Raw genomic sequence first — 54,684 nt, forward strand, 5'->3', positions numbered from 1 at the left:
TGGACAGCCATCCGTACTAAAACCCCAGATCTCTAGCGCACTGAGTGGTGTCAATGGTAAATGTGTCAAATACCGGTTGTGAAACAAACCGTACGGCAGAGTAACCTGAGAGCCGGTGGCAAGTGTGGCTCCAGCATAAATACCCTCTATCCGTAGCGATACACTGGAGCTTGGCCCCACTAAGCCTTCAGGAATAGGGATTTTTACTTTAGGAGGTTCCTGGATATATTGCTGGAACGTGTTGCCCCCGAGATGCCAGGCCATCCCCTCACTGGGTCTCTCTGCTTAGGTACCCGGGGGCTCAGTCTCCGAGGGGTTTCCCATCATTTACACTCCCGCCTGAAGTGTCCCTCTTCACCACAGTTGTAACAGACAACACCGGCCGTTCCCCTTCTCGCAGGACCCCGGCCACTAGCAGCCCTCTGTGTACGTCCGTCCCCTTAGGGGGTCCGTCTCCCCATCAGCTCCCCCATCATACGGGGGGGGGAGGCACCTGCTGATAACAAACGGGACATCTCAGTCCTAAACTCTGCCACGAGCTCCTTCACCACTCCCCGGGTGGGCTATCAGTGGTCACCTCAGCCAGGGGGACCACTACTGAGGTCTGTACCCTGTGGACAGAGGCCTCCCACGTCTCTATCACATTCTCCTCCTCTCTTACTTCTCTGATCAGCTCAATAAACGAGGGAGGGGAGGGTTGCATCTTATGAGACCGTCGGAGACCCCAAGCGATCAGGTCTGGCAAATGGGCACCTTTCCCCACTTGGTCCATTCTGAACTGATTCACCTTAGCCGTTTGAATGGCCTACTATGCCACAAGCAATTTATCTGCCTCTCTCGGCCAAAATGTAGGCAAAAAGTTTCTCCCCCTTCTCCTGAAACATGTTCTGAGACCCTGTCATGAGCTCCACTGGGCTTCCCATCGCGCCAAACACCTTTTCTAGCGTTTGCATGTGAGCCACAGAGGTAGCAGAGAGGTTCTGTGTCTTTACAGATCTCACTACAACAGCCGGCCCCGTCAAACTTTCAACCAGTCGCTGTCATTTTCATCATCAGGGCACGGCCACTCAAACTCCTCTTCACCTTTAGGGGTGGGGCTTCGTTCCCGAGAACAGGGTGAGCCTACGATAGCTGGGACTTTGAACCTGGGCATTCTCCCATTTATTCCCCAGGGAGGTAAGGACCGATACCAACTCAGAGTGCTCAGCCCTCGCTGGAGGACTCATTGGACCTTCCACATCAGACCACTCCTTCCCCTTGCTCCGCAGAAATGAGAGCAACTTGTCTTCAAAGTCTCTGTCCCCAGCTACAGAAAACTCAGCTTCTGATTCCGCACACTCACCTTCACTCCCCTCCTCCCGGGAAGTAGGGACAGCCTCTGGCCCCCCCCCCCCCTCTCCCAGGGCCCCGATAGTACCAGGCAGTTCTACTGCCCTTATGTCAGTGCTGGTCTGGACTAGAACAAAGTCTTTGCCGCCATTTTATCAAACCTCCGCTCCATCCCTGCAGCATCCATCACCACATATTGTAATCACTTTCCCGGACTATAGCTTAACACAGACTTAAACACACAACCCACTGGATCAATGCTCAGGGCAATCACACTGCATCCAATGGAATCGATCCCGGACGATACCCCACAATGGAACACCCCGGCATCCTTGGCTGCGCAAGTGCAGGGAAGACGACCTCCGACCCCACCAAACTCGTGAGTTTGAGGCGTGCTTGACCCCACCCCAAACCTCGGTATGTGTGGATGCTGTCAGTTGCTACCCTGTTACAAATTAATACCGCGAAATAACAGACAGTACACTGCATACGATTAAAGGAATTCTATTCCTGAATCTTAACTGAAGGGTTCGTAAAGAATAACAAAAAGAAAGGGGCCCATTCTAATCAAACAGTCTAATCAATCAAGTTGGAGCTCAGCTTGAACTTCTCTGTCAGTCACGCGCTGGGCCCTCGGTTCACGTGAAAGCCCACACCACCTTCCGAATGTCACTCCAATCCATCTCGCTCGATATAGAGAGAGTGATGAGGAGATTTACCAGGATGGGAGGGCGTACCTTATGAGAGTAGGTTGAGTGAACTTGGCCTTTTCTCCTTGGAGCGACGGAGGATGAGAAGTGAACAGATAGAGGGGTATTAGATGGTGTGTGGATAGCCAGGGGCTTTTTCCCAGGGCTGAAATGGCTAACATGAGTGGGCATAGTTTTAAGGTGCATGGAAGTAGGTACCGAGGGGATGTCAGGATTAAGTTTTTCACACAGAGAGTGGTGGGTGCGTGGAATGCACAGCCAGTGAGGGTGTTGGAGGCAGATAGTATAGGGTCTTTTAAGAGCCTCTTAGACAGGTACATAGAGCTTATAAAAATGGAGGGCTATGCGCTAGGGAAATTCTAGGCAGTCTCTACAGTATAACCATATAACAATCACAGCACGGAAACAGGCCATCTTGGCCCTCCTAGTCCGTGCCGAACTCTTAATCTCACCTAGTCCCACCTACCCGCACTCAGCCCATAACCCTCCACTCCTTTCCTGTCCATATACCTATCCAATTTTACCTTAAATGACACAACTGAACTGGCCTCTACTACTTCCACAGGAAGCTCATTCCACACAGCTATTACTCTCTGAGTAAAGAAATACCCCCTCGTGTTTCCCTTAAACTTCTGCCCCCTAACTCTCAAATCATGTCCTCTCGTTTGAATCTCCCCTACTCTCAATGGAAACAGCCTGTTCACGTCAACTCTATCTATCCCTCTCAAAATTTTAAATACCTCAATCAAATCCCCCCTCAACCTTCTATGCTCCAATGAATAGAGACCTAACTTGTTCAACCTTTCTCTGTAACTTAAGTGCTGAAACCCAGGTAACATCCTAGTAAATCGTCTCTGCACTCTCTCTAATTTATTGATATCTTTCCTATAATTCGGAGACCAGAACTGTACACAATATTCCAAATTTGGCCTTACCAATGCCTTGTACAATTTTAACATTACATCCCAACTTCTGTACTCAATGCTTTGATTTATAAAGGCCAGCGTTCCAAAAGCCTTCTTCACCACCCTATCTACATGAGAACTATGCACTGTTATTCCTAGATCACTCTGTTCCTCTGCATTCCTCAATGCCCTACCATTTACCCTGTATGTTCTATTTGGATTATTCCTGCCAAAATGTAGAACCTCACACTTCTCAGCATTAAACTCCATCTGCCAACGTTCAGCCCATTCTTCTAACTGGCCTAAATCTCTCTGCAAGCTTTGAAAACCCACCTCATTATCCACAACACCTCCTACCTTAGTATCATCAGCATACTTACTAATCCAATTTACCACCCCATCATCCAGATCATTTATGTATATTACAAACAACATTGGGCCCAAAACAGATCCCTGAGGCACCCCGCTAGTCACCGGCCTCCATCCCAATAAACAATTATCCACCACTACTCTCTGGCATCTCCCATCTAGCCACTGTTGAATCCATTTTATTACTCCAGCATTAATACCTAATGACTGAACCTTCTAAACTAACCTTCCATGTGGAACTTTGTGAAAGGCTTTGCTGAAGTCCATATAGACTACATCCAGTGCCTTACCCTCGTCAACATTCCTCGTAACTTCTTCAAAAAATTCAATAAGGTTTGTCAAACATGACCTTCCACGCACAAATCCATGCTGCCTACTCCTAATCAGATCCTGTCTATCCAGATAATTATTAATACTATCTCTAAGAATACTTTCCATTAAGTTACCCACCACTGATGTCAAACTGACAGGTCTATAATTGCTAGGCTTACTTCTAGAACCCTTTTTAAACAATGGAACCACATGAGCAATACGCCAATCCTCCGGCACAATCCCCGTTTATAATGACATCTTAAAGATCTCCGTCAGAGCTCCTGCTATTTCTACACAAACTTCCCTCAAGGTCCTGGGGAATATCCTGTCAGGACCCGGAGATTTATCCACTTTTAAATTTCTTAAAAGCGCCAGTACTTCCACCTCTTTAATTGTCATAGGTTCCATAACTTCCTTACTTGTTTCCCACACCTTACACAATTCAATATCCTTCTCCTTAGTGAATACCGAAGAGAAGAAATCATTCAAAATCTCTCCCATCTCCCTCAGCTCCACACATAGCTGACCACTCTGATTCTCTAAGGGGCCAATTTTATCCCTCACTATCCTCTTGCTTTTTGGTTACATGGTTGGCACAACATTGTGGGCTGAAGGGCCTGTAATGTGCTGTAAATTTCTATGTTCAAACAAACGGGTCTCCCACCGATCATATGCTATAACCGGTTCTCTGAAGTATCTCCTCTCTTTTCATCTCCTCTCGAACAAAAGCCCAAGATCAACCTTATTGTTCCTCCCCAAGAAAACCTCCCGCTGACTGGATGGCACACATTCCACATCATCCCTCATCTTCAACAATAACCCAGACAGGCTGAAAGCAGAGCCGACCCTCTCTCAGAGCGGCTGAATGAAATACCTACAGCATCACAGTAAAGATGTGAACCAGGGCATTACAATAGGAAGGCTGAGGAAACTTTAGAGAGTGTGCAGAGCAGATTTACCAGGATGCTTCCTGGATTAGAAAGTATTTCCTTTGAGGAAAGGTTGAGGGAGCTAGGGCTTTTCTCTCTGGAGCGAAGGAGGACGGGAGGTGAATTGCTAAAGTGGATGAGGTGAGAAGAGGCAGGTTTCCGGTGACATCATCATCGAGAATGGCAGCTTAAGTCACTAGCTCCTCCGGAAAAATGCGTATTAAGCCCCGTTAACCCATCAAATATATTTTTCGAAAAATGTTTGAACTGAAAAGGGGGCAAGAATGGGGAAAAGGAATGGAAATAAAAAAAGCAAAACTGTGGAGCCTGCATCCGAGAGGAGTGCAGCGAGCGGCTCTCCTACCCGACCGCGTGCTAGCGAGGCGGACACTGGGCCTCATTCAGGTGAAGCGGTGAATATGCTTGAAATTCTGAAAGGGATAAGGGAGTTCCCGAAAGAAATAGAGCAGCAGCTCCGTGATATTAAGTCAGAGCTCGCCAGCATTAATCAAAAAATAGCGGTGTCAGAGACTCGAATTGAGAAGGTGGAAGATCGTGTTCAAAACACAGAACGGATACTGAGTAAGACAATAAAAGTATTACATCACCAAGGAGGTAAATTGCTTGACCTGGAGGGAAGATCACGGCAGAAAAATATCAGAATCTACAACGTTCCTGAAGGAGCGGAGGACTCGTCTATGACGGAGTTTGTCAGAAAGTTATTGCGGGACGCGCTGGAGCTTCCCCCGGCTATGAGCTGGAAGTCGAACGAGCCCACCACGCATTAGTTCGGAAACCTACCCAAGATAGAAAGCCAAGCTCAATAACAAATTCCTTCGGTACAGCACCGAGATTCTACGAAGGGCCTGGGGTAAGAAGAGAGTGTTTTTAGAGGATAAATTAATATACTTCAACCAAGATTACACCACCCCCCCCACGGTCCTCCAGAAACGCAAAGAATACTCTGAAGTAAAGCGAGTACTAAAGCAAAATAAGATTAGATTTCAAACTCCGTACCCTCCTAAACTTCGAGTGTTTTATGACAACAGGACGTGGTTGTACCAGACGGTGGAAGAGGCGACTACAGACATGAAGGCCAGAGGGTTGCCCGTCAGCATGAACAAAATGAGGGAAAGCCTGGCTGAGGAATTATCCCGCTCCACTTGGGAGAAGGCAGGAATCGAGAATCGAGAAGGCAGGAGACGGGAGGAGGCCGAGAGAAATATATCAGGAGGAGACCAGGAGTTTCCCAAAGACAGTCCTCATCCCCTTCAGAAGAGCCATAAGGGTTGGCTAACTTTAAAAATGTTGAGAAGCTAAACGGAAGCAAAAGTACACAGTGATATACCTATCTCGAGAAATACTTATTATAATGTGGATTTTATATTACTTAGTTGTTATTCTTTATTTGCTCACTTACTCCTTTTTCCCCACCAAAATGAGAATATATATATGTGTGCATATATGTGTATGTGTGTAATGTGTGTGTGTGTGTGTGTGTGTGTGTGTGTGTGTGTGTGTGTGTGTGTGTGTGTGTGTGTGTGTGTGTGTGTGTGTGTGTGTGTGTGTGTGTGTGTGTGTGTGTGTGCGCGCAGATATATAGGAGGAGTACACAGGGAAATCTTTTCTGTGTAATGGATTTGTTCACTGACTTTTACGAATACTGCAATGGGAGCCCTCAACTCACAAGTAGGAGGGGTTCTCCCCCACAGCTAGCCATTTCTTCTCGCTCAATGCAGGGTCATCTACTAGAGACCTCAGCCTTGGAATCACACGTTCGTTGCTATTTTTGTTATTATTTGCATTTTTTGGTTCTTATTTGTTCAGGAAGTAGATTGATTAAGTTTTATTCTAATTTCAATGATACATTGACAGATAAATACAGATGGCTAAGGACAAAGTAAAATTCATTTCTTTTAATGTCAATGGGCTATTAAATCCAATCAAGCGTAAGAGAATTTTATCCAAAATGAAAAAAAGAACAAGCCCATGTAGTATATTTACAGGAAACTCATTTAAGTGATAATGAGCATAAAAAAAACTAAAGAGAATGGGCTTCACTAATCTGTTTTTCAAGATTCAACATTCGAAAACTTTATTGTCATTCTAACCGTACATCAGCTCTGCAGGGCAGAATGAGACAGCGTTTCCCAGGAGCAGTGCAATTATAACATAACAAACACAACACTAAATAATAAACATAACAATAAATAGTAAAACACAACAGCCACGTGTCAGTTAAAAACAAGTTATAAGAGTCCAGTGCAAGTTAAAAGTATCCAAAGCAGAGTCAGGTAGAGCAGCTATTTAGCAGTCTGCCTGCCTGTGGGAGGAAGCTGTTTAGTAGCCTTGTGGTTTTTGTTTTGATGCTCCTGTAGCTTCTGCCTGATGGCAGAAGAACAAACAGTTTATGGAGAGGGTGTGAGGGGTCTTTAATGATGTACTGTGTCTTCTGGAGGCATTGATTCTGAGAAAGGTCTTGGACAGAAGGTAGGGAGACCCCAGTAACCTTCTCTGCTCCCCTAACCACCCTCTGCAAGGCTTTTTTTGTTGGCAGCACTGCAGCTGGAGTCCCAGGTTGTGATGCAAAAGGTCAGCACACTCTCAACCACGCCTCTGTAGAATGTAGTTAAGATGTTAGTGGGGAGTGATACTTGTTTAAGCTTCCTCAGAAAGTACAATTTCTGCTGGGCTCGTTTCACAATCCCAGTGGTGTTCCTGTACCAGGTGAGATTGTCCGAGATCTGCACCCCTAGGAACTTGATGTTTTCCACTCTTTCCTCATATAAATCAGGACATAGGAGAGGAGTTGCTATTCTTATTCCAAGTAAGCTAAATTTTGAAAAAGTATTAGAAATGGGAGATAAAGAGGGCAGATATATTCTGGTAAGGGGGAATATAGACGGCAATTCAGTTATTCTATTGAATGCATACACACCCCCGGGAAGTGATACTGGTTTCTTTCAGAAAATTATTGATATTATGGTAACAGAAACAGAAGGTCTCCTGATATGTGGGGGAGACTTAAATTTACAATTACAACCAAACTTAGACTCTTCCAATAGAAAAACCTATGAAACAAAATCTTTACATAAGAAAGTTAATACACTTTTTGAAGATGTTGGGTTAATTGATATATGGAGGGATCTTTTCCCTGATTACACCATTATTCTGCTCCCCATTCTATATATACAAGAATAGGCTATTTCATAACATTTGGAAAAGACAAAGACAAAATAAACACCTGTGGAATTGGGACAATAGATGTAAGTGACCATACACCTATATATTTATCTGTTGATTTTGACCTACAACCAAAGAATACTATTTGGAAACTAAATTCAAGACTACTCAATGATCCATACTTTCAGGAACAAATTAAAAAAGAAATTGGTCTCTACTTAGAATTTAATGATAATGGAGAGATTTCACCTCCCATTTTATGGGGTACTCTGAAGGTGGTCTTAAGAAGGAAAATTATAGCGATATCTTCATATAAGAAAAAAATAAGGAATAAAACTTGAGAGGAATTACAAAAAGAAACTAGAGAAAAAAACACAAATTGAATTTGGCACAGGATACATTAGGGGAAATTAAAAGAATTAGGAATGAAATAAATAATTTGGCTACACAAGAAATCAGGAAAAACTTAACGCTTCTGAAACAGAGACATTATGAAAGTGGATCGAAATCTATGAAAATACTGGCATGGAAAATGAAAAAAAAGATAGCAGAAAATACAATTCATAAAATTAGGGACCCAAAAACGAAAATGATAAAAAAATAAGCTGAGTGAAATTCAAGAAGCTTTTGAAGTGTTTTACAAAACTCTATATTCCAAAGTTCCAGGGGGAAGCATAACCCAAATTGACACCTTCCTGAATTCTCTAGAGTTACCCACTTTAAGCGAAGAACAAAATAGAACGATGAATGCTGACATAACTGAAGTTGAATTAAAAGCTGCAATTAGTAGGCTTAAATTAAGCAAGTCACCAGGATCAGGTGGGTATATAGCAGAGCTGTACAAAGAATTTAGAAATGAGTTAATTCCTGTTTCACTCCCCACACTGAAATGGGCTCTAAAAAAGGCACAAATGCCACCCAGTTGGAAGGAAGCGATAATCTCAGCTATACCGAAAGAAGGATCAAATGGAATGCAGGTCATTTAGACCAATATCCGTTCTTAATGTAGATTATAGTTTATTTACCTCTATCATGGCCAAATGATTAGAGGAGTTTCTACCCATACTGATACGTAATGATCAGACAGGTTTTATACAACAACACCAGACTCAAGACAATATACAAAGGACACTTCACATTACGGATCATATACAAAAAAATAAAATCGAAGCAATGGTGATAAACGTGGATGCTGGAAAAGCATTTGATTCGGTTAATTGGAATTTTCTTTACAGAGTTTTACTTAGATTTGGTTTCCAAGACACGATTATTAAAACCATACAGACACTCCTACTGCTAGGATTAAAATCAATGGATATTTATCAAAGAGTCTTACCCTAGAAAGGGGCACGAGACAGGGTTGTGCATGGTCTCCACTACTCTTCGCGTTATATCCGGAACCATTAGCTCAATGCATCAGACAAAATGATGATATCAGGGGAATTGCTATTAAAGGGACAGAGCATAAATTGGCTTGTTACGCGGATGACATTTTGATCTATCTAGGGCAAACAACATACTCTTTATCTAAATTGATGCAATCCTTTGAACAATATGGTCAATTATCAGGATACAAGATCAACATAGATAAAATCCAATTACTTTCATATTAGTATAGCCCACCAAGAGAAATTAAAAGTCGATACCCCTGGGCAAGGCACACAGAGTCTTTCAAAATTATCCGAATGTAATTATCAGCCTTTACATTAAAAAATTAAGAAAGATGTGGCAAGATGGAAGCTGATTCCTTTTTTCAGTCTCAGTTTAAGAATTGAGTCTATTAAAATGAATACACTGCCCAGACTGTTATATCTCTTTCAGACCCTACCAATTGAGATTAATCAAAATCATTTCAATGAATGGGACAAGATGTTATCAACAACACACACAAAATGCTGGTAGAACACAGCAAGCTAGGCAGCATCTACAGGGAGAAGCGATGTCGACGTTTCGGGCCGAGACCCTTCGTCAGGACTAACCGAAAGGAAAGATAGTAAGAGATTTGAAAGTAGTGGGAAGGGGAGGGGGAAATGCGAAATGATAGGAGAAGACCGGAGGGGGTGGGATGTAGCTCAGAGCTGGAAAGGTGTTCGGCGAAAGTGATACAGAGCTGGAGAAGGGAAAGGATCATTGGACAGGAGGCCTCAGGAGAAAGAAAGGGGGGGAGCACCAGAGGGAGATGGAGAACAGGCAAACAACTAAATATGACAGGGATGGGGTAAGAAGGGGAGAAGGGGCATTAACAGAAGTTAGAGAAGTCAATGTTCATGCCATCAGGTTGGAGGCTACCCAGCCGGTATATAAGGTGTTGTTCCTCCAACCTGAGTTTGGATTCATTTTGACAATAGAGGAGGAGGGATAGACATATCAGAATGGGAATGGGACATGGAATTAAAACGTGTGGCCACTGGGAGATCCTGCTTTTTCTGGCGGACCGAGTGTAGGTGTTCCACGAAACAGTCTCCCAGTCTGCGTCGTTATCAAGGTATATTTGTGTGGTAAACTATGTGTATACCTGTCTGGACATGCCCCTCTGCTGACTGCTCCTGTGGCTCCTCCCATAGACCCCTCAATTTGGCAGGGTAAAAGGCCTACAGTTCGTCTCAAAACTTTGCATTTAGCAAAGGAAAAGGGGGAATGGGGCCTACCTTCTCTTAGAGATTATTATTTTACAGCATAGTTGAGAGCTGTGATATGTTGGTGTAACCCATCATATGACACTCAATGGAAAAACATTGAGGAGCGGGTACTTCCCATCCCCATACAAGAAATTTTGTCTGATAACAACCTGCAAAGGTACATAAATACTATTGATAACCCATGGGTGAAATTGACTCTTAAAATATGGAAAACTACTATAAAAGAATATAATCCAGAAGGAGATATTGCAATTCTTAAATGGTGTGCATATGACTCGGATTTTACACCAAATAAATTGGATGCTAGATTTAAGGACTGGACAGCTAAAGGAATAACAGTTCTTTGCAACATAATGAAAGAAGGAACACTGTTCAGTTTTGAAATGCTTAAAAAGAAACACTTATTAGAAAAACAAGATTTTTATCGGTATTTACAGATGTGACAATATGTTAATAAGACGCTTAAAAATGTAACCAAGGTAAATACATGCTGGATAGAGCTCTTTGATGAACTTCAATAAAACAATAAATTACAAAAAAAATAGATAAGAGGCACAGATTGAGTGGACAGCCAAAGACACTCTTCCCAGGGCAGAAATGGACAACACATGGGGACAGAATATTAAGGTGATTGGAGGAAAGTATAAGGGGGGAAAGGTAAATTTCTCTTTCCACACAGAGTGGTCGGTGCATGGAACATCCTGCCAGGGGTGGTGGTAGAGGCAAATTCATTAGGGACATTTAAGAAACTCTTAGATAAGCACATGGGTGATAGAACAGTGCAGGACTTGTCGGAGGGAAGGGTTAGATTGATCCTGGAGTACGTTAATGGGTTGGCAGATGTGGGGCCAAAGGGGCTGTACTTTGCTGTACTGTTCTATGTTCTATGATTTGCATGAAACTGTAAATGGGTTGTTTTTTTGTATTTTTTCTGAAATACCCGCTTCGCTGCCGCTGCTACTGTGTGGTCCAGAATCTCCAGAGGAGAAGGCCTCTGAGACCTTGTCTTTGCTTGTTTCGGCAGCCGGGACGAGGTCGAAGGCGCTCAGCAGAGAATGGCATTCGGGAGGCTGTATTGGGGGGGCTGGTCGGAGGCTCGAAGTTTTCGGACGGACTCAGAATCTGCTGTGGTCGGGTGCTTCCGAGGCATTAATCGTTAGTGCCTGGAAGTTTGTGGTAGGGAGAGTTTCTCCCTTTGCTGACTGATATTATCGGACTATTGGAGTCGATTGGGACTTGAGACTTTTTTAAAACCACAGCCATGGTCTGCGTCTATCGACTTACGGTATTGCTTTGCACTGCTGTAACTATATGCTATAATTATGTGGTTTTGTCAGCGTGGGTCTTGGTTTGTCCTTTTTTTTATTTTGTGATATCACTCACGAGGAACACTGTATCATTTATTCATGCATGCATTTCTAAATGACAATAAACGAGGACTGAGTGTCCTCATAATCTGATCTAATCTCATTTTTTTTCACATGACGTAAAAATTGGTGGAGTTGCACACAATAAAGATGTCCATGAGAGGATACACTGGGATATGGATAATCTTGGGAATGAAAGTGATACCGTATGAGGAGTGTTTAATGGCTCTGGTCCCTCACTCACTGGAGTTTTGAAGAATGAGAGGGGATCTAATTGAAAGCAATCGAATATTGAAAGACCTATATCAAGTGGACATGGAGAGGATGTTTCTTATAGTCGAGGAGTCTAGGACCAGAGGCCACAGCCTCAGAACAGATAGATGTCTCTTTAGGACAGATACGAGGAGGATTTTGTTTATCCAGAGGGTGGTGAATCTGGGGAATTCATTCGCCTGTGGAGGACAAGTCATTTGGTTTATTTAAAGTGGAGGTTGTTAGGTTCTTGATTAGTAAGGTTATGGGGAAAAGGCAGGAGAACGGGGATGGGAGGGATAATAAATAAATCAGCCATGATGCAATGGGAGAGCAGAATTGATGAGTCGAATGGCCTAATTCTGCTCCTATGCCTTCTGGTAACCTCAGACTCCCCTCACTATCACCATTACCACCACTGTAGCCTGTGCAGGTTGGTCTCCTTTATCAGCAAGTTATCCGGCAACATGTGCATGAATGTTGTGTCTTTATTGTATTAATTTTAATCACTGATCAATGTAGAAGTAAAACAGTGGTACATCCTCCAGTAACACAATATCACTGGATGCATAAGAAATACAGAAATAATTGGAGCCACATTACAGGAACACTAATGTGTCTTTCATCACTTGGATTAAAGCCATTATTACATTGAACTGAGAAATAATGCAAATCGGTAACTAACAGAAGAGTAACTTGTTTGTTGATAAGCTACAGAGATGACAGAAGAACAACCAGATACATGCTCATGCAGATATTTCACTGACATTTAGATTTCCCACCATCTTCCCACAACCACCACCTGGTGCCCCACTCCACACCCCACGAACACCTCACACACGTCACCACCGTCCATCAGCCTGTGACACGTTGGAAGATCACAATCTGACACCTTCCTTCTCAATTCCCTCCCCCACTGTCGTGTTCACTCTTGGACAGGACGTGCTTGCAGGGGAGCTGTTCCATCAGCATCTCACGCACCTGTGGACAGGGGTGTCAATGGTGAAGAAAGACAGTTAGACCGCACTGTGAGGGGGGTCAGGACAACAGAGAGACCCTCCCCTCATCACCTACAGAATCCATCACTTACCACCAGGAGATTCCCTTCTCCTCCACACCAAGAACTGCACCAGGAAAACTCCATTCCTTCCTAATCAGACAATTCCCATTCGTCTAAAATAACCATCCGCCCCTCACCCCCACCCACAGGAATCATTTTCTTCAGGAAATGGTTCAGGAACCCCTTCCTCACAAACAGGCAAATCGGTTTGACTGGACAGTGTGGGAAATCGCACCCGCCCGCTCCCCCAGCACGTCGAGTGGAATCCCGTTCACTCCCTCCCCAGCAGCCAGACCAGGTGAGGGGAGCAGCTTCAGAAAAAGCTGTTTCTGGGTGACCCAGTTGCCTCAACAAAAGGCATAAAGGTTCAACGTTCAAAGTAAATTTATTCTCAAAGAAGGTATCTGTCACCATATACAAACCTGACATTCATTTTCTTGATGCAATTCGGAGTAAAACAGCAAAATACAACAGAATTAATGGAAAACTACACACAGACTGACAATGAATTGCAAATGACAATCTGTGCCAATAAAAAATGTAAATAAATAATACTGAGACACCAGTTGTGAAGAGTGCTTGAGAGCGAGTCCATACGTTGTGGAATCAGTTCAGTGCTGGGGTGAGTGAAGTTATCCACACCGGTTCAGGACTCTGATGGCTGGAGGGTAATAACTGCTCCTGAACCTGGTGGTGTGTGACCTACACTCTGGTACCTCCTTTCCGAGGGCAGCAGTGAGGAGAGGTGGGGGTCAAGCGGAGCAGCCACAGTGTAGTGGCACGAGGAGGCTGATGGAGTGAGAGCAGATCTCTCGATCAGCATCAGTGAGGCGAGGTGAGGGTCAAGCGGAGCAGCCACAGTGAAGTGGCACGAGGAGGCTGATGGAGTGAGAGCAGATCTCTCGATCAGCATCAGTGAGGAGAGGTGAGGGCCAAGCGGAGCAGCCACAGTGTAGTGGCACGAGGAGGCTGATGGAGTGAGAGCAGATCTCTCGATCAGCATCAGTGAGGAGAGGTGGGGGTCAAGCGGAGCAGCCACAGTGTAGTGGCACGAGGAGGCTGATGGAGTGAGAGCAGATCTCTCGATCAGCATCAGTGAGGAGAGGTGAGGGTCAAGCGGAGCAGCCACAGTGTAGTGGCACGAGGAGGCTGATGGAATGAGAGCAGATCTCTCGATCAGCATCAGTGAGGAGGGACAGGTGAGGGTCAAGCGGAGCAGCCACAGTGTAGTGGCACGAGGAGGCTGATGGAGTGAGAGCAGATCTCTCGATCAGCATCAGTGAGGAGAGGTGAGGGCCAAGCGGAGCAGCCACAGTGTAGTGGCACGAGGAGGCTGATGGAGTGAGAGCAGATCTCTCGATCAGCATCAGTGAGGAGAGGTGAGGGTCAAGCGGAGCAGCCACAGTGTAGTGGCACGAGGAGGCTGATGGAGTGAGAGCAGATCTCTCGATCAGCATCAGTGAGGAGAGGTGAGGGTCAAGCGGAGAGGCCACAGTGAAGTGGCACGAGGAGGCTGATGGAGTGAGAGCAGATCTCTCGATCAGCATCAGTGAGGAGAGGTGAGGGTCAAGCGGAGCAGCCACAGTGTAGTGGCACGAGGAGGCTGATGGAGTGAGAGCAGATCTCTCGATCAGCATCAGTGAGGAGGGACAGGTGAGGGTCAAGCGGAGCAGCCACAGTGTAGTGGCACGAGGAGGCTGATGGAGTGAGAGCAGATCTCTCGATCAGCATCAGTGAGGAGAGGTGGGGGTCAAGCGGAGCAGCCACAGTGAAGTGGCACGAGGAGGCTGATGGAGTGAGAGCAGATCTCTCGATCAGCATCAGTGAGGAGAGGTGGGGGTCAAGCGGAGCAGCCACAGTGTAGTGGCACGAGGAGGCTGATGGAGTGAGAGCAGATCTCTCGATCAGCATCACTGAGGAGAGGTGAGGGTCAAGCGGAGCAGCCACACTGTAGTTGCACGAGGAGGCTGATGGAGTGAGAGCAGATCTCTCGATCAGCATCAGTGAGGAGAGGTGAGGGTCAAGCGGAGCAGCCACAGTGTCGTGGCACGAGGAGGCTGATGGAGTGAGAGCAGATCTCTCGATCAGCATCAGTGAGGAGAGGTGAGGGTCAAGCGGAGCAGCCACAGTGTAGTGGCACGAGGAGGCTGATGGAGTGAGAGCAGATCTCTCGATCAGCATCAGTGAGGAGGGACAGGTGAGGGTCAAGCGGAGCAGCCACAGTGTAGTGGCACGAGGAGGCTGATGGAGTGAGAGCAGATCTCTCGATCAGCATCAGTGAGGAGAGGTGGGGGTCAAGCGGAGCAGCCACAGTGTAGTGGCACGAGGAGGCTGATGGAGTGAGAGCAGATCTCTCGATCAGCATCAGTGAGGAGAGGTGAGGGTCAAGCGGAGCAGCCACAGTGTAGTGGCACGAGGAGGCTGATGGAGTGAGAGCAGATCTCTCGATCAGCATCAGTGAGGAGAGGTGAGGGTCAAGCGGAGCAGCCACAGTGTAGTGGCACGAGGAGGCTGATGGAGTGAGAGCAGATCTCTCGATCAGCATCAGTGAGGAGAGGTGGGGGTCAAGCGGAGCAGCCACAGTGTAGTGGCACGAGGAGGCTGATGGAGAGAGAGCAGATCTCTCGATCAGCATCAGTGAGGAGGGACAGGTGAGGGTCAAGCGGAGCAGCCACAGTGTAGTGGCACGAGGAGGCTGATGGAGTGAGAGCAGATCTCTCGATCAGCATCAGTGAGGACAGGTGAGGGCCAAGCGGAGCAGCCACAGTGTAGTGGCACGAGGAGGCTGATGGAGTGAGAGCAGATCTCTCGATCAGCATCAGTGAGGAGAGGTGGGGGTCAAGCGGAGCAGCCACAGTGTAGTGGCACGAGGAGGCTGATGGAGAGAGAGCAGATCTCTCGATCAGCATCAGTGAGGAGGGACAGGTGAGGGTCAAGCGGAGCAGCCACAGTGTAGTGGCACGAGGAGGCTGATGGAGTGAGAGCAGATCTCTCGATCAGCATCAGTGAGGAGAGGTGAGGGTCAAGCGGAGCAGCCACAGTGTAGTGGGACGAGGAGGCTGATGGAGTGAGAGCAGATCTCTCGATCAGCATCAGTGAGGACAGGTGAAGGTCAAGCGGAGCAGCCACAGTGTAGTGGCACGAGGAGGCTGATGGAGTGAGAGCAGATCTCTCGATCAGCATCAGTGAGGAGAGGTGAGGGTCAAGCGGAGCAGCCACAGTGTAGTGGCACGAGGAGGCTGATGGAGTGAGAGCAGATCTCTCGATCAGCATCAGTGAGGAGGGACAGGTGGGGGTCAAGCGGAGCAGCCACAGTGTAGTGGCACGAGGAGGCTGATGGAGTGAGAGCAGATCTCTCGATCAGCATCAGTGAGGAGGGACAGGTGAGGGTCAAGCGGAGCAGCGACAGTGAAGTGGCACGAGGAGGCTGATGGAGTGAGAGCAGATCTCTCGATCAGCATCAGTGAGGAGAGGTGAGGGTCAAGCGGAGCAGCCACAGTGTAGTGGCACGAGGAGGCTGATGGAGTGAGAGCAGATCTCTCGATCAGCATCAGTGAGGCGAGGTGGGGGTCAAGCGGAGCAGCCACAGTGTAGTGGCACGAGGAGGCTGATGGAGTGAGAGCAGATCTCTCGATCAGCATCAGTGAGGAGAGGTGAAGGTCAAGCGGAGCAGCCACAGTGTAATGGCACGAGGAGGCTGATGGAGTGAGAGCAGATCTCTCGATCAGCATCAGTGAGGAGAGGTGAGGGTCAAGCGGAGCAGCCACAGTGAAGTGGCACGAGGAGGCTGATGGAGTGAGAGCAGATCTCTCGATCAGCATCAGTGAGGAGAGGTGGGGGTCAAGCGGAGCAGCCACAGTGTAGTGGCACGAGGAGGCTGATGGAGTGAGAGCAGATCTCTCGATCAGCATCAGTGAGGAGGGACAGGTGAGGGTCAAGCGGAGCAGCCTCAGTGTAGTGGCACGAGGAGGCTGATGGAGTGAGAGCAGATCTCTCGATCAGCATCAGTGAGGAGGGACAGGTGAGGGTCAAGCGGAGCAGCCACAGTGTAGTGGCACGAGGAGGCTGATGGAGTGAGAGCAGATCTCTCGATCAGCATCAGTGAGGAGAGGTGAAGGTCAAGCGGAGCAGCCACAGTGTAGTGGCACGAGGAGGCTGATGGAGTGAGAGCAGATCTCTCGATCAGCATCAGTGAGGAGAGGTGAGGGTCAAGCGGAGCAGCCACAGTGTAGTGGCACGAGGAGGCTGATGGAGTGAGAGCAGATCTCTCGATCAGCATCAGTGAGGAGAGGTGAGGGTCAAGCGGAGAGGCCACAGTGTAGTGGCACGAGGAGGCTGATGGAGTGAGAGCAGATCTCTCGATCAGCATCAGTGAGGAGGGACAGGTGAGGGCCAAGCGGAGCAGCCACAGTGAAGTGGCACGAGGAGGCTGATGGAGTGAGAGCAGATCTCTCGATCAGCATCAGTGAGGAGAGGTGAGGGTCAAGCGGAGCAGCCACAGTGTAGTGGCACGAGGAGGCTGATGGAGTGAGAGCAGATCTCTCGATCAGCATCAGTGAGGAGGGACAGGTGAGGTTTTATTTTTGCCACTGACCCTCAGTACCCGACGTGGTGGAGGCAAAGTGGTCGTCAGGGCAGTGGAGTGCTCCTCCTGCAAGGGGTAAGGGTCAGGGAACCACACGGTCTTCCTGATGACTACAATGACAAGAGGGGCACCCGGCTGCAGCTCCTGACAGACCAGGTCAAGGAAATGGAGGTACTCTGCATCATCCGGGAGCTGAGAACACCAGATGTGAGACTCACTGACCTGGTCACACACAAGGTGCAGGCTCCGTGACCACTGGGAAAAGTAAAGGAAGTCAGCAGTTCCCCTGTGGCCATTCCCCTCACTAACAGCTACACCTCTATGGATACTGTCGAGAGATGTTCTTGCAGGGACCAGCAGCAGCACTGTGAAAGGCTCTGAGGCTCAGAGGGAAAGATTGCAGTCAGACAGGACGGGAGTGATGGGAGACTCGGTAGTGAAGAGGGGCACAGACAGGAGATTCTGTGACCAGAGGAGAGATGATGGAATGGTGTGTCGTCTCCTTGGTGTCAGGGTCAGGGATGTCTCTGAGAGCTGAGGAATATTCTTGAAGGGTCCTGCAATCATTAGCATTCATTTCATGTGGACTAGGTTATTAAATCAAGGATGTGATGCTGAGGCTTTATAAGGGGATGGTCAGACAGCACTTGGAGTATTGGGAGCAGTTTGGGCCCCTTATCTCAGAAAGGAAGTGCTGGGATTGGAAAAGGTCCAGAGCAAGTTTACAAGAAAGATCCCAGGAATGGAAGGGTTAATGTACAAGGAACATCTGATATTTCTGGGCTGGTACCCTCTGGAGTTTAATAAGAATGAGGGAGGATCTCATTGAAACCTATTGAATATTGAAAGGCCTAGATATAGTAGATGTAGAGAGGATATTTCCTGTAGTGGGAAGTCTACGACCAGACAGCATAGTCTAAGAATACAAGGACGTCCCTTTCGAACAGAGATGAGGAGCAATGTCTTTAGCCAGAGGGTGGTGAACCTGTGTAATCCATTGACACAGACGGCTGTGGAGGCTGGATCACTGGGTACATATAAAGTAGAGATTAGTAAGGTGATCGAAGGTCTACGGGGAGACGGCAGGAGAATGGGATTGAGAGGGAGAATAAATCAGCCATGATGGAATGGGAGAGCAGACTCGATGGGCCGAATGGCTATTTCTGCTCCTATCTTTTACGGTGTTATGGCAAACAACTAGAGGTCACTGTACGAGCTGTTACTGACGACATACAGTTTGTAAAAGGAATGAGATCCTAAGTTATTACTCTACAACCTTTAGGCTCCGGATCCATAAGACATTGGAGCAGAGTTGGGAATTTTAGTCCCTTGAGTCTCCTTTGCCATTCCATCATGGCCGATTTATCGTCCCTCTCAACCCCATTCTCCTGCTTTCTTTCCATTACCTTCGACGTTCTGCTTCGTCAAGAACCTATCAACCTCCTCTGTACATATACTCAATGACTTAGCTTCCACAGCATCTGTGGCAATGACTTAGCTTCCACAGATTCACCACCCTCTGGCTAAAGACATTTTTCCTGTTCCCTGTTCAGAATGGCAGAGAGCAGTGTCTATCCCTTCCCGATAAACGGTGAATGACTCAACCCAGAAACGGTGACACCGGAGTCACCGGCAACTCTCTGTTTTCCATCACCACCCAACGTAAGAGATAAGAGCAGAATTAGGCCTTTGACCCCGTCACGTCTCCCCTCAACCCCTTTCTCTTGTCCTACACTCCCCACGATAGGAAACATCCTCTCCATATCCACTCTCTCTGGGCTTTTCAATATTCGATAGGTTTCAATGAGATTCTCCTCTCATTCTTCTAAACTCCAGTGAGTATAGGTCTGGAGACATCAAACATCCCTCAAAGTGTTAACCCTTTCATTCCTAATATCAATCTTGGGAACCGCTTCTGGGTCCTCTCCCATGGTAGTACACCTTTTGTATACTCGAAGTGTAGTCTGACCAATGTCTTATAAAACCTCAGCATTACATCCTTGCTTTTGCATTCTTGTCCTCTTGAAATGAATTCTAACATTGCATTTGCCTTCCTTACCACTGACTCAACTTGTAAATTGCAACAGGCGGACCTTTGGGGAATCCTGCAGGAGGTTTCGCTAGTCACTGAGTTTTCAATTTCCTTCCTATTTAATAAATAGTCCATGCTTTTATTCCTTCTGCCAATGTGCATGATCGTGCACATTATATCCACAGATCTCAGATTCCCCCTTAAATCTGGGAAATAATACCCACTGCATCCCACAAACAATGGACTCACCTTCAGGGACTCATTCTTCACCTCATGTTCCTGATATTTATTTATTATTGTTATTGGTTCCTCTTTTTACATTTGCACAGTTTGTTGAGTTCTGCACTCTGGTTGATCACCCTAGTTGGGCAGACTTTCACTGATTCTGTTATTATCCCATAGATTTATTGAGTATGCCCGCAAGAAAACAAATCTCAGGGGGTGACAGAGACGTACAGTACGTTGATCATCAATTTACTTTGAACTTTGAAACTCAGTGACGTCTGGGAACAGAGCAAGGATAAATGGGGAAGGGCAAACTTTGCAAATGTGGAGCGGTGACAGGGAGTTGGGGGGATTAATCCCAGGAATGAAAGGATTAACACGAGGAGTGTTTGATGTCTCTGGGCTGGAGTTCAGAAGATGGGGGGGGGGTGGGTGAAATCTCACTGATACTACCGGACAGTGAAAGGCCTGGATGGGGCGGATGTGTAAAGGGTTTCGATGTGAGTGAGGGACTCCCGGATCCAAGGACACACCTCTCGGGAAAGGGACGTCTCTCTGAAACTGAGATGAGGAGGGATTTCTTGAGCCGAAGGGTGGTGAGTTTTTTGCCACAGTTGGTGGTGGAGCCAAATCACTTGGTGTATTTATGACAGAGATCGATAGCTTCTTCATCAATAAGAGGGTTAGGGTTATGGAGAGAAAGCGTGAGAAAGGGGTTGAGGGGAGATGTGACGGGGTCAAAGGCCTAATTCTGCTCTTATCTCTTACGTTGGGTGGTGATGGAAAACAGAGAGTTGCCGGTGACTCAGGTGTCACCGTTTCTGGGTTGAGTCATTCACCGTTTATCGGGAAGGGATAGTCACTGCTCATTGAACAGGAATGACCAAAGCCACATGAACCACAATCTCCAGCCTGGGAATAAATGTGGGCTACATCTCTCACCTGACGGATGTAGGCCTCTCGCTCCTCGGGGTTTCCCAGTTTGTTCTTCCCAATAATGAACACTTGGGCACTGTTGATCATCTCCTCACACTCGTCCTTTGATGGGAGCCCCTTCACTGGAAGTTTGAGAAAAGTCCTCAGTCAGACCTTTGCCGGAGCAGGTCCAGAGGCAGCAAACCCCCAGTGTGAGGGTGGTGGTGGGGGTGAGGTCGGTGAAACAGGCTCATTGACTCCAGAGAATGCAAGACCATGACATCTGCACAAACCTCGGGTGAGGGAGAGGGGGTAGGGGATGGAGTGGACTGGGGAGGAGCTGGGGTAAGCTGACTTTGGCAGCGGGTGAACAGGGAGGTAGACTGTCCGGGTCTAATGCTGAGCATCAGTGACCCTCGGAGATGAGACGTACAGATTGTCAGAGAGGGATGGTGGAGTGGAGCGAGGTAGGTGTGGAATGAGGAGCTGTACACACCTGTACACAAAGGTGGGTCTGAGAGATTTACACAAACTACGTGAAGGGTTTAAGGAGGCCTCTCCCAACACTGTGACTGTATTTGCTCCCAATCATCGCGGGCGGTGTCACAGGGTGTGACTGGGATCCAAACTGGACTGAAGACACCCCCACCCTCCCCTCTATCAAACAAAACTTGATACCTGAGCACGTCTCTTTCTCTGGGCCAGAGGACGGCTTCCGGCTGGTCCCTTTGGAATTCAACGGATCTGGAAATTAAATGAAGAAATTAAAAGCGGTTGGCAGAGTCCAATCGTCAAATTCGGATGTCAGACTGGGACAGGAGGTGGGGGAGAGGAGTTAACTCAATGACCCTGACACACTCAGTCTCCCTCTACTGACTCTCCCTCCTGAGCATCAGTCATTGTCCTCAGCCCGAGTCAGAATGAAGTTCAGGGATTGAACAGGAAGAGGAAAATACTCTTCGACAATCTCCTCCACTGACACCAGATCGTGTGGTGGACAAACCCAGCCCAGGTTCTCCAGTCATTGCTTCCTGGGTTCCCACAAGTTCAAACCTCTAACCCACACAGTCCGTCCGTGTCATTCACTCCTCCCTCTTTAGTCAATCCTCTTCTTTCATCTCACTTCCCATCCCCCACTCTTTACCATCCATCTCTCCTGTCTGAGTCATGGAAATCTCTCCACTCAAACTACCCCATCCCACCGACACAACTCGCACCATTCACTCCATCTTTCTCCTGCTAGACACTCCATCCCTCCCTCTCCCAGACACCACCACACCGTCTCCTCAGTTCGTCTGCTACTCACCCAGTACATCCCACTTTCCTCTATTACTCTGTCCAACAACTGGGATCCCCTTCCCTCTCCATCCCGTCACAGTTCCTGCCTCTCCTCTCTCATTCCTCACCAGTCTCTTCCCTCTGATCTGTCAGTCTTCCTCTCTGACCTCTCAGAACATCTCTTTCACCGTTACTCCATCACTCTCTGCTCAATGATCCCTTCTCAATCTGTCCACAAGGCACAGTTCCTCACAATCTCCCCCCCCCCACCCACAGACCATCAAACCCAACCCCAACCCTGATGAAGGGTCCCAGCCCGAAACGTTGACTGTTTACTCTTCCCCATAGATGCTGCCTGACCTGCTGTTCCTCCAGCATTTTGAGTGTTTGCCCCAATCCTGAACCTATTCATCACCCCACGATACAACATTTTCACAAAGACTCATCAAATCACCACCATTCTCCGATGCCCAAGACCCCCAACACCCTCTGATGCCCAAACACTTCAAGTACCACCCAGTAACCTGACGTATGAGAGCCCTGCCCCATCTCTACACAACGTCCCATATTCAGCAGGTGTCCAGTGTGTTCCCACCCTCTATCTGGGCTACGGTTCTCCAGACACCCATTCCGATCCCCACACAATGACCAGTCCCCAATCCCTTGGCCACCTCATCCCAACTCCACCCATCTGACCAGCCCAGTGTCAGCCAGTGACTCCCTGAACCCCACTGATCCCTGTCACATCCTCACTGCCCTTCTTAAACAACGGAACAACATTCCCCTCATTCCAGGCACCAGTGGGAAGCAATGAAGCAAATCTGATCTGCACTGTCCAGCTGTGGACCTGTGAATCTTCAGCATCACCATCTTCTTCCATCTCTTCCCCCCTTCTCATCCCTCATTCTCCCTTCCAGTCTGCATTTCCCCTCCACTCAGCCCTCTCTCCCACCCACTTTCCCATACATTTCTCCCACTTCCATCTCTTCAGTAACCATTCTTCCACCCCTCCCCTCCCTGTCACATTCCCCTCTATTTCATTGTTTGCACTCCCTCCTGCCCTCCCCTTCCTTCCCAACTATCCCTCTTTCCCTTCCAGTCACCATGGCTAATGACGAAGCAAATGCCCCCACAAGGGCTTCTGATTATTTCTTCCCCACCCTGCTACAAAGTCCAGGCCGGGCCCCTGGGGATTTATCCAAGTCAACGTGCTCTGAGGCTGCAAATACACTGGCCTACTGGACCAGGCTCCAGACAAGGAAACGTGAACCATTTCCTGAGGCCGTGAACGCTTCTCTAATCAGAAGCAGGGTTCAAACTGACCGCATCGTTCACATCCACTGTACCGCACATCTAACAAGTGAACCAGGCTGGGAAACAGCATCTTCCCCCGGGCTGTTAGACCTTTTAACACCCCACTGCCATCCAGCACACATCTACACCCTGTCTAAATGCCCTGCACCCCCAAACTCCCACACTCCCCAATTCACAGATACACTCTCATCCTGCACAGGTCACTTTTCATCTTTAACATATTGATATTGCTGTTTGTTTCAATATCACAGTGTCAGTAACAATGTAGTGTTTTACATAAACATTCACCTCTCTGCCTTCAGGCCATGAAACTCAGGGACAGAGCTGGATCGTAACAATGTGTACTGTGTATCGATATAGAGGACTGTGCAAAGCCATTAGGCGCACAGATATATGTATATATGTGTCCCCCCATTTACAAAGGTAGAGTGTTCCTATGAAACCTTTCTTAAGCCAAAATGGCAGAAAGCAAAGAACCATTAATTTATACAGGAAACATTTTCATAAAAGCGAAAATCCTCCTTGTAATGCGAAAACAGGTTCCTAATGTAGGTCTTTTGTAAAAGTGAAGTGGCGTAAAGTGAACATTCATAAAGAGCTCAGGTGCCCAAGAATTTTACAAAGTACTGTATTTGTCAATGCCAGGCAGAGAGTGAGTTTGTAAATCTGACGGGAGTACAGGATGGTGGGGCTGGAGCACCATGGTAGAGCAGGGGGACAGGTGGCACAGAAGGAGTGTTAAGGTGGATGGGGGTGGAGATGTGTGGGTGAAGACACACACAGCCCTGAAACACCAGGGAAGGTCATTCGAATTCCAAACAATTGGTTTATTGATCATTAAAAACTGTCTATTTGGCGCTTCCCTCCCATGCCCCTTGCCTTTCTCCCCCATCATGATTCCCCTTTCACTGCCCCCTCCCTCTCTCAGTCCACAAAAGAGTCTGTTACCTGAATCAGGTTTATCTTCACTTACATGTCATGTGTTACGTACTCGTGACACATGAGAGTGGTGCCCTTGTCACGTGACTGGGTTTGAAGTTATACTGGACTTGAGGTGATGTGATGGTGGAATGGCGTCATTTTCCCGCCAGTAGAGATCATGTGACGGGTTTTTTTTACAGGTTATAAAAGGTAGACCCCACCTTGTGAGGAGGGGCAGTTCGTGGCTGGATTTGCCAGGCTGACTTCATGCCACTGCGTGTTTTAAGTGATGACGCAGTTTCGTTGAAGGATGAAGTTTTTATTTAATGCCTAAAGTTTAAAAGGTCATTGCCAGCAGGTTCTTTACGATTCTGCTAGTTCGAGACAGTGGAGAGTGAAGATTGGAAGTTCTGAAGTTAAAGATCGAAGAGAATCGCTTTCTACGGTGAAACGGGGGCGACCTTTGTTTGATCCTTATTTGGAAGGATTTCGTTGACTATCTTCGTGTTAATCCCTAGGTTTAACTAGAAAGGATTGAAGGTAGTGGAGAAGGAAAGGTCAGTGTCTTTAAGCCGTTCTGTTTCGTAAATTCTTCTTGGGAAGTTCGACGTCGGGGATCGGAGCAAGCGACGTGAAAGAGAACCTAAATCGTCTTATAAAGTCTCTGCCTTTAAATGGACCGTGAGTATATCGAACTTTTGGCAGTACCACTTTAAAGAACTGTATTGGCAATAAGACTTTAAAGAACTGTTTTTGCAATACCACTTTAAAGAACTGTTTTTGCAATATCGCTTTAAGAACTGTTTTAAGCTGCCGCACCGCAGCTGTTTCCGGTTACAGTAGTGTTTTGGGGGGTTACTTTTGGGGGGTTTGTTTTCTGTGTTTAATAAACGTGTTGTTTGTTATAAAAAACCCTTGCCGAACTCATATTTATTGTTGCCTGAATACGTAACACATGAAATTCGCTTTTTTTTGCGGCAGTACATTACAATACATAAAATTGCATCTTTAAAACTACCGCAGAACCGTGGTGTGCACGTTGACCCCACAGGAATGATGCTTAATTTCACTATATCGATGTGCATGGTTGAACGTCAATACACTTGCGACTTGAATCAGCTCATGAGAGCTTCCAGGTTACAAAGTTATGGAATGACACACTTTCACGAGACTTGGTACCTGAGGCTGTATCTCGAGCTGGGTCTGAAGAAGTTTCCTGGGAAAAATCTCCAGTGGATGACCTTCCAGACTGTTTCCCTGTGGAAGTCTCAGGACCTGGGAGAAAGGAATGGAGAAACAGGAGAGTGGAAACACAGAAACAGATCATCAGGCAAGACATGAGTCTGAGGGAAAGGGGACGGGGAGTGTGAAGAAACCAACATTATCCATCTCCCTACACTGACTCTCCCTCCCAAACCACCATGACTCCAGGTCTCTCTCCTCAGCACGAATTTCTGCAACTGAACATGGCAATGAGGGATCCCTTCAGTGAATCCCACCACCATTTCCCGAGCCTGCAGACTCTTATGGTCTAGTGGTCAAGCATGAATCATCTTCTCTCCTTCAGCCTCTCCAGTCCAACATCCACCCCTCTCTGCTCACTCACTCCACCTCACACTCTCCAACCCCAATCCTGACCCTATTCAACACGTCACAAAAACAATCTCTACATACAGATACAACGTTACTTCAAACCTTCACCATTCTCCACTGCCAAGTCCAACAATGCACTCTCATGTCCCGACTCTTCAAAAACTCCCCAACATCACTAACTCCATGGACTCACCAGGTATTCAGTCAGTTCCCTCCTGGCCACTGGGGCCTTGGCCCTCTCGGTGTTTCCCACCATGCCCAACACACAATGATCATTGTCCTATCCCTCATCCATCCCATCCTAACACTACCCATTTGATCATCCCAAACCCAGTCAGTAATCCCTGAAGCATATGTATCTAATTCCCGTGACTCTGACCACATAACCCTCCCACTGGCTGTCAACCCCACCGTCACCCTCAGCGAGGACCCCGTCCATCCCTCACCCAGATCCTGACCCTTCCTGAAGGTGACTCAGACATCCCCAGTGACCACTCACATCCATCACTCAGCAAAGCCAAGGGGCTCAGTCCTCATGCTCTGGTCACCACCTCACCTCACCTGGCCCCATGAACTAAACTCAGACCAAGGTCATTACTGCCCACGTTATAATTGTACAACACCCCCTCGTAGTGATCCTGGATGGTGCTGAAATTTGTTACAGGGAGGAGAAAGGAACCTCTGACTCCATCATTCACCCCCCATCCCTGCATCCAGCAGGTAAACTGATCCCTGAGACGCTGTATTTTATAGTGTGAGATTGAATCCATACAGACAGAAGAATTCACACCTGGGCTCGTGTCTCCTGCTGGGACAGAGGATGATTTCTGGGTGTGTTCTCCAGACACTGACCCATCGGTCTGTTTCCCTGTGGAACTACCTGTGTGTAGAATAGAGGAACAGAGAGAGTGAGAGAGCGGAGACACTGAAGCAATCATCATGAGTCAGAGGAACTGAGGAATAGGTGTGTGTAGAAACCAACATCACACAGGGTCTCTCCACTGTCTCTCCCAATTCCCTGTCACCCCTGATCATTCCCTTCAGTGGGAGTCGAGACAAAGTTCAGGGATCAACATGGGGATCAGGGTTTCCTTCAATGATCCCCACCACCGATTCCTGACCTGCACTGTCCAGCTGTGGATTTGTAAACGTCAAATATCATTTTATCTTTTTCCCTGTGAGACACTCCAACCATCTCCCCCCAGTCATCACCACACTCTCTTCAGTCTCCATCTGCTACTCACCCAGCACATCCCACTTTCATCTATTTCTCTGTCCACCTTCCCTCTTCATCCTGTCACAGTTCCTGCCTCTCCTCTCATTCCTCTCCGGTCTCTTCCCCCTGATTTGTCAGTCTTTCTCTCTGACCTCTCAGAACATCCTTTTGACAATTACCCCGTCACTCTCTGCTCAATCATCTCTCTCACTCTGTCTAAATCCCACAGTGGCTCACTACTTCACCCACATCCATCAAATTCAACCCAGACCGGACCCTATTCATCACCCCATGATACAGCCTTTTCAGAAAGACCCATCGAACCTCCAATATTCTCTGATGACCAAGTCCCCTAATGCCCTCTGATACCCAAACACTTCAAAAACCACCACAGCCCGCCCAACCTCCATATAATGTCCAATATTCAACAGGTGACCAGTGTATTCCCACCCTCCGTCTGGGCTACATTTCTCCAGGCATCTCCTCCAAACTCCACATGACCAATCTCCAATCCTTTAGACTCCCCATCACAACTCCAGTCACTTGATCAGCCCAGTATCAGCCAGTGATCCTGCCGCAGATTCCTGCTCCGTCCTTGCTGCCCTTCTGAAACAACATTCACCACATTTGAGGCACCAGTGGCGAGTGATGAAAACATGTCTCCACAGTGTTTCCTTCAATGATCCCCACCACTGATCCCTGATCTGCACTGTCCAGCTGTGGACCTGTGAATCTTCAGCATCACCATCGTTACCCACCTCTTCCACCCACCCCCACCCCCCAGATCTATGGCACCCTCTCCTACCCCTGTCTCCCCTCCAGTCTGACTTCCACTCCAATTAGCCTCCTTCCTGCCCACTTCTCCATTCACACTCTCTGTTTCCATCCTTCCACTCACCATTCTCCCTCCCCTCCTCTCCCTGATACACAGCCCTCCATTTCCTTGTTTACTCTCGCTTCTGCCCTCCCCTCCCTCCTCACCTTCCTCCTCCCCTTCTAGTCACCATTTCCCAATGACCAGAAAACCATACGGTACAGGAGCAGAAATAGCCCATTTGACCAATAATTTTCCTCCTCCTGCCTCTCTCCCTTCTTGAAGAGTGGAGTGACAGTGGAGTGGAGGACAGCTTTTCCTTCTTACAGGACCACGCCAGAATCAATTGATTTTTGAAAGATCATTACTCATACCTCCCCAATCTCTCCAGCCACCTTGTTCTGATCTCTGGGCTGCACACAATCTGGTTCTGGTGAATTATTTGTCTTCAAACCTTTTACTCTCCCAGGAACCTTCTCCCTCGTAATGGTGACTTCACAAATTTCTGCCCCTTTACAGAATGTCTCTCATGTTTCTTTCTCCCTCCTCTCTTCCTTCTTGTCCCAACCGTGATTCCCCTCTCCCTGCCCCCTTTTACACTCTCAGTCCGCACAGACCATCACGTTTAGTATCACTATGTCAGGATTTTTTCTGCGGCAACAGTACAAGGTAACAGGCAAAATTGCTACATTACTTTGTCTTGTACCTTAGCCCCACAGGAGTGATGATTCATTTTGCTTTGTACACGTACAACATTGAATGACAATAAACTGTAATTTGAAATGGTTCATGAAACCTTCCCGATCACAGAGTTATTCAATGACACACTTTCATGAGACTTTGTACCTGAGGTTATCCCTCCAGCTGGGAGAGAAGACGTTTTCTTGGAAAAATTTCCAGAGGATGACCCTTCAAACAGTCTCCCTGTGGAAGTCCCAGGATCTGGAGTAAAGGAATGGAGAAACAGGAGAGTGGAAACACAGAAACAGATCATCAGGCAAGACATGAGTCTGGGAGAAAGGGGATGGTGAGTGTGAAGAAACCAACATTATCCATCTCCCTACACTGACTCTCCCTCCCAAACCACTATGACTCCAGGTCTCTCTCCTCAGAGAGTCAGGGGGAATTTCTGCAAACAAACATGGTGATGAGAGATCCCTTCATTGAACCACACCACCCGTTCCTCAGCTTGCAGACTCCTCTGGGCTGATGGTCAAACCTGCATCTGCTTCTCACCTTCAACCTCTCCACTCCATCCTCCACCTCTTTCTGCTCTCTCATCCTCTGTAAAACCTACAGTGCCTCCTCCCCTCAAAGCCAACCCAAATCCAACCACAATCCAGACCCTATTCATCACCCTATTTACTCAGAGATACCAGATTACTTCAAACATTCACCATTCTCCATTGACAAGTCCAACAATGCTCTCTAAAACCCCAACTCTTCAGAAACTCCCCAATATCACTAACCTCCATTGACACACCAGGTATTCAGTGAGTTCCCTCCTGGCCACTGGGGCCTTGGCCCTCTCGGTGTTTCCCAACATCCCCAACACACAATGGTCATTGTCCTATCCGTCATCCATCCCATCCTAACACTACCCAATTGATCAGCTCAGACCCAGTCAGTGATCCCTGAAGCCTATGTATCCAATCCCGTGACACTGACCACATAACCCTCCCACTGGCTGTCAACCCCACGGTCCCCTCAGTGAGGACCCTGTCCATCCCTCACCCAGATCCTGACCCTTTCTGAAGGTGAATCAGACATCCCCAGTGACCACTCACATCCATCACTCAGCAAAGCCAAGGGACTCAGTCCTCATGCTCTGGTCACCACCTCACCTCACCCGGCCCCATGAACTAAACTCAGAGCAAGGTCATTACTGCCCACATTATAATTGTACAACACCCTCTTGTAGTGATCCTGGATGGTGCTGAAATTTGTCACAGGGAGGAGAGAGGAACCTCTCATTCCACCTTCACCCCCCCATCCCCTGCATCCAGCAGGTAAACTGATCGCTGAGACGCTGTATTTTACAGTGTGAGATTGAATCCATACAGACAGAAGAATTCACACCTGGGCTCATGTCTCCTGCTGGGACAGAGGATGATTTCTGGGTGTGTTCTCCAGACACTGACCCATCGGTCTGTTTCCCTGTGGAACTACCTGTGTGTAGAATAGAGGAACAGAGAGAGTGAGAGAGTGGAGACACTGAAGCAATCATCATGAGTCAGAGGAACAGAGGAATAGGTGCGTGTAGAAACCAACATCACACAGGGTCTCCCCACTGTCTCTTCCAATTCCCTGTCACCCCTGATCATTCCCTTCAGTGGGAGTCGGGACGAAGTTCAGGGATCAACATGGGGATCAGTGTTCCTTCTATGATCCCCACCACTGATTCCTGATCTGCACTGTCCAGCTGTGGGTCTGTACACTTCCAGTATCAGTCCATCTGTTTCCTGTTAGACACTCCGTCCCTCTCCACTCCATTCACCACCACACTGTCTCCTCAGACTCCATCTGCTACTCACCCAGCACATCCCACTTTCATCTAGTGGGGTCCACCATCCCTCCACATTCCCTCTCCATCCTGTCACAGTTCCTGCCTCTCCTCTCTCATTCCTCTTCAGTGTCTTGCCTCTGATCTGTCAGTGTTTCTCTCTGACCTCTCAGAGCATCTCTTGGACACTTACCCCATCACTCTCTGCTCAATCATCCCTCTCACTCTGTCTAAAAGCCACAGTGACTCACTACCTCACTGACATCTATCAAACTCAACCCAGTCCGCACCCTATTCATTGCCCCATGATACAACCTTTTCAGAAAGACCCATCGAACCTCCAATATTCTCTGATGACCAAGTCCCCTAACGTCCTCTGATGCCCAATCACTTCAAAAACCACCACAGCCCTGCCCAACCTCCATATAATGTCCAATATTCAGCAGGTGACCAGTGTATTCCCACCCACCGTCTGGGCTACATTTCTCCAGGCATCTCCTCCAAACTCCACATGATGACCAATCTCCAATCCTTTAGACTCCCCATCACAACTCCAGCCACTTGATCAGCCCAGTATCAGCCAGTGATCCTGCCGCAGATTCCTGCTCCGTCCTTGCTGCCCTTCTGAAACAACATTCACCACATTTGAGGCACCAGTGGCGAGTGATGAAAACATGTCTCCACAGTGTTTCTTTCAATGATCGCCACCACTGATTCCTCATCTGCACTGTCCATCAGTGGTCCTGTGAATCTTCAGCATCACCATCTTCACCCACAACAACCCCACCCCTCCCCCCAGCTCTATGGCACCCTCTCCTAACACTCTCCCCTCCAGCCTGACCCCCACTCCAATTAGCCTCCTTCCTGCCCACTTCTCCATTCACACTCTCCGTTTCCATCCTTCCACTCACCATTCTCCATCCCCTCCTCTCCCTGATACACTGTCCCCCATTTCCTTGTTTACTCTCTCTTCTGCCCTCCCCTGCATCCTCACCTTCCTCCTCCCCTTCTAGTCACCGTTTCCCAATGACCAGAAAACCATATGGTACAGGAGCAGAAATAGCCCATTTGACTAATAATTTTCCTCCTCTTGCCTCTCTCCCTTCTTGAAGAGTGGAGTGACAGTGGAGTGGAGGACAGCTTTTCCTTCTTCCAGAACCACGTCAGAATCAATTGATTTTTGAAAGATCATTACTAATACCGCCACAATCTCTCCAGCCACCTCGTTCAGATCTCTGGCTGCATACGATCTGGTTCTAAAGTATCTGCCTTCAAACCTTTTACTCTCCCAAGAACCATCTCCCTCATAACGGCGACTTCACATACTTCTGCCTCTTTACAGAATGTGTTTCTTGCTCCCTCCTCTCTTCCTTCTCCTTGTCCCAACCGTGATTCCCCTCTCCCTGCCCCCTTTCCACTCTCAGTCCGCACAGACCATCAGGTTTACTATCACTATGTCAGGATTTTTTCTGCTGCAACAGTACAAGGTAACAGGTAAAATTGCTACATTACTTTGATTTGCACCTTAGCCCCACAGGAGTGATGATTCATTTTGCTTTGTACACGTACAACATTGAACGACAATAAACTGGAACTTGAAATGGCTCGCGAAACCTTCCCGGTCACAGAGTTATTCAATGAGACACTTTCATGAGACTTTGTACCTGAGGTTGTCCCTCCGGCTGGGAGAGAAGACGTTTTCTTGGAAAGATTTCCAGAGGATGACCCTTCAGACTCTCTCCCTGTGGAAGTCCCAGGTTCTGGAGTAAAGGAATGGAGAAACAGGAGAGTGAAGACACAGAAACAGATCATCAGGCAAGACATGAGTCTGGCAGAAAGGGGACGGAAGTGTGAAGAAACCAAAGTTATCCATCTCCCTACACTGACTCTCCCTCCCAAACCACCATGACTCCAGGTCTCTCTCCTCAGAGTCAGGGTGAATTTCTGCAAACAAACATGGTGATGAGAGATCCCTTCATTGAACCTCACCACCGATTCCTGAGCTTGCAGACTCCTCTGGGCTGATGGTCAAACCTGCATCTGCTTCTCACCTTCAACCTCTCCACTCCATCCTCCACCTCTTTCTGCTCTCTCATCCTCTGTAAAACCTACAGTGCCTCCTCCCCTCAAAGCCAACCCACACCCAACCACAATCCAGACCCTATTCATCACACCATGAAGGCAATCTTTACTCAGAGATACCAGATTACTTCAAACATTCACCATTCTCCATTGACAAGTCCAACAATGTTCTCTAATGCCCCAACTCTTTAGAAACTCCCCAATATCACTAACCTCCATGGACTCACCAGGTATTCAGTGAGTTCCCTCCCGGCCACTGGGGCCTTGGCCCTCTCAGAGTTTCCCACCATGCCCAAAACACAATGATCATTGTCCAATCCCTCATCCATCCCATCCTAACACTACCCATTTGATCAGCCCAAACCCAGTCAGTAATCCTTGAAGCCTATGTATCTAATTCCCGTGACACTGACCACATAACCCTGCCACTGATTGTCAACCCCACAGTCACCCTCAGTGAGGACCCTGTCCATCCCTCACCCAGATCCTGACCCTTCCTGAAGGTGACTCAGACATCCCCAGTGACCACTCACATCCATCACTCAGCAAAGCCAAGGGGCTCAGTCCTCATGCTCTGGTCACCAACCCACCTCACCCGGCCCCATGAACTAAACTCAGAGCAAGGTCATTACTGCCCACATTATAATTGTACAACACCATCTCGTAGTGATCCTGGATGGTGCTGAAATTTGTCACAGGGAGGAGAGAGGAACCTCTGACTCCATCATTCACACCCCATCCCCTGCATCCAGCAGGTAAACTGGTCTCTGAGAAGCTGTATTTTACAGTGTGAGATGGAATCCATACAGACAGAGGAATTCACACCTGGGCTCGTGTCTCCTGCTGGAACAGAAGATGATTTCTGGGTGTGTTCTCCAGACACTGACCCATCGGTCTGTTTCCCTGTGGAACTACCTGTGTGTAGAATAGAGGAACAGAGAGAGTGAGAGAGTGGAGACACTGATGCAATCATCATGAGTCAGAGGAACAGAGGAATAGGTGCGTGTAGAAACCAACATCACACAGGGTCTCTCCACTGTCTCTCCTGATCATTCCCTTCAGTGGGAGTTGGGATGAGGTTCAGGAATCAACATGTGGATCAGTGTTCCCTTCAATGATCCCCACCACTGATTCCTGACCTGCACTGTCCAGCTATGGGTCTGTACACTTCCAGTGTCACTTCCTCTCCAGCCATCTCTCACCCCGTCCACTCAATTGCCCCTTCGTCGACCCCAATTTCCCCTCCTATCTGTCATTCACTCCATCCAACCCTCTATCCTATCACCCTCTTACTTCACTCCCTCTCACCCTTCTCTGCACTCACCACCCTCACTCCCCTGCAGACTACTCACCGGTTCCATCCACGATTCTCCACTCTTCCCTTTTCTCCCTGTCACACTCTCCCCTCCATTCTCTTCATTCCCCTCTCCTGCCCTCCCCTCCCTCCCCCACTGTCAGTCCTTCACTACTCCTTCAGCACTTACCCGCGTACCCTTCACCACAGACCCTCTCTCAACCTCCATCTTCCATAGCCCTTCTTCACCCCCACTCTATCCTCTCCTGACCTACCCTGTTCCTCATCTTCTCCCTCCTCCCCCACGTTGTCCCTTCCTTCCACTCTCCCTCACTCACTTCCCCTCTCTCATCTCCTCTCCTACCCTGTCCCTAATCTCTTCTGCTCTCTCACTCATCCCCTCCCCTCCACACTCTCTAATCCTCTGACTCCTCGACCACTCATCTCCATCCCTCCCTGGGATCACACACAATCTAAACACCCAGATCTGTGGAGATGAGCGGCAGACATCACAGGGACTGTAATGGGTTTCCGTTGTTCGTGTATTCCCCAGTCCGACACAGAGTGTTGAGCTACAGGGTCATCAGGGTCTAGTCTGTGCAACCTGCTATTCTGCCTATTCTCAGTGACCCACCCGTGGACCATAGTTCCGTATACTGTTCCCATCCTTGTACTTATCCAAACATCTCCTCATTGCTGCATTCAAACCCACATCCACCACTTCACTGACAGCTCATTCCACACTCTCAGTACCCTCTGAGTGAAGAGGTTGACCCTCAGGACCCCCCCTTCACTATTTCACCTTTCACCCTTAACCCATGACCTCTGTAATATCAGTGGAAAAGCTTGTATTGACACGACCTGTACACTCATTATATATACCTCGTTCTAATCTCCCCCTCATTCTCCTTCCCTCCAGGGAATGAAGCCCAAACTTATTGAACCTTTCACTATAACCCAGGTCCCAGCAATTTCCTTGTAAATTTTCCCCGAACTCTGTCCAATCTTATTGACGTCTTTCCTGCCAGCAGCTGACAGTATTCCAAATCAGGCCCCGCCAACGCTTTATACAACTTCACCATAACATCATGATCGAATACTTTGATTTATGAAGGCCAATCTTCCAAACGCTCTCTTCACGACCCGATCTACCTGTGATGCCACTTTCAATTATGAATCTCTATTCCCAGATTGAACAGGGAGAGAAACATTCCCCTCAGTGATCTTCTCCTCTGACTCCAGATCCGGTGGTGGACAAACCCAGCCTAGATTCTCCAGTCATTGCTTCCTGGGTTCCCACTAGTTCACTGCAAATATGAACCAGTCAGAGAACTGTGGTGTGGGGAAACACCACTGGGGAGATGGGAAGTAACAACACAGGAAGAAACTATCAACTAAAATCAAATGGGTTAACCTCAAATCCCACACTATCCCCTCCACTCCCCCGGGCGATTCACACCTCCCTCTTCAGTCAACCCTCTTCTTTAATCTCACACCCCATTCCTCTCTCATAACCATCCATCCTTCCTATCTGAGACACTGAAATCCCTCCCCTTAATTCTCCCGCACTCCACACACACAACCCTTGCCATTCACTCCATCTTTCTCCTGTTAGACACTCCATCCCTCCCTCTCCCAGACACCACCACACTGTCTCCTCAGTTCCTCTGATACTCACTCAGTACATCCCACTTTCCTCTATTACTCTGTCCAACAACTGGGATCCACCTTCCCTCTCCATCCCGTCACAGTTCCTGCCTCTCCTCTCTCAATCCTCACCGGTCTCTTCCCCCTGATCTGTCAGTCTTCCTCTCTGACCTCTCAGAACATCTCTTTGACACTTACCCCATCACTCTCTGCTCAATCATCTCTCTCATCTCTCTAAAAGCCACTGTGACTCACTACCTCACCCACATCCATCAAACTCAACCCAGTCCTGACCCTATTCGTCACCCCATGATACAACCTTTTCAGAAAGACCCATCGAACCTCTATCATTCACCAATGCTCCAGTCCCCCATTGCTCCACTACTCTATCTTACTCATTCCCCTCCATTCCCTTGTTGGTTCTCTCTCCTGCCCTCTCTCCTACCTTCCCATCTATCCCTCCTTCCCTTCCAGTCACCAGTGGTTGATGACGAAGCAAATGCCTTCACCAAATCTGAGCTCTCTTGAACTTCACAGAAATTTCACACAGACAGGAGGGAAGGAATAACTGAACACTCATTGGCAACCCTTTACGACGCACATCCAACAGCTGTATTGGGCTATGAGAAGTTCAACATCACAGAGCGAGAGACTGAGAGACCCCGATGGCACAATAACTAATACCTGAGGACCTCTCTCCCACTGAGACAGAGGATGGTGATGGGGTGGGTTGTCCTGTAGATGATCCATCGGGCTGATCCATTGTGGAAACCTCCAGGTCTGGAACAAAGTAACAGAGACATGGGAGAGTGGCAGAGATTAAACAGGGACAGTAATTCATAAAGATGAGAGACTCGACAGATGCTGAAAATCCAGAGCATCACACACAAAATGCTGGAAGAACTCAGCAGGACAGACTGCATCTCCGGAGGGGAATAAACAGTGAATGTTTTGGGCTGAGACCCTTCATCAGCACCTTCTCTCGGTATTCTTCCTCTCGAAGGGGGAAGAAGCCAGAATAAAGAGGTGGGGAGGAGTATATCTGGCAGGTGATAGGTGAAGCCAGGTGAGTGGGTGAGGGAGGGGGTGATTTGAGAAGCTGGAAGGTGATACATAGAAGAAGTAAAGGGCTGAAGGAGGACTAATCCCATTGGAGAGGACAATGGACCAGAGAATAAAGGAAGTGAAGAGGGTGTCCAGAGGGAGATGATGGGCAGAAGGACTAAATAGTGAGCCGGAAAGAGAGGGAAAGAGAGGGAATTGGTCGGGGTATAAATTACTGGAAGCTAGAGAAATCAATGTTCATGCTGTCAGTTTGGGCACTACCCAGACACAGTATGAGGTGTTGTCCCTCCAATCAAAGTTTGACCTCATCATGTCAGTAGCAGAGGCCTTGGACAGACATGTGAGAACGGGAAAGGGAAGTTGAATTGAAATGGGTAGCCACTGGGACAACAATTGGAAAAGGAGGTCTCTGATCTGAAGCGATACCAAAACCATCCAGTCCCTGTACAGCAACTCTCCCTCGTGAATGTCTGTGACTGGTCACTACTCTCAGTCAAAGCCCAAATGAATATTTGGGGCTGAAGGAGAGAAAGTTCGTTCCCTTCAATGATCCCCACCACAGTTACCCGAGCTCGCAGACCCTGGGTTTCCTGAATTGTGAAGGATCTGCTATCAGTGATCCATGGGATTCACAGCTGTGACCGACAGGGAATCTGTACCTGAGCTCACAGACACAGCTGGTATGGTGGTCAGACCCGGACCAGGTTCACCTGTCACTGATCCGTGGGGTTCTGGAGTTGTGTCTGAGTGGGGATTGGTACGTGAGCTTGAAGACCCTACTGTGGTTGTGTTCAAACCCAGACCAGGTTCTCCGGTTGGTGGTCCCAGGGATTCCCAAGTTGTGTCAGAATGGAAATCTGTAATAAGAAGATATACAAAGGATAGTAACGCTGTAAACAAGGTTTACATTAGATCAGGAAGAAACTCAATGACAGGGAATCTGAGACACAAATCCAGGTCAAATCTGTCCTCTGAAATACACACACTCCCCTCTCCGTTGGTCTTTAATACTCTACCCTTGTCTCTCAAATCCCTCTCCTCACATCTCCCTCTCTCGGCATTCACTCTGTCTTGATCAATCCCTTTTCAGTCTCTCCTTCCCTCCCTCCAGTTGGAGTGTCACTCTCACCGATCTCTCTGCCCAACTCTCCTCACACAGTCATAACTCTCTATTCAGTCACCACATTCCTCCCATTCCAGCACCCCACCTCTCTCTCCATCCCTCTCTCCTGTGTATTTTCACCCATTTCCTTCTGTCCACGTACTGAATTACTCAAATCCCACTCCGGTTGTTTCTATGTCTCATCAGTTACCGTGTAACTCCTCACAGTCATTCCTTCCTCCTCTCTGTGACCATCCTCTCCTCTCAACTACAATGGGAGAAGGAACATCAGGATTTCACTGTGACAGATATATGGATGGAAATCTCTGTGGTCAATCTCTCTCTCTCTCAACACTGGGGGAGTTTTCTGCCGATTCTCGAGTCATAGAATCACAGAATAAAAAGTGATGCAGCAGACTGTAAGATCGTCACAGTGAAAATACAAAGAATAAAAATAATAATAAATAAGCAATAAATATCGTGAACATGAGATGAAGAGTTCTTGAGAGTGAGTCCATAGGTTGTGGGAACAGTTTATGAATGGGATGAGTGTTGACTGAAGTCTTACCCCTTTGGTTCACCAGCCTAATGTCTAGGGGGTAATACCTGTTTCTGAACCTGGTGGTGTGTGTCCTGAGGCTCCTGTCCCTTCTTACTGATGGTAACAATGCAAAGAGAACATTGAACATAGAAATCTACAGTACATTACAGGCCCTTCTCCGCAGTAACCATGGTGTACAAAGGCTGATGTAAACATTCTCCAGAAACTGTCTGGAATTTCCCTACAACATAGCCCTCTATGTTTCTAACTCAAAGTACCGACCTAAGAGACCCTATTGTATCTGCCTCTTCCACCATCACCGACAGTGCATTCCACGCACCCACCACTCTCTGTGTGAAAAACTTAGCCCTGACATCCCCCTTGTACCTACTTCCAAGCACCTTAAACCTATGCCCCCTCGTGTTAGCCATTTCAGAACTGGGAAAAGCCTCTGACTATTCACAGGATCAATGCCTCTCATCATCCTATACCCCTCGACCAGGTCACACCTCATCCTCCATTGCTTCAAGAAGAAAAGGCCAAGCTCACTCAACCTATTCCATAAGGCATGCTCCCCAATCTAGGTAATATCCTTGTAAATCTCCTCTGCACTCTCTCTATAGTATCCCCATTCCTTCCAGTAGTGAGGTGACCAGAAGTGAACACTGGACTCCAAGTGGGGTCTGACCAAGGTCTTGTATAGCTGTAACAACACTGTCAAATTGTGCAGCAGCTTTGAGTGTCCTATGGACATGGACCCCAAGATCTCTCAGATGCTCTACACTGCCGCTAGTCTTACCATTAATATTATATTGTCTTCAAATTTGACCAACTGAAGTGAAGCACCTCACATTTATCTGAGTTGAACTCCATCTGTCACTTCTCAGAGCAGCCCTGCATCCTATCAATGTCACGCTGTAACCTCTGACAATGCTCCAGACTACCCACAACATCCCCAACTTCTGTGTCATCAGCAAACTTACTAACTCCCCCGCCTCTACTTCCTCATCCAGGTCATTTATAAAAATCACAAAGAGGAGGAGTCCCAGAACAGATCCCTGTGGAACATCACTGGTCACCATCCTCCATGCAGAATACAAACCATCTACAACCACCATTTGCCTTCTGTGGGCAAGCTGATTCTGGATCCACAAAGCAAGATCTGCTTGCATCCCATGTCTCATTACTTTCTGAATGAGCCTAGCATTATCAAATGCCTTACTGAAATCCATATACACTGCATCCACTGCTCTACCTTCATCAATGTGTTTTGTTACATCCTCAAATAATTCAATCAGTTTCGTAAGGCATGACCTGCCCATGACAAAGCCATGCTGACTATCCTGAATCAGATTATGTTTCTCCACAGGCTCATAAATCCTGCCTCTCAGGATCTTCTCCAATAACTTGCCCATCATGGAAGTCAGACTCACTGGTCAATAATTTCCTGGATTATCTCTACTCCCTTTCTTGAACAACAGAACAGCATTTGCAACCTTCCAAACCTCTGGTACTTCACCTGTCCTCATTGATGATGCTAAGATCATCGCCAGAGTCTCAGCACTCTCTTCCCTCACTTCCCTCTGCAGCCTGGGGTATATCTCATCTGGTCCCAGCGACTTATATAAATTAATATTTTTCAAATGTTCCAGCACAGTCTCTTTCTTAATGCCTATATACTCAAGTATTTCAGTCCACTGTAAGACATCCCTACAATTGCCAAGGTCTTTTTCACTAATGACTGCTGAAGTAAAGAATTCATTAAGTACCTCTGCTACTTACTCTGGCTCCATGCACATTTCCACTATCGCTCCTGACTGGTCCTATTCTCCCACGGCTCATCCTCTTGCTCTTCACATTCTTGTAGAATGCCTTGGGGTTCTCCTCAATCCTGCTCACCAAGGCCTTCTCTTGGCCCCTTCTAGCACTCCTAATCTCAATCCCGAGCTCCTTCCTGGCACCCTTGTAATTTTTTAGAGCTCCAACAGTACCTAGTTTCTTAACACTTTTATTTTCTCTTATCTAGATTCCAAAGATCCAAGAACTCAAAACCCTGCCTCCTACACCATCTCCTCAGCCATCTGCACTACCTTCCTGTTCTGACCTTCACGAGCTCGTGGCAACAGGAGTAATCCGGAGATTACCACCGTGGAGGTCCTGCTTTTCAGTCTCCTTCCTAACTCCCTAAACTTACTGCGCATGACCTCTATCCCTCTCCTATCTCATTGGTACCAACATGTACCACGACCTCCAGCTGCTCACCCTCCCCTTCCAGAATATTCTGCAATCGCTCAGAGACATCCTGGACCCCAGCACCCAGGAAGCAACAAACTATCCTGGCGTCTCTTTTCCTGCCACAGAATCTCCTGTCTGTCCCCGAACTATCGAGTCCACTGTGACTATTGCTCTGCCTGACTTCACCCTCTCCTTCTGAAGTTCAGAGCTGACCATGGTGCTATTGATCTGGCTGCTGCTGCCTTGCCCAGACAGGTCACCCCCCTCAGCTGTATCCTACCTGTTGCTGAGGGGAATGGCCACAGGGGCACTCTACACTGACTTCCTTCTCCCTTTCCCTCTCTCGGTGTTCACCCATCTGCTCCCCGAATTCTGCACTCTGGGTCTAACACCTGTTCACAAGTCGTATCTATCAATTGTTCTGCCTGCTGGATATTCCTGAGTTCATCCATCTCCAGCTCCAGCTCCTTTATGGGGTCTTTCAGGAGCTGGAATCGGCTGCAGTCATCAGGGAGACTATCCGGTTCCAGGAATTCCCACATCCTACAGGGGACCATAGAGAGGAGCTATAGGCAGGTAGTCACTCCAGGGCCTCGGGAGACAGAGAAGTGGGTAACAGTAGGAGAGGGAAGGGCAAGAGGCAGATGCTAGAGAGTACCCCTGTGGTGGTCCCCCTTAAGAATAAGTACTCCTGTTTGAGTACTGCTGGAGGAGACGGCCTACCTGGAGGAGGCAACAGTGGTCACGCCTCTGGGGCAGAGTCTGGCTCTGTGGCTCAGAAGGGTAGGGAAAGGAAGAGGATGGCGGCAGTGATAGGGGACTCTATAGTTAGGGGGTCACACAGGCGATTCTGAGCACACAGAAAAGAAACGCGGATGGTAGTTTGCCTCCCAGGTGCCAGGATCCGGGATGTTTCTGATTGTGTCCACAATATCTTTAAGTGGGAAGGAGAACAGCCAGAGGTTGTGGTCCATATTGGTACCAACAATATAGGCAGGAAAAGGGAGGAGGTCCTGAAAACAGACCACAGGGAGTTAGGAAGGAAGTTGAGAATCAGGACCTCAAAGGTAGTAATCTCCAGATTACTGCCAGTGCCACGCGACAGTGAGAGTAGGAATAGAATGAGGTGGAGGATAAATGCGTGGCTGAGAGTTTGGAGCAGGGGGCAAGGATTCAGATTTCTGGATCATTGGGACCTCTTTTGGGGCGGGTGTGACCTGTATAAAAAGGACGGGTTGCACTTGAATCTGACGGGGACAAATATCCTGGCAGGTGGGTTTGCAAAGGCTCTGTGGGGGAGAGATAAAATAGAATTGCCGGGGTGTGGGAACAAAACTGAAGTGACGGAGGAAAGGGAGGTTGGGTCACAAATAGAGAAAGCTTGGATACAGTGCGAAAGGGAGGATAGGCAGGTGATAGAGAAGGGACGTGCTCAGACCGATGGTTTGAGATGTGTCTATTTTAATGCGAGGAGTATTATGAATAATGTGGATGAGCTGAGAGCGTGGATCAGTACTTGGAACTATGATGTTATGGCCATTACATTGACTTGGATGGTGCAGGGGTAGGAATGGCTACTTCAAGTGCCAGGCTTTAGATGTTTCTGAAAGGACAGGGAGGGAAGAAAAAGAGGTGGGACCGTGGCACTGCTGATCAGAGATAGTGTCACGGCTGCAGAAAGGGAGGAAGTCATGGAGGGATTGTCTATGGATTCTCTGTGGGAGAAAGTTAGGGACAGGAAGGAGTCAATAGCTCTACTGGGTGCTTTTTATAGACCATCCAATAGTAAGAGGGACATCGAGGAGCAGATACAGTGACAGGTTGTTGTGGTGGGAGATTTCAATTTCCCAAATATTGATTGGCATCTCCCTAGAGTGAGTGGTTTAGATGGGATAGAGTTTGTTATCTGTTTTCAGGCAGGTTTCTTGACACAATATGTAGATAAACCTACAAGAGTACTTGATCTGGTATTGGGAAATGAACTTGATCAGGTGTCAGGTCTCTCATTGGGGAAGCATTTTGGAGATAGTTATCACAATTCTATCTCCTTTACCATAGCACTGGAGAGGGATAGGAACAAACAAGTTAGGGAAGTGTTTAATTGGAGTACAGGGAAATACGAGGCTATCCGGAAGGACTTGGAAGCATAAATTGGGAACAGATGTTCTCAGGGAAATAAACAGCAGAAATGTGGCAAACATTCAGGGGATATTTGCGTGGAATTCTGCAGAGGTACATTCCAATGAGACAGGGAAAGGATGGTAGGGTACAGGAACCATGGTGTACAAAGGCTGATGTAAATCTAGTCAAAAAGAAGAGCTTATGAAACGTTCAAAAACCTAGGTAATGATAGAGATCTAGAAGACCATAAGGCTAGCAGGGAGGAGTTTAAGCATGAAATTAGGAGAGCCAGAAGGGGCCATGAGAAGCTCTTGGCCAATAGGAATAAGGAAAACCCCAAGGCATTCTACAAGTATGTGAAGACATGAGAGAATATGACAAATCAAGTGTGACAGTGGGAAAGTGTATATGGAACCGGAGGAGATGGCCGGGTACTTAATGAATTCTTAGCTGCAGTATTCACTATGGAAGAGGATCTTGGTGACTGTAGGGATGATTTGCAGTGGACCTAAAAGCTTGAGCATGTAGATATTAAGGACGAGGATGTGCTGAAGGATTTGGAAAGCATTGTTAAGTCACTGGGACCAGACAGGATGTACCCGAGGCTACTGTGGAAACAAGGGAGGAGATTGCTGAGCCTCTGGCAATGATCTTTGCATCATCAATGAGGACAGGAGAGGTTCCAGAAGATGGGAAGGTTGTGGATGTTGCTCCCTTATTCAAGAAAGGGAGTAGCAATAGCCCAGGATATTATAGAACAGTGAGTCTTACTTCAGTGGTTGGTTAGTTGATAGAGAAGATCCTGAGGCAGAATTTATGAACATTTGGAGAGGCATTATATGATTATGAATAGTCAGCATGGCTTTGTCAAAGGCAGGAGGTGCCTTACGAGCCGATTGAACTTTATGAGGATGTGACTAAACACATTGATGAAGGTTGAGCTGGAGACGTAGAGTATATGGATTTTAGCAAGGCATTTGATAAGGTACTCCATGCAAGGCTTACGGAACTCAACTCCAATGCCAATAGATTTATCTATTTCTGCACTTCTTGGCTGTATACTCCCTAGTAGTTTGTCCAGACTAATTGTTAATCGTCTTGTTAGACACACTTTTCGAATATGAGCTCAGTTTAGGAAATTTTATGGTTTTTATGGTTTTTCCTTTTCTAGTCCTATCTTACATAATCACCTTTTTTACCTACTATGTATGATTCAACATTCCATGATTGGTATAGGAAGGGCATTAGACATTTTGAAGATCTTTTTATCGATAATCGCTTCGCATCTTTTCAACAGCTCTCTGCTAAGTTCAATCTGCCTAATGCCCATTATTTTAGATATCTCCAAATTAGACACTTTATTAATCCTTTAATTCCTAACTTCCCTGAAATGCCTGAGAAAAATGTTATGGATTTATTTCTTTCTATTAATCCACTGGGTAAAGGTTTAATATGATTTATTCGTGATAAATTAGCATTCTTATGGCGTGCCCCTGTGATGAGATTTGGGACTCGATTCTCAAATCGGTTAATTCAACCTCTCTCTGTGCTCACCACTGCCTTTTACAGTTTAAGATTGTTCATAGAGTCCATATGTCCAAATCTAAATTATCTTGATTTTACCCTAATATTAGTCCTCTTTGTGATAAATGCAAAAGGGGCGAGGCCTCTCTTATTCATATCTACTGGTCCTGTCCTAGCTTAGAGAAATTTTGGAAAGATGTCTTCATAACTTTATCCTATATTCTGAATCACCATTTAGAAACTAACCCTTTAATTGCTCTGTTCAGTTTTTTGGGTGAGACAAATATACGTTTGAGTTCGACTAAGTGTTGAATATTATCTTTTGCTTCTCTCCTGGCTAGGCGTTTAATCCTCCTTAGATGGAGAGATGTTGCCCCACCCACGCATGCTCAATGGCTTAATAATATTATGTACTGCTAAGACCTTGAAAAAATTCATTATTCAGTTCTTAATTCGGATATAAAGTTCCATAAGGTCTGGGGACCTTTTATTGAGTACTTTCATAACCTTCCTCTTAACTAAGGTTTTTTTTTCGGTTCCTTGCTTTCAGCTCTTTTTTTTTGGTAGTAGGCATTATTATCTTCTGTTTCCAAGTGTATTTACAGTTTTGGGGGTTTGAATGTCCTGATTTATATTCTCTATATTGTGTTGTGGTTGGTCTGGAGTTTTTTTTTTGTTGCGGGGCTTGGGGAGGATACTAAATTTACATGACTTCAATTTGGGTGCTTTTTCCAATTATCTTTTTTATATTTTATTATTATTGTATGTTTATGTTTGCACTATTAAATTTCTTCATTTTGGTTTGGAGTTTTTTCTTATCTGTAGTGTTGTAGAAAATGCATAAAAAAAACAATAAAAAAAAAGGCTTACTGAGAGCGTAAGGAGGCATGGGATCCAAGTGGACATTGCTTTGTGGATCCAGAACTACTTTGCTAAAAGAAAGCAAAGAGTGGTTGTAGAAGGGTCATATTCTGCATTGAGGGCGGTGACCAGTGGTGTGCCTCAGGGATCTGTTCTGGGATCCTTACACTTTGTGATTTTTATAAACGTCCTGGATGGGGAAGTGGAGGGATGGGTTAGTAAATTTGCTGATGCCACAAAGGGTGGAGGTGTTGTGGATAGGGTGGAGGACTGTCAGAGGTTACAGCAGGACATGATGCCAAACTGGGCTGAGAAGTGGCAGATGGAGTTCAACCCAGATAATTGTGAAGTTGTTCATTTCGGTAGGTGAAATATTATGGCAGAATATGTTATTAATGGTAAGACTCTTGGCAGTGTGGAGGATTAGAGGGATCTTGGCGTCTGAGTCTGCAGGATGTTCAAATCAGCTGCGCAGGTTGACTCTGTGGTTAAGAAGGCGTATGGGGTATTGGCTTCATCAATCGTGAAATTGAATTTACAAGCCGAGAGGTAATGTTGCAGCTATATAGGACCCTGTTCAGACCCCATTTAGAGTACTGTGCTCAGTTCTGGTCGCCTCACTGCAGGAAGGATGTGGAAACCATAGAAAGGGTGCAGAGGAGATTTACAAGGATGTTGCCTGGATTGGGGAGCAGGCCTTATGAGAATAGGTTGAGTGAACTCGGCCTTTTCTCCTTGGAGTGACGGAGGATGAGAGGTGACCAGATAAAGGTGTATAAGATGAAGAGAGGCATTGATCATGAGGATAGTCAGCGGGTTTTTCCTAGGGCTGAAATGACTAGCATGAGAGGGCATAGTTTTAAGGTACTTGGAAGTAGGTACAAAGGAGATGTCAGGGGTAAGTTTTTTTACACAGAGAGTGGTGAATGTGTGGAATGGGCTGCCGGCAACGGTGGTGGAGGTGGATACGATAGGGTATTTTAAGAGACTCCTGGATAGGTACATGGAGCTTAGAAAAATAGAGGCTATGGGTAATCCTAGGTAGTTCTAAGGTAAGGACATGTTAGGCACTGCTTTATCGGCAAAGGGCCCGTATTGTGCTGCAGGATTTCTATATTTCTATCTTTCTATTCCACTATCATATCTGCCACCCTGCCTGCACTGTACGATGAGTAACAAAGACCAGATCGTTTAACCTGTTTCTTTGGCCTCAGCCTCTTCTTATCAAAGCCTGACAACTCCTACCCTCATCGCTGACCTACTCCCAACAATGGCCAACACCTTCTGGACTTTTATTTCATTTGCAGTGCTCTGCTCCCTGCGCTGATCAGACCTCTGGAACGACTGTCTCCTCCTTCATTGCTACGGGTCGGGATGAAATTCTGGGACTGACCATGGGGATCAGCGTTCCCTTAGATGATCCCACCACCAATTCCTGAGCTGTGGACCATCCTGCATCGATTGTTTCTCCCCCCACCATCCCCACAACTGTCTACAGCTCCCTCTGAGCACCTCTCCTCCCTCCAGTCTCCATCTTGTATCCCAGACCTCTCTCCAATCCCCACCTACAATCTCTCTCTATTGTCCTCGTTTTCATCCCTCCTCCTCACTCCCCTTTCTCTGCCCATCACCCTCCCTGCTCTCCACTTTCCCACTTCCCTCCACCCCAGTCATTCCCCTCTCACCCCTCCATTCTCCTCAATGTTCCCCCTCTCCCTTGCGATGTTCAGCAGGGGGGGGGGGATACAGGGACTCAAGTCACCTCATTGTAGGGAGGATGTGGAAGCTTTAGAGAGAATGCAGAATAGATTTACCAGGACTATGTCTGGATTAGAGAGCAGGTCTTGTCAGGAGAGGTTGAGTGAGTGAGGACTTTCCCCTTTGGAGTGAAGGAGGATGAGAGGTGACGTGATGGAGGTGTACAAGATGGTAAGAGGCATAGATTGAGCAGACAGCCAAACTTTTTCCCAGGAAAGAAGTGACTAATAGCAGGGGGTGTAATTTTAAAGTGACTGGAGGAAAGTAGGGGGTGGATGTCAGAGGTAAAGTTCTTTACGTGGAGAGTGGTGGGTGTGTGGAACACCCTGCAAAGGGCGGTGGTATAGACAGATACATTCGGGGTGTGTAACACACACATAGGTACGTGGATGTCAGAGGTAAAGTTCTTTACGTGGAGAGTGGTGGGTGTGTGGAACAGGCTGCAAAGGGTGGTGGTATAGACAGATACATTCGGGGTTCTGTCGGTACCACCTCCCCTTGCAGGGTGTTTCACACACCCACCACTCTCTGTGTAAAGAACAATTTCTGACATCCACCCTATACTTTCCTCCAGTCATTTTAAAATTACACCCCCTGGTATTAGCCACTTCTTCCCTGGGGAAAAGTCTGGCTGTCCACTTGATCTCTGCCTCTTACCATCTTGTCCACCTCCATCAATCACCCCTCATCCTCCTTAACTCGACAGAAAAAGCCCGCACTCACTCGACCTCTCTTCACAAGACCTGCTCTCCAATCCAGATATTGTCCTGGGAAATCTATTCTGCAGACTCTCTGAAGCTTCCACATCCTCCCTACAATGAGGTGACCTGTCACCCTCTCACACACAATGAGCATGTGAAGATCGTAAAGGGAAGAGAGGAGGGGACATTGAAAAGAAGGGAGGGGTAAGAAGGGAATGACTTCCCCCCCACACCTCTAATCACCTCGCTTCATCCCACACACAGGACCTTAATCCTATTCCCCACCTCCAGTCTCCCTCCACTTTCCTTTCCCGTGATATCTCCTCCCCACCCTTCTTCCTGTCCCCTTGGTCTTCCCTCCACCCCAGTCTTTCCACTCCTACCCCTCCACTTGCCTTCACTCTTCCCCATTCCCTTCCTCCCCACCGTGGCCTTTACAATGTTTCCCTGCTCCCCATGTGTGTCAGGGCAGACTGGGTTGGGTGGTTCTGCTCACCTCATTATGGGAAGGATGTGGAAGCTTTCGAGAGTGTGCTCAGGCTTTTATCACTGGAGTGAAGGAGGATGAGAGGGGACTCGATAAAGGTGTGAAGGATGGGAAGAGGAATGGATCGAAAGGACAGCCAGCTATTTCTCCCCCAGGACGGATGTGGCTAATACCAAGTGCTATAATTTTCAAAGCTAAGTTTTTTTTCTTTTTTTTTTTTTTTTTTTTTTACACACAGTGTGGTGGGTGCATGGACATCCTGCCAAGGGTGGTGGAAGATTCAGATATATTAGGGGTATTTACTGAGATAAATATTGACATTATCCACACTGGTTCAGGAGCCTGATGGTTTGAGGGGTAGTGTGGGAGCTAAGGCTCCTGTACCTCCTTCCCGATGGCAGCAGTGAGAAGAGAGCATGGACTGGATGGTGGGGTCCTTGATGATGGATGCTGCTTGTAGATGTGTTTAATGGTGGGGAGGGCTTTTCCTGTGATGGACTGGGCTGCATCCACTACTGTTCTGATCTTGGGCATTGGTGTTTCCATACCAGGCTGTCATGCAACCAGTCAGAAATACTCTCCACCACACATCTATAGAAGTTGGTCAAAGCTTTAGGTGACAGACTGAATCTGTTCAAACTTCTCAGAAAGTCGAGGAGCTGCCATGCCTTCTTTGTAATGACACTTACATACTGGTCCCTGGACAGATCCTCTTATCGTACAAGATGTCTGTTCAAGAGTCTGATGACAGTGGGGGTAGAAGCTGTCCTTGAGCCTGGTGGTACGTGCTTTCAGACTTCTGTATCTACTGCCCGATGGGAGGGGAGATGAGAGAATGTCCGGGGTGGGGTATTTGATTACGCTGGGTGCTTTACTGAGGCAGCAAGAAGGGTAAACAGAGTCTGTCTGTACTTCTTGCCATAGTAATTCTAATATTCTAATAATGTGTTTTAATGATCCAATAATAATCAGTTTATAATAATAAATTATAACTAAAGACACAGCAGATTTCTATAGGTGTACTGTGGAGATCATTGTAACTGGTTTCATCACCATCTGATATGGAGATACCAAAGCACAAGATTGAAAAAAGCTACTGAGGGTTGTATATTCAACCAGCTCCACCATGGTCACTGGTCTCCCCACCATCAAGGACATCCTCAAAAGCCCTGGTCTCCTCCACATCCCTCTTCCTAAACTCTAACCTGATGACTAACTTCCCACTCTGTCCCCAATACCATCCCTACAAACTTATAAAAACAACTAAACCTGAGGCATGATGTTGATGGAGAAATCAACACTCCCCAGACACCATCTTGACCATCGATTGTACAACATTCCCCAGACACCATCTTGACCATCGATTGTACAACACTCCCCAGACACCATCTTGACCATCTATTGTACAACACTCCCCGGACACCATGTTGACCATCAATTGTACAACACACCCCAGACACCATCTTGACCATCGATTGTACACCACTCCCCAGACACCATCTTGACCATCGATTGTACAACACTCCCCAGACACCATCTTGACCATCGATTGTACAACACTCCCCAGACACCATCTTGACCATCGATTGTACAACACTCCCCAGACACCATCTTGACCATCTATTCTACAACACTCTCCAGACACCATCTTGACTATCGATTGTACAACACACCCCAGACACCATCCTGACCATCGAATGTACTACACTCTCCAGACACCATCTTGACCATCTATTGTACAACATTCCCCAGACACCATCTTGACCATCGATTGTACTACACTCTCCAGACACCATCTTGACCATCTATTGTACAACATTCCCCAGACACCATCTTGACCATCGATTGTACAACATTCCCCAGACACCATCTTGACCATGGATTGTACAACACTCCCCAGACACCATCTTGACCATCTATTGTACAACACTCCCCGGACACCATGTTGACCATCAATTGTACAACACTCCCCAAACACCATCTTGAACATCTGTTCTACAACACTCCCCAGACACCATCTTGACCATCGATTGTACAACACTCCCCAGACACCATCTTGACCATCTATTGTACCACATTCCCCAGACACCATCTTGACCATCGATTGTACAACACTCCCCAGACACCATCTTGACCATCTATTCTACAACACTCTCCAGACACCATCTTGACTATCGATTGTACAACACACCCCAGACACCATCCTGACCATCGATTGTACTACACTCTCCAGACACCATCTTGACCATCGATTGTACTACACTCTCCAGACACCATCTTGACCATCGATTGTACAACACTCCCCAGACACCATCTTGACCATCGATTGTACAACACTCCCCAGACAGCATCTTGACCATCGATTGTACAACACTCCCCAGACACCATCTTGACCATCTATTGTACAACACTCCCCAGACACCATCTTCACCATCTATTGTACAACACTCCCCAGACACCATCAATCACTGTCATGGGGCTGCTGGACTGATTTACATGTTCCTACACCATATCTTCTGAATAATTGTATATTGGTGTTCCAACCATTACAATTCTAACAGAAACATCTCACAGGTTAATTTTTCGTGAGGGAACAAAGGATGCTTCATTATGACAGATACAAAGTAACATTTCATAAATGTAAATTGGTCAGTGAATGTACATAATCTGGAATGGGTAGGGAGGTGGTGGGTGGAGGGATTCCATCAACGTTACTGAAGATTTATTCTGGGTAACACACAGTGACACAATCATGAAGAAGACACACCAGAAGCACATTGGGAGATTGAGGAGATTTGCCTTGTTACCAGCAAATTTCTACAGATGTACCGTGGAGAGGATTCTGACGGGTTGTATCACTGGCTGGTGTGGAGGGGCCACTGCACAGGATCGGAAAAAGCTGCTGAGGGTTGTAAACTCAGCCAGCTCCATCATGGGCTCTATCTTCCCCATCATCGAGGACATTTTCAAAAGGAGATGCATCAAAGATTAAAGTTCAGATTAAATTTATTATCGATGCACTTGTTTATTACTGTAACAAACACGAGAAAATCGGCAGATGCCAGACATCCAAAGCAACACACACAAAATGCTGGAGGAATTTAGCAGGTCAGGCAACATCTGTGGAAAAGAGTAAAATCTCAATGATTCAGACCAAGACATTTCTTTAGGACTGAGAGGGAAGGGGGAAGATGCCTGAATTAAAAGGTGGTTGGTGGGGGTGGAAGAGAGGGTGGCTGGAAGGAAATCCCGCTTATGATGGATAGTGCGGAGGTGCTCGAGAAGCTGTTCCCCCAGCTTACGACAGTTCTCACCATTGTAGAGGAGGCCACACCGGGAACACTGGACACAACAGACAGCAGAATCACGGTTGATGTGTTGCCTCACCTGTTTGGGGCCCTGAATGGAGGAAAGGGAGGAGGTGTCGGGGCAGGGGTAGCACTTAGGCCACTTGCAGGGGTAAGTGCTGGGAGGGAGATTAGTGGGGAGGGATGAATGGAGAAGGCAATTGTTGAAGAAGCGACCACTGTGAAAAGCAGAGGGGTGGTGGGGGGGCGGAAAGGTAAAGATATGTTTCGTGGTCTGATCTCTTTGCATATGGCTGAAGTTGCTGAGCATAATTTGTTGGAGAGGGAGGCTGATGGTGGTAGATGAGGACAAGAAGGACTCAATCACTATTATGACGGTGGGAAGGTAGAGTGAGTGCAGATGCATGTGAAATGGAGGAGTTGTGGGTGAGGGAGGGGAAACTCTGTTCTTTAAATGAGGACATCTCTGATGTCTTGGAATGGAAAGCCACAACCTGTGAACAGATGTTGCAGAGGTGTGGAGGTGCATCTTGGGTCAAGATGAGGCCACCCTCAATGTGGAGGAGCAACACCTTATACGGGTAGCCTCCTACCTATTCGTATGAATATCGATGTCTCTTACAGTAAGCAAAATTTATTCCCCCACCCATCACCAGCATCCAAATCTGTCCACTGAAATAAACACACTCCCCTATCCTTTGCTCTGTAATACCTCTAACCTTCACTCTCAAATCCCTCTCCTCACATCTACCACTCGGCATTCACTCTGTCTGCATCATTCACTTTTCAGTCTCTCCTTCCCTCCCTCCAGTTGGAGTGTCACTCTCACTGATCTCTCTGCCCAACTCTCCTCACACAGTCATCACTCTCTCTTCACTCACCTCATTCCTCCCACTCCACCATCCCACCTCTCTCTCCATCACTCCTCCCCTCCCTCCAGTACCACAGTCACTTCACACCTCTTCACTCATTCCTCCCAGCCTTCTCTCTCCAACCCCCAACAGAGCTTCATCCCTCACGACTCACCAAACCCAACCCAACAGACAGGAGAGAGGAACCACTGACTCCACCATTCACACCCCTACCCACAATGCACTGCACATCCAGTAGGTGAACTGGTCCATGGGAGGTTCAACCTCACAGAGTGACAGAGACTGAATGAACACAGACCGACATGAGACTTGGTACCTGAGGATGTGTCTCCCGCTGGGACAGAGGACAGTTCCTGGGTGTGTTCTCCAGTAGACAATCCTGTAGACTGATCCAGTGTTGAAGTCTCCAGGTCTGGAACAAAGTAACACAGACATAGGAGATTGACAGACCTTAAACATCACAACAGGGACAAGCAGTTGTACAGACGAGAGTGTCTCCAGATGCTGGGAATCCAAAACAATTCACAGAAAATGCTGAAGGTCCATCAGCATCTCTGGAGGATAATAAACAGTCAAAGTTTTGGGCCAAATTACTTCTTCAGGACTGGAAAGGAAGGGGGCAGAAGCCCGAATAAGAAGGTGGAGAGTGTACAAGCTGGCAGGTGATAGGTGAAGCCAGGCAGTGAGAAGATGTCTGGGTGTGTGATCAGGATGATACGAGAAGCTGGGAGGTGATATGTGGAAAAGGTAAAGAGATGAAGCAGGTGAAATCCAACGAAACAGGACAGTGGACAATGGATTAAATAGATGGAGGAGAGGGACCAGAGGGAGGAGATGAGCAGATGAGGAGAGGGGAAGGGCTGAGAGTAGAGCCAGAATGGGAATGGAAAAAGAGGGAAGTGGGAGGGAGAGAATTTACAGGATGTAAGAGAAATCGATATTCATGCCATCAGGTTGGTGGTGACCCTGACAGACTATGAGGTGCTGCTCTTCAAACCTGGGGGTGGTCTCATCAAGTCAGAGGAGGCCGTGGACAGTCATATCAGAAGGGAATGGTAAGGAGAATTAAATTGGGTAGCCACCAGAACAAGAATTTAACAAAGAGGTCTCTGATTTGAAAAGAAACCAAAACCATCTAGTCACCATTCACCACCTCTCCCTCCCAAAATTTCTGTGAGTGGACACGTCTCTCAGACAAAGTCCAGATGAATATCGAGGACTAAAGGAGGGAAAGATCATTCTATTCATTGACCCTCACAAACCCCATCATGAATAACTGAGCTCAGAGACCCTGCTGGGCTGGTGGTCAAACCCAGACCAGGCTCTCCTGTCATTGTTTCCTGGGCTTCCCAAGTTGTGTCTGACTGGGAATCTGTACCTGAGCTCACAGACCCTGCTGGGCTGGTGGTCAACCCTGGACCAGGCTCTCCGGTCACCGATCCCTGGCGTTCCTCAGTTGTGTCCGACAGAGGTTCTGCAATAAGTAAAGATACAATGGAAGGGTAAAGTAGTAAACAAGTTTTACATTCAATCAGCAAGGAACTCAATGGCAGGAACAGGAGGCTCAAGTCCAGGTCAAATCTGTCCTCTGAAATACACACACTCCCCTCTCCTTTGCTCTTTAGTATCTCTACCCTTGTCTCTCAAATCCCTCTCCTCACATCTCCCACATTGCACCTCTCTCTCCACCCCTCTCACCCATTTTCTGCTGTCCACGTACTGAATTACTCATGACCAGAATCAACTCGTGCCAGAGCGAGGACCTGGACCCACTGTGATTTGCCTATCACAATAGGTCGACATATCAAATCAAATTAAGGTTAATTATCATTCAAACCATACATGGATACAGCCGAACGAGACCGCATTCCTCTGGGGACAAGGTACAAAACATTTAAAATAGCAAGCAAACATTCAAAAACATTGAGTAACAGAGTTCAAAATATCAAGCAAGAAGCATCTTCACTTGAAAAGGAAATCATACACAGTCCAAGTCCCTGAGAGACAATGTCCAGCAGTCGATGGTACTGTCTCCCGGCAGTGTACAGACACACGCAATCCAGCCTGTCAGTCCACCGCTCAAACACGATAGGGCAGAGATGGGTGGACACAGAGAAAGGGGAGGAGTGATGGAGGTGGGAGGGGAGGATGGTCACTGAGAGGAAGGGAGGAATGACTGTGAGGAGTTACACGGTGACTGATGAGACATAGAAACGACTGGAGTGGGATTTGAGTAATTCAGTACGTGGACAGAAGGAAATGGGTGAAAACACACAGGAGAGAGGGATGGAGAGGGAGGCGGGATGCTGGAGTGGGAGGAATGAGGCGAGTGAAGAGAGAGTGATGATTATGTGAGGAGAGTTGGGCAGAGAGATCAGTGAGAGTGACACTTCAACTGGAGGGAGGGATGGAGAGTGAAAAGAGAGTGATGCAGACAGAGTGAATGCTGAGAGAGGGGAATGTGAGGAGAAGGATTTGAGAGACAAGGGTGGAGGATTGGAGGAGGGGGAACAGACGGAGATGATGGACAGGGGAGGAGAACAGAAGGACCAAGATGGGAGTCGGAGTGGGGATGGAAATCGAGAGAAGTGTTAGGGGTGGAAATTACCAGGAATTACGGAAATCAATGTTTATG

At 47.4% G+C, this 54,684-nt stretch overlaps 1 protein-coding gene and 1 long non-coding RNA gene across 2 annotated transcripts; both read right to left on the reverse strand.

Annotated features, from left to right (window-relative positions):
* Positions 1-12,349: 12,349 nt before the first annotated feature.
* On the reverse strand, positions 12,350-30,114 carry LOC132387599 (secreted protein C-like). The gene is made up of 7 exons (XM_059959971.1): positions 30,028-30,114; positions 28,795-28,890; positions 26,709-26,798; positions 25,505-25,600; positions 21,491-21,556; positions 20,840-20,955; positions 12,350-12,976 (listed from the first exon to the last, which is right to left on the reverse strand). Exons 1-7 carry the CDS (start codon positions 30,035-30,037, stop codon positions 12,896-12,898), a joined length of 555 nt encoding a protein of 184 aa, XP_059815954.1. The 5' UTR covers positions 30,038-30,114; the 3' UTR covers positions 12,350-12,895.
* A 3,244-nt stretch (positions 30,115-33,358) lies between these two features.
* Positions 33,359-37,279, reverse strand: LOC132387602 (uncharacterized). Its single transcript, XR_009509949.1, has 3 exons — positions 37,199-37,279; positions 36,159-36,254; positions 33,359-33,448 (listed from the first exon to the last, which is right to left on the reverse strand). It is a non-coding gene; the product is annotated as an uncharacterized LOC132387602 (long non-coding RNA).
* Positions 37,280-54,684: the final 17,405 nt, after the last annotated feature.

This window comes from Hypanus sabinus, unplaced genomic scaffold (assembly GCF_030144855.1).
Source record: "Hypanus sabinus isolate sHypSab1 unplaced genomic scaffold, sHypSab1.hap1 scaffold_202, whole genome shotgun sequence".
Lineage (NCBI taxonomy): Eukaryota > Metazoa > Chordata > Chondrichthyes > Myliobatiformes > Dasyatidae > Hypanus > Hypanus sabinus.

Coding starts and splice junctions, on each gene's coding strand:
- LOC132387599 (XM_059959971.1), bottom strand. Junction 26,799..28,794: donor AGCTGGAGGGATAACCTCAG/GTACAAAGTCTC, acceptor TTCTACACACAG/GTAGTTCCACAGGGAAACAG. Junction 25,601..26,708: donor AGCAGGAGACACGAGCCCAG/GTGTGAATTCTT, acceptor CCTTTCTCCCAG/GTCCTGAGACTTCCACAGGG.